At 51.5% G+C, this 70,932-nt stretch overlaps 1 protein-coding gene across 2 annotated transcripts; it reads right to left on the bottom strand.

The window, feature by feature from the left end:
* Nucleotides 1-32,200: 32,200 nt before the first annotated feature.
* On the bottom strand, nucleotides 32,201-68,708 carry AKAP1 (A-kinase anchoring protein 1). Of its 2 annotated transcripts, XM_027519684.1 has the most exons (12): nucleotides 68,496-68,544; nucleotides 66,849-66,977; nucleotides 46,525-48,082; nucleotides 44,191-44,324; nucleotides 42,338-42,464; nucleotides 41,689-41,816; nucleotides 40,004-40,181; nucleotides 38,622-38,772; nucleotides 38,166-38,233; nucleotides 37,325-37,398; nucleotides 37,063-37,125; nucleotides 35,727-36,697 (listed from the first exon to the last, which is right to left on the bottom strand). In XM_027519684.1, the coding sequence occupies exons 3-12, from the start codon at nucleotides 48,056-48,058 to the stop codon at nucleotides 36,623-36,625; spliced, it is 2,532 nt and encodes an 843-aa protein (XP_027375485.1). In that variant the 5' UTR covers nucleotides 48,059-48,082; nucleotides 66,849-66,977; nucleotides 68,496-68,544; the 3' UTR covers nucleotides 35,727-36,622. The 2 variants fall into 2 exon arrangements, with proteins under 2 accessions (XP_027375484.1, XP_027375485.1); XM_027519683.1 differs by lacking the exon at nucleotides 66,849-66,977 and having other exon boundaries at nucleotides 32,201-36,697; nucleotides 68,496-68,708.
* Between the last annotated feature and the right edge of the window lie 2,224 nt (nucleotides 68,709-70,932).

Raw genomic sequence — 70,932 nt, 5'->3', positions numbered from 1 at the left:
AAAGCACCGTCCTCTTTCCCAGCACTGAACTGGGAGCGGTAAACGCCAATTTCCAAAGCACATTTCGAAGGTAATCCAACTGAATATGGACTTCTTAAAAGTACCTCAAATTCCTGAGCAAATCCTACCTATATATAACCACTTAAGCAATTTCAAATACATTTCCATTGCATAATTATGCAAGGGCTTTGGTCATAAAACATGCTGCTGCAAACTTGAATGAAATCACCGGAGATTGTTACTCATAAGAAAAATGCCCAGTTGCAAGGATACCTGTCATCAATTCCTCAATGGATTTCCATCTTGTCATTTCCCACCAATCGAGTGGCCCCAATCAGTCCACACTCAGGTCATTGGAAAGGCTGTACAGAACGAGCGAGTACCCTGCCCGGAGAGGAAACTCAATTAGCATCTAGCTGGGCCTAAGCAGATTGGCTCTTAATGCTGGGGATTTTGAGCTTGAAAGCACAAGTCATTATGTTTCTGTATATTAGTGAAAAGGGACCATTCTTTCCTCCAGAAACCTGCTATTCCTCTTGCATTGCCTATCGATGGGGTTTAGAGCAGCAGTTCTCATCCTTAGCGTACATTAAAAACACTTGGGGCTTTTTTGAAAAAGCTGAAGTTCTGACACCGCTGATGACCAGCTCAGCCAGACTTTCAGAGAGGGAGCCAGCTGACATCAGGATGAGATGCTGATCCGCATCCCAGAGCACAGCCTCGTTATTGGGCTGCTGTTATTGTGGTCCCTGGACCAACTGCCTCAGCGTCACTTGGGAACTTGATAGAAACGCAGAACGCTGAACCAGAAACTCTAGTTCTGGGCACAGTCATCTCCAGCAGAACAGGCATTCCAGGTAATTCTAATATATGCTACGGTTTGCAGACCACTGGTGTCATGGATTCAGTCAGGTTTGGGCCGAGCCCACCACTTACTAACTCCATGACCTGAGGCGAGTGCTTTCCCTAGCTGAGGCTCAGTTTTCACATCTATAAAATGAGTATAATGAGGAATTAAATGGGACAGTGCACAGAGAGCATTTGATATGCTTTCTAATATAGAATCAGCACCCAATTAAATGTCAGCTAGTATCACCCAGGTCTCCAACTTGGAAGTTTATTTCCCATTTCCCTTCCCCATCACGCCCCCTCCCAAAACCAATCCTTAACTAAGTCTAAACATCTTTCACTCATTTTTTTATATTTATTTCTTTGGCTGCATTGGGTCTAAGTTGTAACACAGAGGATCTTTGTTGCAGCGCATGGGAGCTTTTTGTTGCAGTGTGTGGGCTTCTCTCTAGCTGTGGAAATTGGGCTCAGTAGTGCAGCACTCAGGCTTAGTCACCCTGAGGCATGTGTGATCTTAGTTCCGTGGCCAGGGATCGACCCCATGTCCCCTACACTGGAAGGCAGATTCTTAATCCCTGGACCACCAGGGAAGTCCTCCGTCATTCACTCTAATACTCCTTCACTTCTCCACTCCTTCCACACTGCCTTTAAGTCCAAGATCTCATCACCCTGCACTGATGAGAGATGCAGATTCTGCACAAGGGCTGAAGCTAGCAAAGAGACGACATAGGAAAAGAGACAAAGGAGCCTTGTGGACGCCAGAGTCAGAGTCACTCCTGAGGAAGAGACTGAGCCAACGCTGGTCTCTTCTGCCGGTCCTTTCCTTCTGGAATTTCACACTGGGTCACAGGTTCGGCCCTGAAATTTTAAGAAAACCCTTAAGCCTGCAGACCTGCTGCCCAAGCCGCAGAGTCAGAGCCAGAACTCCCTGAGTTACTTGTTGGGGCCCCAGGCAGTCTTGAGACCACCTGGAAACGTCTCCTGGCCTCTTCTCAGCAGCTCCCCCGCTCCCCCAGCCAGGAAGTGAGAAAGCCACATTGAAGACCTTGGCCAAGGAGGATTGATTCGTCCACGAATCCTACCTCCAGGTGGGCCCTCGTGCCTCCCCCTTGAAGAGCAAGATTGCCTGTCGGGAGAAACGGCCCCTCACCTGTTCTTCTGGGTGACTGCAGAAACTGTCTCCCCAGGCAGCAGTCACATGGATGGAATAAACGAGATAAAGGGGCTGGGGGCCAAGGCTTGGTAACAGGGGAATGAGGCTTCACCGTCCCGACGTGTGTCGGGACCCCAGGGCCTCCGTCCTGCGCCTCAGGCTCACCAGGCACCTTCCACCCTCGGGCCTCAGGCTGGTCCTTGCCTCTTCCTGGCTCCTGCCCCACCTCCACAAGTCCACAGAGCACCTCCCACCTCCTCCACCCTTGGGTTCAAGCATCGCCTCTCACTGAGCTGGCCTTGGCCAGCCTGTTCACAGCAGAGCAGCCCCCACAAACCACGCACGCCCTCTCCATCTGCATATCCTCCCTTCACTGTGCTCTTCTTTTCCCTGTTAGCTACCATCTTTGAGCTCAGAGCCCCTCAAGCTTGAGTTACATCAGCGTCATCCAGAGGGCTTGTTAGAACACAGGCCTTTCCCCCAGAGGGTCTAACAAGCCCTCGAACAACACTGCAGTTGCCCATCCAGGGACCTGGCTGATGTACCACAGACCCTGCTGGATGCCACCCCACGGCGGGCTGGAGAGGGTGGTCTTGAGAGTCGGACATCCCTGAGTCCAAGTCCTAAGTCCACCGCTTCCTGGCTGTGACCTTGAGCAGATGAGGGACGGTCCTTGGTTTCCTTGTCTGTAAACAGGATAGTCAGGACTGGTACCAAACTTGCAGGGCCCAGTGTAAGAAACACACATGGAAACACAACACCCTGCTAAAAAACAATGACAGATTTCCAGGTGCTGACAGCAGAGTATTAAACTGAGTGCAGGGCTCCTTCTGAGCCCAGAGCCCATGCCGACACTGTTTGCATGCCCGAGCCACTGGGCCTGGGTGTGATAATAAACAGTATCCGGTTTATTAGGCTGCTGTGAAGACCAGTCAGCATAGGTTATGGGGAAGCACCTTATACAGTTCCTGGAATAGAGTTGAAAACACGACTGTCCCTCCTTACGTAACTTTTAAATTTTATTTATTACTTACTTAGGCTGTGTGGAGAGTGGAGACTGTTCTCTAGTTGCCGTGCCAGGCTGCTCTCTGCAGGAGGTCCCTTTGCTTCAGAGCACGCGCGCAGGCTCAGTAGTGGTGGCCCACGGGCTTGGTTGCCCCAGGGCTCGTGTATCTTCCTGGACCAGGGATCGAACCTGCATTCCTTGCATTGGCAGGTAGCTTCTTAACCACTGGCCCACCCAGGAAGCCCTCCCTCCTAAAATCTTACCTTCTTTTTCCACCATCTGTTACCTCTCGGAGGGACCTTTCTGGGTACACGGCCCCAGTCCTCGCCCTCGAGCTTGGTCCTCCTGGGAGCTGGCAGCAAAGTCCTCCCAGCCCAGCACTCAGGCTGCGGCTGTGGGCTGCTGGCTCTGCTGCTCCCAGGGGTGAGGGAGCGGACCCCCTTCCAGGGACACTCTGTTGTCTGGGCAGTCCCAGTGGGGACGTTCTGGGAGGTGCAGGCTGGACCATAGGAGAGAGCAAAGGCCAGCCCGTGGCTGGGCCGCTGGCCCCAGAGCTGCTCCCCAGGAATGAGGGCGAGCTGACAGGTGGGCAGGGTGACCGCTTAGCCCCCCACCCGCCGTGTTGACTGAAACCCACGCTGGGCTGGTGGCTTGCTCCTCTCACCCATCCGAGGGAACAGACCGAAGAACACACTTCTAGACCTGGAAGCACCCCTTTCTCTAGCTTTACTATGTTAGCTCACCCTGCAGACTCTCAAACTATCAGACCGGGCAGAAAAGACCAGCTCCTCCGTGGGTGCCAAGTTGGGGGGCTTGTTGAGCAGTAGGGAGAAAGCAAGAACCTGGCCCCCGGGCACCACCTTGACCCCAGTCCTGAGCTCCGATGGTGCCTCCGACCCCCCCAGCCTAGGCCAAGAGCCAGCTGAGGGCCTTGCCTCACGGCAAACAACGACAGGACACCCAGCCTCCTGCAGCGGACACGTGATGGCAGCAAACAGGGTGGGTGGGAGGGGTAGGGGGAGGTGGGGCTGTGCAGCTCCCACTTTAAATAAAATCTCAACCAGAAAAACCTACGCCGAAGACAGGGTCACATTTTCCAACAGCCTCATCCTATTATCGCCCACTAAATTTCTTTTTGAAGTCAACTCCCCAGGTAAATAATGTAATTCAATTCGCAAAACATCCCTTGTGCTTCGTCTTTCAGAAACAGCCACGTCTGTCACGGGAAGTAGTGTGCGCACACACACATCTGTGTATCTTGTGCACACGCGTAGCTCACAGTAACGGGGGCCCTCTGTGGGAACCTCGTGGCCTCCCCGCGGCAGGGGAGGGAGCGGCGCTCCGGGGCAGGTCTGTGATGGCACTCCCTCACTCTGTGACCCCGCACGAGGTCCTTGTCTCTCTGCTGTGCCTTTTTCTCTTTTGTGCCTGGAGGAGTCGTGAAGACGGGCGATAATGGAAATTAACGAGGTGCCTGACACAGGTAATAGCTAAGCAGAGCAAACGGGCAAGGGAGCTAGAATGGCCACACCAAGTAGCAAACACATCTGGCATGTGGGAGCTGCCCCCCAGATGTCCGCTGAGAGGAGTGGAGGACCCTGAGCTGGATCCCATGGGGCTTTGCCTGATCCCACGTGGAGAAATGGCAAAGCGGGATTGCTTCCTCTCCCTCCTTCCTCCAGCGGGCTCTTTCTGGGGTTTGTAGCCCTTTCCCGACCTCACTAACTGGAAGAACACCTCCCTTGGGTGTTCTTGGGTGTTCTTGGGTGGCTGGAGGATGAGGGAAGTCTGAAGTACAGCAGTGTGATGGTTAATTTTATGACTCATTTGGTCCAGGCTGAGGGAGCCCCAGGTAACTGTCTGGGGACTTCCCTGGTGGTCCGGTGGTTAAGAATCCTCCTTGCAATGCAGGGGATACAAGTTCAATCCTTGATCCAAGAGGATCCCACATGCCACAGAGCAACTAAGCCCATGCATCACTAAGCCCATCCCCACACTCTGGAACCCGTGCGCCACAACTAAAGGGTCTGCGCACTGCAATGAAAGATCCTCAAAACACAAGGAGGATTCCACGTGCCACGACTAAACCCCTACACAGCCAAAGAAGTAAAGTTGTTGTTGTCATTGTTCAGCCGCTCAGTCGCGTCCGACTCTTTGCGACCCGATGGACTGCAGCACGCCAGGCTTCCCTGTCCTTCACTATCTCCCAGAGTCTGCTCAAACTCATGTTCATTGGGGTGATGAAGCCATCCAACCATCTCATCCTCTGTCATCCCCTTCTCCTCCTGCCTTCAATCTTTCCCAGCATCAGGGTCTTTTCCCAATGAGTCGGCTCTTCCCATCGGGTGGCCAAAGTATCAGAGGTTCAGCTTCAGCATCAGTCCTTCCAAAGACTATTCAGGATTGATTTCCTTTAGGATTGACTGGTTTGTCCAAGGGACTCTCAAGAGTCTTCTCCAGCACGACAATTCCAAAGCATCAATTCTTTGGTGCTCTGCCTTCTTTATGGACCAACACTCACATCCGTACGTGACTACTGGAAAAACCATACCTTTGATTATATGGACGTTTTTTGGCAAAGTGATGTCTCTGCTTTCTAATATGCTGTCTAGATTTGTTATAGCTTTTCTTCCAAGAACAAGTGTCTTCTAACTTTATGGCTACAGTCACCATCCAGAGTGATTTTGGAGCCCAAGAAAATAAAGTCTGTTACTGTTTCCACTTTTTCCTTATCTATTTGCCATGGAGTAATGGGCCTGGATGCCATGATATTAGTTTTTTTTAGTGCTGAGTTTTAAGCCAGCTTTTTCACTCTCCTCATTCACCCTCATCAAGAGGCTCTTTAGTTCCTCTTTGCTTTCTGTCATTAAAGTGGTATCATCTGCATATCTGAGGCTGTTGATATTTCTCCTGGTAATCTTGATTCCAGCTTGTGCTTCATCCAGCCTGGCATTTTACATGATGTACTCTGCATATAAGTTAAATAAGCACAGTGACAATATACAGCCTTGATGTACTCCTTTCCCAATTTTGAACCAGTCAGTTGTTCAATGTAAGTTTCCAGTTGTTGCTTCTTGACCTGCATACTGGAGAAGGCAATGGCACCCCACTCCAGTACTCCTGCCTGGAAAATCCCATGGACAGAGGAGCCTGGTAGGCTGCAGTCCATGGGGTCTCTGAGGGTCGGACACGACTGAGCGACTTCACTTTCACTTTTTATTTTCATGCATTGGAGAAGGAAATGGCAACCCACTCCAGTGTTCTTGCCTGGAGAATCCCAGGGACGGGGGAGCCTGGTGGGCTGCCGTCTATGGGGTCACACAGAGTCGGACACGACTGAAGTGACTTAGCAGACCTGCATACAGGAATCTTAAGAGACAGGGAAGGTGGTCTAGTATTCCCATCCCAGCTCTTTAAGAATTTTCCACAGTTGTTATGATCCACACAAAGACTTCAGCATAGTCAGTAAAGCAGAAATAGGTATTTTTGTAATTCCCTTGCATTTTCTATGGTCCAACGGATGTTGGCAATTTGTTCTTTGGTTCCTCTGCTTTTTCTAAACTCAGCTTCAGTCAGTTCAGTTCAGTCACTCAATCGTGTCTGACTCTTTGTGACCCCATGGACTGCAGCACACCAGGCTTCCCTGTTCATCACCAACTCCCAGAGCTTACTCAAACTCATGTCTATCGAGTTGGTAATGCCATGCAACCATCTCATCCTCTGTTGCCCCCTTTCCTTCCTGCCTTCAATCTTTTCCAGCACCAGGGTCTTTCCAATGAGTCGGTTCTTTGCATCAGATAGCCAAACTCAGCTTATACCTCTGGAAGTCCTTGGTTCATGGACTGTTGAAATCTAGCTTGAAGGATTTTGAGCATGACCGTGCTAGCATGTGAAAAGAGCACACTTATGTGGTTTAAACATTCCTTGGCATTGCCTTTCTTTGGGATTGGAATGAACTGACCTTTTCCAGACCCGTGGCCACTGCTGAGTTTTCCAAATTTGCTGGCATGTTGAGTGCATCACTTTAACAGCATCATCTTTTAGGACTTGAAATAGCTCAGCTGGAATTCCATCACTTCCACTAGCCTTGTTTGTAGTAATGCTTCCTAAGGCCCACTTAACTTCACACTCCAAGATGTCTGGCTTTAGGTAAATAACCACATCATCAGGGTTATCCGGGTTATTAAGACCCTTTTTGTACAGTTCTTCTGTGTATTTTTGCCACCGCTTCTTAATCTCTTCTGTGTCTGTTCTGTTCAGTTCAGTTCAGTTCAGTCGCTCAGTCGTGTCCGACTCTTTGCGACCCCAAGAATCGCAGCACACCAGGCCTCCCTGTCCATCACCAACTCCCTGAGTTCACTCAGACTCACGTCCATCGAGTCAGTTATGCCATCCAGGTCCTTGTTATTTCTGTCCTTTATTGTGCCCATCTTTACATGAAAAGTTCCCTTGGTATCTCCAATTTTCTTAAAGACATCTCTAGTCTTTTCCATTCTACTGTTTTCCTCTATTTCTTTGCATTGTTCACTTAAAGTCTTTCTTATCTCTCCTTGCTGTTCTCTAGAATTCTGTGTTCAGTTGGGTGTATCTTTCCCTTTCTCTTGTGCCTTTCACTTTTCATCTTTTCTCAGCTATCTGTAAGGCCTCCACAGACAACTACTTTGCCTTCTTGCATTTCTTTTTCTTGGGGATGGTTTTGGTCACCTCCCCCTGTACAATGCTGCAAACCTCTGTCCACAGTTCCTCAGGCATTCTGTCTACCAGATCTAATCCCCTGAATCTATTCGTTACCTCCACTGTACAATCATAAGTAAGTAAGTAAATAAATATTTTTAAAAACCACATTATGTCTTGGTGTGTCTTGGAAAAGATTAGCATTTGAATCAGTAGACAAGAGTGAAGAAGATCACTCTCCGCAATGGAGGTGGGCACCCTCCAACCCGCTGAGGGCCCTAGTGGGGCAGAAAGGCAGAGAAAGAGTGGACGTGCTCTCTTTGCCTGAGTCAGGACATCCGTCTTCTCCCGCCCTGAGACATCCGTGTTCCTGGGTCTCAGGCCTTCGGGCTCAGACTGAATTACACCGCCTGCTTCCCTCCGCCTCCTGTAGGCAGAGAGCAGACAGGGAGCTTCATGGGAGCTGAGTCCTATAACAAATATAGAGCAACATCCGTTCAACTCTGTTTCTCAGGAGAATCATTAAACAGGCAATTCCTATAACAAAAGCAGTGCCTCAGTGGAGTTTTCTTAACAGAAAGGGACCCAGGGGGGCACCCTGAGGCCCAGGCCGCAAGGAAGTCCTGTGTAAACTTGGACATCTCTCCAAAATACTCAGTTCAAACCCTGATGCTGACACGACCCAGGACGTGACATCCGCCCTCCATCTCTAAATGTTCCTTCCACACTTGTGCGCTGCTGTCAGAATGATGGTGCCGTACACATAACACTGAACATGCACACACCCTGTCCACGGGAAACGAGCGCAGAGGCCACCAAAAAGGCGGGCAGGAACATCACCTTAGTCTGACCAGACCTCTGTAACACATGCCACAGACTAGGCGGCACATGAACAACAGAATCTTTTTTTTAATTGGAAGATAATTGCTTTACAATGATGTGTTGGTTTCTGCCGTACAACAAAGTGAATCAGTCATAATTAAATCCACATATATTCCCTCCCTCTTGAGCCTCCTTCTTCCCTCCCCGGCCCAGCCCTCTAGGTCATCGCAGAGCGCCAGGCCGGGCTCCGGTGTCACAGAGCAGCCCCCTTCTAGCTCTCTGCTTTACACGTTTTAGTGCTTATGCGTCCGTGCCACGCTCGCAGTCCTTCCCACCGTCTCCTTCCCCTGCTGTGCCGTTCTCTACTTCTCTACTTCTGCATCTCCATTCCTTCATTGCTCATTATTAGAGAAATGCAAATCAAAACTACAATGAGATATCAGCTCACACCAATCAGAATGGCCATTATAAAAAAAAAACAAACACAAAAACTTGAAATAATAAATGATGGAGAGGGTACGGAGAAAAGAAAACCCTACTGCACTGTTGGCGGGAATATAAATGGATAGAACTTCTAAGGAGAACAGTATAGAGATTCCTTAAAACACTAGGAATAAAAAATAAGAAGAACAGTATAGAGATTCCTTAAAACACTAGGAATAAAAAAATCTACCATATGACCCAGCGATCCCACTTTTGAGCGTACACCCTGAGGAAACAGCAGAAATTTATTCCTCACAGTTCTGCAGACACTGTGTCTGATGAGGACCTGTCTCCTGATTTGTGATCAGCCATCTTCTTGCTCTGCCCTCACACGGCGGAAGGGGCAAGCGGACTCTGGGGTCTCTTTTATTTTTATTTTTATTTTTTTTACCCCGGGTGGGACATGTGGGGTCTCTTTTATAAGGTCACCAATCCCACAACATAATCACCTTCCAAAGGCCCCACTTACAAACATCACGATGTTGGGGATTCAGTTTCAGCATAGAATCTTTGGGGGAAACAAACATTCAATGTATAGTAAGTGCTTGTAATAGTTTATTTGTAATAGTTCCAAAATGGAAATAACCCAGATGCCATCAACAAGAGAATGGGTAGATAAATTGTGCACTTTCATACAATTGAAATGCTAACAATAAGAAGAATAAACCACTGCTACACACAAAGACATGGATGATCGCATATATTATGTTCAGGGAAAGAAGCCAGACTCTGGAGAATGTACATTGCATTACTCAATTTATGTGAAATTCAAGAGTAGGCAAAACCAGTCAGTGGTGATAGAAGTCATAATGGTGGTTATCTCTTGGGGGGCAGTGCCTGCAAAGGGGCACAGAGGACCCTCTAGGTGCTGTAAATATCCTGATCCGGTAGGGTGACAGGGATGTGTCGTGCTCACGCCATCATTTCAGTCGTGTCTGACTCTTTTGTGAGCCCCATGGACTGCGCCCCACCAAGCTCCTGTGTCCATGGGATTTTCCAGGCAAGAAGACTGGAGCGGGTAGCCATGCCCTTCCTGACCCAGGGATTGAACTGGCGTCTCCTGTGTCTTCTGCTTTCCAGGCTGATTCTTGACTGCTGAGCCACTGGGGAGACATATATACGTGTGTGTGTGTGTGTATACACGCCATCAAGTATATCCCTCAGATTAGTGTACTTCACAGATACTTTGCTATATGTGTTATATTCCAATAAAAACAAAAGAATACTTATATTCCCTTATCAGATTCTACTGTCTGTGTGAGCTGTGAACAAATAAATTCAGTAACTGTCTTGGAAAAGCACTTTTAAATTGCTTTATATTATTTTTCGTGCTAATGGGCTTAACTTTAAACATGTTTGCATTTGAAATACACTACAATGTTTACGAGCCATTTTGACATGTCTTCATTGGGTAATAAACCACAGCTTAAAGAAAGGGCCCCTGGGAACCTCCGGGAGGTCTGTCCTGCATGCAGACCCAGGTCTGAGAGAGGTCTGTGGACTTCCAGCACGCAGCTGGAGATGGGCAGCGGGGAGTGGGGCGGGCTCTGCCCACGTGCCCGCGGGGGGGCCCTGCGGTGCAGGAGCGTGGTCTGGGGTGCCAGTCTGGGCTCCAGTCCCAGCTCAGCCCCCTGCTGGCTGAGGCATCTCAGCTGAGCTATGCACCTCTGTGCCTCAGCTCCTCGGCTGCGACGTGAGGGTAACAGTAAAAACAACCCGGAGAAGGCGTCAGGAGAGGTAAACCCGCCACCAGCGCCCGGCCTGGCATGTTACAAGTGCTCAGTAAAGTTTCCCGATTAGCCTTAAGATGGTTGAGGGCGGATTATTGTGGGTGCAGTCTTGCCTGGACCTGCCTTAGAAATGCCTTTTCTAAAGGCAGGAGCCAAAGAAAGAAGCTTTAGGATTAACTCTTTCAAAATAGCAAATGTTCTCTCTTGGGCATTAGGTCTAACTCTGGCTGCCTTATTACACCCCAGGAGAAATGTGTCCTCATCAAGTCACAAAAGCCTGGCTTCAGCCCGCAGAGGGAATGGGAAAAAAAAAAAGCCTGAAATCCTGAAAAAGCCAATAGCTCCAGGTACACGTTATCCAGCCCATCTCTGATTTGGAGGTTCGCTGAAGCATGGCAGACACGTGGTTATCTTGGGTCCTGTATGTCGCTTCTGTAAATAGGCTTTTGTTTTTAAAAAAATGACTGACTTGGAAAAATTGAAAGAAAGACAAGGAGTGGGGAGAAATACTTTTTCTCTCTAACCTCTCCCACGAAACTAATGGGTCTGAGAACTCCAAGGAGCCCGGCTGTTCACACACGAATTAACCCCTTGTAGCCTCTGCTTCTCGCTTTGTACGAGGGACATACCCAGAGGAGACTAGGAATGCAGACGCTGGAGTCAGACTCCAGGGGGTGTCTTCACACCATCACTTCCCAGTTGCTGGACCTTGGACCAGTCCCTGGAGCTCCCTGTACTTCTGCTTCCTCATCTCTAAATGGAGGAAATTATGACACCTGTCTCCCACGTTCTTGTGAGGATGGTAATATATGTACGGTGTACGGGACAGTGCCTGGCATAGTAAGTACTCGATAAATGTTTGCTGCTGAGCACAAGCATAGAGCACCCAGACGCAGTCTTGCAGATATAATGAGGCCGTAGTAGCTGTCGGGCTTCCCAGGCGGCTCAGCGGTGAAGAATCCACCTGCCAATGCAAGAGATGTGGGTTCAATCCCTGGGTCAGCAAGAGCCCCTGGAGAAGGAAATGCCAACCCTCTTGAGTATTCTTGCCCGGGAAATCCATGGACAGAGGAGCTTAGTGGGCTACAGTCCGAAGGGTTGCAAAAGAGTCGGACACGACTTAGCGACTAAACGACAAACAGCAATGTCAGCTGTTGTTATTGCCATTTAGATGGCCCCAGGAGAAGGCAATGGCACCCCACTCCAGCACTGTTGCCTGGAAAATCCCATGGACGGAAGAGCCTGGAAGGCTGCAGTCCATGGGGTCGCTGAGGGTCAGACCTACTGAGTGACTTCACTTTCACTTTTCACTTTCATGCATTGGAGAGGGAAATGGCAACCCACTCCAGTGTTCTTGCCCGGAGAATCCCAGGGACGGGGGAGCCTGGTGGGCTGCCGTCTATGGGTCGCACAGAGTCAGACACGACTGAAGTGACTTAGCAGCAGGGCGCCTAGTCTTGTGGCTGCAAGTCTCTCCTGAGAAATACAGCTTCAGGGGACTCACCAGTGATGGTTCAAGGCCTGGGAGAACACCTCCACCTCCCTGAGGTTGGCCCAACCTCCGAGGGCAGCAACCCTGCAGCTCAGAGGCATTTTAATGTCAGAGCGGGAAAAACAGGACTTAGAGCAGGGCTTGCCAACCTCTGGGATCTAAAGCCTGATGGTCTGCCCTTTAGAAATAAAGGGCACAGTAAGTGTGATGTGCTGGAGTCATCCCCACACCACTCCCGCCCACTCAGCGATCTGTGGAAACTCTGTCTTCCAGGGAACTGGCCCCACAGAGGCTGGGAACCGCTGGAAGGGCAGTGAGTCCACGGGAGGAGCCAAGGCTCAGAGAAGGCAAGCGACCTGCCCAAGGTCACAGAGCAAACTCAGGGCTGAGCTGGGAAGACAGCTCAGGGCCCGTGGCTCTCTGCAGTCCCGCGCGGCCCAGCCCCTCCCGCAGTCTGTCCTGCCAGAGCTTCTGTGTCCTCATCCGGCCCTCCCCTCCTCCCCATCGCCTGGGCGGGCTCTCCATCAGGTTATGGGCTCATCTAATTCTTGGCCACATCCTGCTGAAGACCCATTTTTCTTACTGAATCAGGCCGCCATTAGGTCCTGAAAGCCCCATAAGTCTTCTATGGATGAGCAGATCCCTTAATCTATTATTCCACAGTCCTATTTATATATATTTATCCATATGGCTATATAAATAGGGCTTTGAGACATATACGTGGCAGGTTATTGCTGTAGCATGGCTGTTCTCCCCAAGAAGAAAACAAAAATGATGTATGGCTGCGGCTCTTTTCCATGCAGAAAGCGCCCGTCTGATTTATTAAGAGTTAGGTGGCAGCCACATGCTCCGGAGGTAGAGAATCTATTGCAAAGTTATCTAAGAACAGGACAGTCTCAGCTCCAGATGCCAAAAGGCAAGGCTGGGGTGTGGCAGGCGCTCACAGAGGCTTGGAGCACCTTCTCACGGGGCCCTGGCCGCTCCCGGTCTGCTAACTAACTAGGAGCGCTTTGGGTGCAAATTGAAGCCAAAAGGGAGATTTTGGTCTAAAAGTACTGGGGTCTCCGCGAATCCAGAGAGGAATATGGCCGGGTCTCAGGAATGGCTGAGTCTGGAGAGATGACACCGGCGTGTCTGTCTGTCTGTCTCTCCTGCACCTCTCCATGCCTTGCTTCCGGGTCCCTCCAGAGTGACATTCTCGACACGGAAGAAAACGTCCCCAGCTTCTCTCATTGCTTCCAGGGGCTGACTCTGTGTTTCTCTGATCCCAGGTCCAAAACCCCACGGAGCTGAACTCCTGTCCTCTGCGTGGTCCAGGGGCCATAAGCAGGACCGTGAGAGACCAGAGCAGCTACCGCAGGCATCATGTGGACGGACTGGGTGCGAGGAGAAGCAGTTCCCGGGTGAAAGTGAAGGGATTTTACCTTCTTTCTTACTCAGAAAAAGCATTTAACCTTCCTGTGCTCCAGCATCCTTAAGTGTAAAATAATGTAGCATCCTTAAGTGTAAAAAAAGTGTAGAATAATGGTATGCTTCATCAAGGCAGAGATTTGCGACTGTTTTTGTTCCCTGATGTATCTCCAGTGCCTAATTGAAGCCTGGAACACAGTCACGTTCCATAAATATCTAAACAAATAAATGAGATATAAATCTCCAAATAAATGAATGAATGATAACTCCCTCGTAGGGTTGATGGGAGGATTAATTGCAATAATAAGAACTAGCATTTAGAGGGCACGGGGTCAGGGACTGCGTTCCGCGTGTAATTTAGTACATGACATGTGCTCAGAATAGTGCCGTGTGCACGCATGCACACGTGAGTGTAAGCTAGGGCCCCAGGAAGCTAGGCGACGTGGCAGACGGCAAAAGCAGGATTCAGGTCCTTTCTGAAGAGACGAGGCCAGCTTCCCATCACAGACGTCTCTAGTCCAGCAGTTTCCGGCCACGGATGGAGAGGTGACGATGGCGCAGGGGTGTGGGTGCGTATAAAACATGGTGATGAAGAAACAAGTTGATCACAGCTACCTTTATGACCATTTCAAAATGTAATGCACGTTGCCGTGTTTAATGAAATACAAATTCACTGTAAATCATTCATGAGCTCAGAGTAGCCTAGGATGGTGGCGTATTTTCTCAATCATGGAAATCCGTATGTCTGTTTTTATGGGGAAGGTGGTGAAGTTTTGAGTGAAAACACTCAGATTAGGAGCCAGCTTGGCCTTCGTCCCCACATCCCAGATGAGAGTCAGACTTGGTTTGGCGGGCTGGGAAGTGACTCACCCAAGGCCACCCAGCGAGTGGGGACTGGCTTAGGGCAAGAACCCAGTCCTGGGACCATCAAGGTTTCCAGAGGGAAGGGTATCACACTAGAGGAATGGGGGTCTCCGCTCCCTTCTTTCCTGACAACTCCAGTACAGGTGGGGTGGGGACTCACAGAGGGTGTGCTCTGCTCTGGAGGCATGTAACTCTTCTCTTCTTAAATTTTTGAGTTACAATTTGCATACCAGAGCACGCAAGTTCACTTCTTTTTTTGCACAATTCTGTGATTTGGGGTATATTTACAGAATTGGGCAACTATCACAACAGGCATTGAGTTTTGTTTTATTTTCTTTTTGCTTTGTTTTGTTTTTGGCTCTGCGGCTTATGGGATCCTAGTTCTCCGATCAGGGATTGAACCCAGACCCTCTACACTGGAAGCACAGAGTCTCAACCACTGGACGGCCAGGGAAGTCCCGAGCAGTGATTCTTACAAGCACTTAGAGAATGATCTGGTGTTTTCTGGTGAAGTTGAGGGTATGTATATCCTGCAATTTAGAAATCACGTCCTACAGAAAGAAGCTCTATCCCTGATGGCTCAGATAGTGAAGACTCTGCCTGCAATGCAGGAGACTCGGGTTCGATCCCTGGGTTGGGAAGATCCCCTGGAGGAGGAAATAGCAACCCACCCTGGTATTCCTGCCTGGAGAATTCCTTGGACAGAGGAGCCTGGCAGGCTGTAGTCCATGGGATTGCAGAGAGTCGGACACAACTGAGCAACTAACACACAAAAAGAAGCTCTAGACATGTGAATAAGGAAACATGCTTAAGATGTTTCACTGGAGCTTTGAAAAAATGGAAATAGAGTCCATGACATCAAGAGAAAAACGTAAGTTGAAGCATTCAAAGACTTTCTATCCAGCAGTTAGAAAGAATAATCCGGTTACATCCATCCACAGGAATAAACCTCATGGCTGGAGAAAGGAAAACCTGGATGGCCCTGGACTTGTTAAGACCTTAGTCCTTTCTCTCCAGCCCTCAGTTTCTTCTGTAAAATGGGAACTTGTGATTAGACCTGTGGTTTTCAAAGTGTGCTTGGCAAAGCCCTGGAGAGGCTTCACGGGGGGCTCTGCAACTTTAGATGCAAATGTCACCGTTCAAAGAGGTTTTAAACTGTTTTGAAACCGAAGGAAACAACAGGCACACTCCAATGGGCTTTGTACAAAATATTAACCCCTCGCAGGCCGCTGGCTTCACAGACCTCAGAGTGAGCTCCCCACCTTCCCCTTTCAGCCCAGCATATCCCGAGACCGCAGGGCGGCAGCTGTTAAATCTGTTGCCGTTTTTTCAACTGCTCCACTGAGGAAGTCGAGGTTTTTTTCCAATGCTGTGTAACCAAAGCAACACATAGCAATAAATTCTCTATTGAAGAAGATAATGGTCGCCCATAATTTCAGATTTGTATTTTTCATGAATTTAATTTACTAATGCTTCCCTGGTGGCTCAGATGGTAAAGAATCTGCCTGCAATGCCAGGAGACTCAGTTCTAATCCCTGGGTCAGGAAGATCCCCTGGAGAAAGGCATGGCAACCCACTCCAGTATTCTTGCCTGGATAATCCCGTGGACAGAGGAGTTTGGCGGACTACAGTCCATGGGGCTGCAAAGAGTTGAACACGACTGAGCCACTGACACTCACTCACATTTACTAATGCAATAAAAATTTTTAAAATAACCTTTTTCTTTTGCTAATTTTATATTCACAGAGGACTTATAGTCCCAAGAGTTCCTGAATATGTGCATCCAATTAATTTCATTTTCTCCTAATATTTGCCATCATGCATTACAGTGCATATTTGTCAGAAATAAGAAACCAACATGGGTGTGTTACTATTAAGTGAAAGCTAGATTTTATTCAGATTTCACTGTTTTTGTAAACAGTTTGCAGACACCTGGAGGAGCTGACCCATGGAGAAGACTTGACCCTGGCAGCCCCGGGGGCACAGTTCCGGCATTGCTGGCTCTACCCGGACTTGCTAAAAAGAGCCAAGTCCCCAGCTCTCAGTGTGGAAGCTTCACACCCTTTTTAGGTTGAAATTGCCTCTTCAGGCTATTTGTCCTGAAGGGACTAGGACGCTCTTCTCCAATGGAATGGATGTGAGCCAGGCATCCACCTATTTGTTCTTTTGACAAATATTTAAGCACCTGTAATGTGCCCGGCCGACTGAGCGACTTCACTTTCACTTTTCACTTTCATGCATTGGAGAAGGAAATGGCAACCCACTCCAGTGTTCTTGCCTGGAGAATCCCAGGGACAGGGGAGCCTGGTGGGCTGCCGTCTATTGGGTCGCACAGAGTTGGACACGACTGAAGCGACTTAGCAGCAGCAGCAGCAATGTGCCCAGCAGTCTAGGAGCTAGGGCTACCGACGGATCAGGTAGACAAATTATTGCCCTCATAGAGCTTAGAATCTAGTGGAGGAGACAATGATAAACAAGAGAGAGAGAAGTCAACTATACAATGTGTTAGATGGTGATGCCTAGAGGGGAAAAAAGTGGGAAAGGAGATATGAAAAGCTGTGGGGGTGAAAGTTTAGGTAAAAGAGGAGCAGATGTCAGGGGGAGAACGTTCTAGCAGAGGGAACAGCAAGCGCAAAGGCCCTGAGGCGGGAACACGACGCGTGCTTGAGAAACAGCAAGAGAGCTGGTGAGGCTGCAGGGAGGGTGGGGGCGGGGAACCACTTAAGAGACTGGGTGGAATGTGAAGGGCTGCCCGGAGCCTTCCAGAAACAACAGCTAGAGACTCGAGGGCCCCACTGAGGCTCTAGGTCAGCAGCAGGGGCTGAGCACCCATAGTGTGAGCTTTCACAGGAGTGTAACCACATTGACTCCCGGGTACAGCCCAGAATCCACCCTGACACACAGATATGTCCAGGCATGAAGAGAACAGGTTGCATAGGAGTGACCTGGGTAGCATGCCAGGCCAGCCGCTGGCACCTCTTCTGACCCAGCTCCCTGAGACCAAGGAGCCTCAGACACAAGGAGTGGTGTTAGGAGGCCTCCCACGGCCAGCCTGCCCCCGGGAGGAGCTGATGAGGGTGAAGTGACGTGGGCCACCTCCCAGGCAGGCACCCTTGTGCTGGCGGCAGGCCCTGAACTTACCTTGGAGAAATGAACTCTGCACCTCTTCAGGCTCTTAAGAAATAAAGAGAAACTTGGGAAGCAAGAGGAACTTCCTACAATTCATTGTGTGGTGGGGTGGGAGGTAGAGATATTCTCACGTGAATATTAAACCCAAGTGTCCTTCTGCACACGACTGAATAAACAAAGCGTGGTCCATCTGTTCAGAGGATCTCAGCAATAAAAAGGAAGGAGCCCCTGACGCTGGCACCAACATGGTCTCCATGAAGGAGGCTGAGTGAAAGGAGCTGGGCAGAAATGAGCACGCACTGTACGATTCTGTTTATACAAAGTCCCAGGAAACACAAGCTGATCTGCGGTGACATAAAGCAGATTGCTGATCGCCTGGGGATGGGAGGGAGGTGGGGAGCAAGCAGAGGGATTACACAGGGACTGGAGTAAATTTGGGGAGGGATGGATATGTTCATTATCTTGGCTGGCAATGCTTCGCAGGCTTGTCCATGTGCTTTAAATATGTGCAACTGATTGTATACCAAGTATGCATCAATTATACACAAAGTTGGAAAATGTAAATGCAGTAACCACTCCAAATAAAAGTTAGAGATAGAAGGGGAAAAACAAAGAGTGGCTTTATTTTATGGTCCAAGGTTTTACTACATTTTGTGTATATATCCACATTTATACATATTTAAAACATGATTACACGTTCTGTATTTTGTGTATAATTACATACATGATTATATACTACAATATATATACTTTGATGTATTTGTATTATACAAATATATTTGATTTTTATGTATTTTATATTTTACCATATATGAGTTTATACATTTATATTTAACATGCTGTGTATAATTTATACATGGTGGTGGGGGTTGTGTCCAAATCTTTGCAACCTCATGGACTGTAGCCTGCCAGTATCTTCTGTTGATGGGATTTCCTAGGCAAGGATACTGGAGGGGGTTGCCATTCCCTTCTCCAGGGGAGTTTTCCAGACCCAGGGATCGAACCCAGGTCTCCTGAATTGCAGACGGATTCTTGACTGACTAAGCCACCAGGGAGGTCTGAATTTATACATACTGTATGTTATATAGGGCCTCCCAGGTGGGGCTAGTGTGCCTAGAACCCACCTGCCAAAGCAGGAGACATAAGAGATGTGGGTTCGATCCCGGGGTTGGGAAGATCCCCTGGAGGAGGGCATGGCAACTCACTCCAGTATTCTTGCCTGGAGAATCCCTATGGACAGAGGAGCCTGGAGGGCTACAGTCCATGGGGTAGCAGAGTCGGACACAACTGAAGTGACTTAGTGTGCATACATGTTATATAAAATTCTGTATTTATTCATTTTCTATATTATGAACATATTCTGATGTGTACACATGTGTTTATATAGAGCATCCCAGGCTCCCTAAGGGGTGACATTGATTCAACCCCTTCATCGCACAGGCTGAAGCTCTCACCAAGATTTCTCAAAATTCCCAGCTGTTGGAAGTTAGAGACTTCTAGCCCTGGCTGTGGCTGAATCGGCACCCCCGCACTAGTTCATAAATGAACTCTTCTCTGCACACACAGCTATCCTCCAAGCAACCTCAAATACAAAGCTGCTACTCCCCAAACTGAGTCTTCTGTGAAGGCTGCAGCGTCTCAGCAGCACCTCCCAGCAGGCAGCTTAAAAAGGCCTCCTCTTCCTTGGGCCTCCCTGCTCACGGCTTCTCCCAGGCCACCCCGCCCAGCCCTCCCCCGCCTCGGCTTCCCATCTGCCTCTGTGCCCCTCCCCGTGGGACCACCTCGTCTCTGCTCCAGAGCAGGGCAAGGCTGCCTGCCCAGAACTCCCTTTGCAAACTCCAAATGCTGGGTGGAAAAAAAGACCAACTGAGAGGCACTTATGGCCACGGACAGCTATGCTTTGCAGCCTCCTACATAAACACAGGTTTGTAAATGCACGTGTGTGTGCATCCACATGCATATGCACACACGCTCACAGCCTCATCAACCACTGGGATGCTAACCCAAAAAACAGCGCCTGGGCCGATCTCCCCGCCCCTCACCCACGTCCAGGGCCCCCCCAGCGCCTGCCTCACCCCCCTCTCTCTGAAGTGTCTCCTTCCTGTCCTAAAGTGCTGTGCAGCGTCCCCACTCTCTCCCTCTAGGGGCTTCGCTTCCTGAGTAAGTAGCGGGCCCGCCAGTACAAAGGCTGAATAAACAGTCGGTAGAAATTAACTTGAACGTTCAGGGAGAAGAACAAAGACTTTCGACGTGAGCTGGGGAGGGAATCATAATTGCCGGAGAGGGGGGAGCGGTGGGCCCCAGGCTGCAGGCGGCACACAGGCAGGGATGTTGACAGTGGCGGAGACAGGCAGGTGCGATGCTGATTTGATAAGTGGAAGGGCGAGAATTCGAATGTAATGGAGATGCTGATGGAAAGGGGAATTGGGACTGAGAAAGGGGAGGCTTCCGCAGGCAGCCAGCTGAGGACGTGTGCCCGAATGGGGGGCGGTTCCCAGCTGAGAAGGAAAGGGCATCTGGAAGCGGGGGCCAGGGCAGCAGGCGTTTTGACGGCGGGGTCCCCCTGGAGCCATAATTACGGCCCAGGAGCATCCCACGGTGGTTCAAGGGGAGAGTGGCGAGGGGACCAGGAACTGGGTCTTGAGTGTGGAGGGAATGATGGGTCCCCTGGATCCAGGGAAAGGGGTGGACCCCACCCTGTAAGAACCCACAGAAGCAGATGACGATGGAGTTGTCTTCCGAGAGGCTTCTCCAGAGAACCACTCAGCTGGTGCTGCCTGTACACCATTTAGCAGCTGAAGGGTATTAAATAATAAACAAAATATCAAGTGCATCCTAGATGCCAGAAACTTTACGTTAAACTCCCACGATTTGAGAAGGCGCTGTTATTATTGACCCTAATTCACAGATGAGCAAACTGCGGCCCAGGGAGTTAAGTAACTTCCCCAAGATCACACAGCTTTTAGCCAGGCTCAGCCAAAAAAGCAAGGAATCAGTCATGGAATTCCCTTTTGAGGGTTCCATCCTCTGTTAACTGAGTTTCTATAGTATCCACTTGGGGTCTGATGCACTTCATCATTTATTCATTCAACCAAACATTTTGGAGTGTCGATGACGTTCTGGGGCCTGTTTCATAGACCAGTTGCAGAAATAGAAGACGTGCCCTGCTCCCTAGGGACTCGCAAATAGTAGGAGGCAATGTCTCAGCAGAAGGGTGTTCCAAGTGCCTCAATGGCCCAGCGGGGGTTGGAAGGCCACCATTCCACATCTAGGTAAGAGGCTGGGAGTCCAGGGGTGGAAAGAACACAGAAGTACTTTCCTAGAAGCAAGAACCTCACGTGTTAGAAGAGGCAAGCAGCAGCGGAGACAGTCTTGGCAGAGGCACGGAGGAGAGAAAGCGCTCGAACTTTCCAAAGTTTGGAATGACCGATGAAGGTTAAGGGTGGTGGTGAGCTCGGATGCTCTGGAGGCCACGGGGTTCTGGAAGCCTTCTGGGGACACACCAAGGGTCTCTCCTGAGGCTGGTGAGAATGGCTGGTGCCTCCATCCAGCCTGGAAATGAGGATAAAGAAATCTTCCGGGGAGGTTTCCCTTCCTGCGAGAAATGGAGGTGGCTCCCCAGGACGTGTGGCCTGCCCGCTCAGGTTAGTGGGCGAGGGTAGAACATCAATCCCTGACCTTCCAGAGGGGGGCCTCGCCAGGCCGCCTCCCTACACCCAGGAAACCCCAGGAGGGACGCATGATGTCCTGGTGCTAAGTCGCTCCGTGTTCTCAGGGCTGGGAACAGACCATAAATATTCATGTCTGGAAACAAGTGAGTCCCGCTTGCTCCGGAAGAAACCACCAAGGGCTCCTGGCTTTCCTCCTCCCGCCTTTAAATACCAGGTCAGAGCCCAGGAAGAACTACACCTTCTAAAACCCAGCTTCCTTCATTTGTTTAACAAAAGACATCTCCATGCTCTGTGGCCTCTTAATTTCCGCAGATGTTAAAGTGCAGAGAATTAAAGAATCAATGGGCAATTAAGGAGGCACTGGCAGGTTCTGGCCCAGAGCATATTATTTATTTATTCAGCCAGCCACACTCGTTTTTAAAGCGCCAACTTTCCATTTTGTTTCTGACATCAAAAATAAATCAAACTAACCTGTATACGTCACAGCTGAAAAAAAAATTATTTGCATGATGCGTTGCTCCTTTGAAAGAACAGGAACCACCCGCGAGAGGAATTTTTGTCTGCGTGCAAAAGGAAAAAGAAGATATGAATTAATTCTGGCACTGGCCTCCCCTTAGGATACAGATAGGCTTGACAGAGACACGATTTTAATACACTAGAGATAGTTCCCCCTAGTCTCAAGGTTCTTTTTGATTTCTGAGCATCCATCTTCGTGGATCATCTCGGGAGGGTTGCAAGATTTTAGTTCATTAACAGTGGCTGCTTTGGTGAAATTTCAGAATGGGCAGAAACAGATAGCCTTCCATAATGGAGACCTAGGCTGAGCAGCCTGCGTTTCTTTTCCCGGTTCAGGACCTTTCATCTAAGGTGGGGGTTCCCTAGTGACTCTCCCTTTCTACCCCCATCCAGCTGATACCGTTTGACATGCCTAACCTAAAAAGAAAGGTACAAAATCGCCACCCATTCCCTTTTCCTTAACTGCTGTCCTGTTTGGACCAGCCCTGTCCAAATACGGACAGTGTGGACCTGTCCCTGCACCAGCGACCTTCACTGTCTCCCTTCCCAGCCTCCCCACTCCCCCAGCTCACCTCACCCTTCTCCAGCAAGGCCTCTAGCCACTTCCACTCACCTTCATTCACCCAAGCTACCCCAAGGTTCATGTACTGTTGAAGCCTGGCTTGGAGAATTTTGACCATAACTTTGCTAGTGTGTAGAGTCTTCTCTTGTGTTGTTGGAAGAGGGTGTTTGCTATGACCAGTGCGTTCTCTTGGCAAAACACTGTTAGCCTTTAACCTGCTTCGTTTTGTACACCAAGGCCAAATTTGCCTGTTACTCTAGGTGTCTCTTGACTTCCTACTTTTGCATTCCAGTCCCCTATGATGAAAAGGACATCTTGTTTGGGTGTTAGTTCTAGAAGGTCTTGTAGGTCTTCATAGAACCGTTCAACTTCAGCTTCTTCAGCATGACTGGGAGCTGACTGGGGCTCAGATCATGAACTCCTTATTGCCAAATTCAGACTTAAATTGAAGAAAGTTGGGAAAACCACTAGACCATTCAGGTATGACCTAAGTCAAATCCCTTGCAAATATACAGTACAAGCGACAAATAGATTCAAGGGATTAGATCTGATAGACAGAGTACCTGAAGAACTATGGACGGAGGTTTGTGACATAGTACAGGAGGCAGTGATCAAGACCATCCCCAAGAAAAAGAAATGCAAAAAAGAAAAATGGGTGTCTGAGGAGGCCTTACAAATAGCTGAGAAAAGAAAAGATGCAAAAGGCAAAGGAGAAAAGGAAAGATATACTCATTTGAATGCAGTGTTCCAAAGAATTGCAAGGAGAGATAAGAAAGTCTTCCTCAGCAATCAATGCAAAGAAATAGAGGAAAACAGTAGAATGGGAAAGACTAGAGAGCTCTTCAAGAGAATTAGAGATACCAAGGGAACATTTCATGCAAAGATGGGCACAATAGTGGACAGAAAATGTATGGACCTAACAGAAGCAGAAGATATTAAGAAGAGGTGGCAAGAATACACAGAAGAACTGTACAAAAAAGATCTTCATGTCCCAGATAATGACGATGGTGTGATCACCCACCAAGAGACAGACATTCCGGAATGTGAAGTCAACTGGGCCTTAGAAAGCATCACTACGAACAAAGCTAGTGGAGGTGATGGAATTCCAGTTGAGCTGTTTCAAATCCTAGAAGATGATGCTGTGAAAGTGCTGCACTCAATATGCCAGCAAATTTGGAAAACTCATCAGTGACCACAGGACTGGAAAAGGTCCATTTTTCATTCCAATCCCAAAGAAAGGCAATGCCAAAGAATGCTCAAACTACCACACAGTTGCACTCATCTCACATGCTAGCAAAGTAATGGTCAAAATTCTCCAAGCCAGGCTTCAACAGTACATGAACCATGAACTTCCAGATGTTCAAGCCGGATTTAATAAAGGCAGAGGAACCAGAGATCAAATTACCAACATCCATTGGATCATTGAACAAGCAAGAAAATTCCAGAAAAACTTCTGCTTTATTGACTACGCCCAAGCCTTTGTGTGGATCACAACAAACTGTGGAACATTCTTAAAGAGATGGGAATACCAGACCATCTGACCTATCTCCTGAGAAACCTGTATGCAGGTCAAGAAGCAACGGTTAGAACTGGACATAGAACAATAGACTGGTTCCAAATAGGAAAAGGAGTACGTCAAGGCTGTATATTATCACCCTGCTTATTTAACTTCTATGCAGAGTACATCATGAGAAATGCTGGGCTGGAAGAAGCACAAGCTGGAATCAAGATTGCTGGGAGAAATATCAGTAACCTCAGATATGCAGATGACACCACCCTTATGGCAGAAAGTGAACAGGAACTAAAAAGCCTCTTGATGAAGGTGAAAGAGGAGAGTGAAAAGGTGGCTTAAAGCTCAACATTCAGAAAACTAACAGCATGGCATCTGGTCCCATCACTCCATGGCAAATAGATGGGGAAACAGCGGAAACAGTGAGAGACTTTATTTTGGGGGCTCAGAAATCACTGTAGATGGTGACTGCAGCCATGAAATTAAAAGACACTTGCTCCTTGGAAGAAAAGTTATGACCAACCTAGACAGCATATTAAAAAGCAGAGACATTACCTTGCTGACAGAGGTCCGTCTAGTCAAAGCTATGGTTTTTTCAGTAGTCATGTATGGATATGAGAGTTGGAGCATAAAGAAAGCTGAGCACCGAAGAACTGATGCTTTTGAACCGTGGTGTTGGAGAAGACTCTTGAGAGTCCCTTGGACTGCAAGGAGATCCAACCGGTCCATCCTAAAGGAAATCAGTCCTGAATATTCATTCAAAGAACTGATGCTGAAGCTGAAACTGCAGTACTTTGGCCACCTTATTCGAAGAACTGACTCATTGGAAAAGACCCTGATGCTGGGAAAGATTGAAGGTAGGAGGAGAAGGGGACAACAGAGGATAAGATGGTTGGATGGCATCACTGACTCAATGGACATGAGTTTGAGTAAACTCCGGGAGTTGGTGATGGACAGGGAGGCCTGGTGTGCTACAGTCCATGGGGTTGCAAAAGCTGGACACGACTGAGCGACTGAACTGAACTGAATTGAACTGAATCCCAAGGTGGATTCTAGGACAGTGATTCTCAAACTTTAGCGTGCAGCAGAGCTACCTGGATGGTACGTTAAAGCAGATTCTGACTCAGTGGATCTTGGGTAGAACCTGAGAATTTGCATCTCTAATAAATTCTGAGATTGAGACTTTACTTGAAGAACCACTGTTCAATCAGTTGGGAGAGAAGTTGGAGGGAGGTAACACTTCCAGAAACTTGTGCTATGGTGCCATCTAGTGGTCTGAGACCATAGTGGCAGCAATCTGTGCAGAAAGAATTGCAGACCCTTGTAAATGACTCAAGAAATTGTTGACTTGTGTGGAGTGCATTTCCCTTGGTTAACTCCTGTTTCTTTCTTCCTTTTTTTTTCTTTAGGTAAACTTCTTATTGAAGTTAAATGATTGTTTTCATCCTCCGAACAACCACAGGCAGAAATGCAACGGGAAGACAAGTCTTTTGAAGCCAGAAACTCAACAATACAAACTTTGGTGTGTGTCCCCCAGATGCCTCCAACCTAAGGCATGACAATTCCAACATACTGGCAGACAGCAAAATAGCCACCCGGGTTACACAGGAATTAATTGCTGATTTAATTTAACCCAAAGCAGTCCTCAGCACTTCCTGGAGGCCAAGTCAAAGTAGGAAATAAGAGCTCCATCTTTTCACAATCTGAAGTACGGGAGCATACCTGTTAAAGAGGAATATTGAATACCCCAAGTTCTAGAAGAAGTAGATCTCATATTTAAGAGGGCAGGAGTTAGCTGAGGAGGTTGTTGAAAATGCAGATTCCCAGTCTCACTCTTAATAAGAGTTTCTGGTTAGGGCACTGCACATTGCATTTTTAGGAGTCACTCCATATAAACGCTGAAGCAAAAAACATGAGCCCCTAATTTGAGAAACACTCTATGAAAAAGTGACCTCCTGTAATGACATGCTTCTCCCCAGCGCAGTCCAACAGCAACCTGTGCTCCACCTGAGCCATCTTCACATGCCCATCAGCCATTTAAAAACACAAAGAAAGAAAGAAGAGAAAGACAAAAAGAAAAAAAATTAATTAAAAATTGAAAAACACCAGGACTTCCACAGTGGTCCAGTGGTTAAGAAGCCGCCTTGAGATGCAAGGAATGTGGATTCGATCCCTGGTCTGGGAAGATTGTACATGCCGTGGAGCAACGAAACCCATTCGCCACGGCTACCGAGCCTGCGCACCCTGGAGCCCGGGCTCCACAATAAGAGAAGCCGCCGCAGTGAGAAACCAAAGAGCAGCCCCTGCTCGCCGCAACGAGAGAGCCTGCACGCAGCAGCAGAGACCCCGTGCAGCCAAAAATAAAGAAAATAAACATGTTTAGAGAGAATAAATCAAGCAATTATCCAGCTTAAAAGTAAAAACCAAAAAAAAAATTTTTTAAGAAAAAAAAGTACAGGGTGTTTATTTTCTTTAACCCCCTACATTCAGAATATTATTTCAACATGTAATCATTTTTCTCACAAAGTATATATTTTACAACACGCCTCAGTTTGGACAAGTCACTTTTCAAGAGCTCTCTGCCTGTGGTCAGAGGCTGCCCCATCAGATTTTGCCTGTGGTCAGAGGCTGCCCCATCAGATAGTGCGGCTCTCGATACCATGAGTGAGTGAGTGAGTGAGTGAAGTCGCTCTGTTGTCCCGACTCTTTGCAGCCCCATGGACTGTAGCCTACAAAGCTCCTCTGTCCATGAAATTTTCCAGGCAAGAGTACTGGAGTGGGTTGCCATTTCCTTCTCCAGGGGATCTTCCCGACCCAGGGATCAAACCCGGGTCTCCGGCATTGCAGGCAGATGCTTTAACCTCTGAGCCACCAGGGAAGTCTCGACACCGTACTGTCCATCAAAACTTGGAGTGAGTTGGGAAACGTTCTGTTATCTGCATTTGGGCGTCATTTATTGAGTACTGTCCACCAGTGCCTGTGCCGAGTGCTTTATAGGCTTTACGCCTGCTCACCCTCTTGTCAACCCAGTGTTAGGGCTCTCAAGACAGGGAGGGTGCTGGGAATCGACAGACACCACATCCCTGTGGTAGATTGCTACTGTGTCCATGCCTGGAGGGCCCAGGAGGAAGAACTGGGTCCAGAGTCTGAGCTAGGCTGCTGGCAGGGGAGATACCGAGTGAGGCTGGACAGAATCCCGTCGATAGGGATGATGGGGAGAGATTTAAACACTGAAGGGGATTCAGGGGTTGGGTGGGAACTGCCCGGCGTCTGGTAGACAGGGCTTACGGGTGGCAAGAAACAGAGGTGGGTGAGGAATTTACTGGAAGGTGACTGGGGAAACTGACAGAACAGCAGCTGGAAGAAATAACAGCAGGACATCAGAGTCATCTGCTGAGCATTTTAAAGTCCCAGTACACAAGTAACTACTGAAGGTAAACCTAGTCCTCCCGCATGGCCCAGCAAGCACCCGCCCAGGTGCGGGCTCAAGAGAAATGGATACACGTGGCCACGAAATCCCACTCCAGTACTCTTGCCTGGAGAATCCCAGGGACGGGGGAGCCTGGTGGGCTGCCGTCTATGGGGTCGCACAGAGTCAGACACGACTGAAGTGACTTAGCAGCAGCAGCAGCAGCAGCCACTAAAAACACAAGAAGAAATCACAGCACTTTAATTCATTACAGCCTGAACGTGGAAACTGAAATGACAGTCGTCCAAAGGCTGGATCAGAGAGCTGCGGCGTGTTCACGAGGAGGAGCTGGCACAGCGAGGCACCACCGAGGCACGTGACCTCACGCACCTCCTGGGTGATCCCTCCACGACAGGTGAAGCTAACCCTAGGGTGACACAAGAATTAGGATTCCTTGGAAGGGGGTCCCAACCAGAAAACGTCGTGAGAGAAACCCGGGAAGCGTTCCTCTTTCTTCACTGGATAATGGCTACCCTAGGTGTAATTATGCAAAAAAATGTGTACATTCTCTACTCAAGATCTGTGCACTCTATACACAAATAGAGAGTATACGTTATACTCCAAAGGTAATCATTTATATATGTGTGTTTGTATATTATATATATTAATATGAAAAGTGAAAGTTGTGAAAGTGTTAGTCGCTCAGTCATGTCCGGCTCTTTGCAACCCCATGGACTGTGGCCTGCCAGGCTCCTTTGTCCAAGGGATCTTCCAGGCAAGAATACTGGAGTGGATTGCCATTCCCATCTCCAGGGAATCTTGCTGACGCAAGGATCGAACATGTGTCTCCTGCATTGCAGGCAGATTCTTTATCAGCTGAGCCACCAGGGAAGAATATATATATATATATTTAATATTAAATATATATAAAATAAATGCCCAGGCTGTTGAGATCAATTAAATCTGCATCTCTGGGGACTGCCCTGGTGGTCCAGTGGTTGAGAATCCACCTTGCAATGCAGGGGATGAGGATTTGATCCCCGGTCAAGGAACAAAGTTCTAATATGTTGCAGAGCAACTAAACCCACAAGCCACAACCGCAGAGTCTCCATGCGCCGGGTGAAAAATTCCGCGTGACGCAGCTAAGACCCAGCGCAACCACATATATAATTTTTTAAAATCTGCATCTCTGAGAATGGGTCCCAGGCACACGTGGTTTTTGAGGCGATTCCAAATACACAGCCAAGGTCGGACATGACTGACAACCCCTGGATCAGTGTTTCTCAGACCCTGCTGTACACACAAATCACCAGGAGTCTTATTAAGAGGAAGACGTGGGTCAGTGGGGGGCCTGAGCGTCAGTACAGGTGCTGCCAGCGCACTGGGTGGTGGCCCACTCTTTGCTGCCTCCTCCACCCCAGGCTCTGGCCCGCTCACCTGCTCAGAAACAAGACCTCCAGCAGGGGGTCGCCGACCAGACCCCATCCCAAGGAACCTGAGGCTCTGGAATTCTCAACAAAGGAACTTCTGGTTGAAAGAGGCAGGACATACTGACTTTTAAATGTTTACAGCCGGGGGCGGTCAGCCAACTTTTTCTATAAAGGACTGGGTATTGGGGGCTTTGCGGGGTGGCCTCTATCCAAGTTGCTCAACTGCGTGGCTGCAGCAGAAACGCAGCCCTAGACAGTATACACACAGCTGCTGCTCTGTGCAGCTAACACCATTTACAGACTCGGGCCTGCCCTGTGACCGTGGTTTGCATCGCCCTATCGCTCACATGTGCTGAGCAGGAACAGGGGAACCTCATAACAGTCTCCCAAAGAGGAGACGTGTGTCTGGGGGACAGAAAAGGAGGTGGCGGTGCCCTCTTCTCTTCGTTTTTCTTTGGAATCATGTATTGTGTTATGTGCACCACCTATTAAAGAACAAAAAACAGACAAGACTTGCACACAGGAAGTCCTTGCAGACTGCCTACTGTGAGGCCTCCTCTGCTCTCACTTTTACCAGCTCTGTTCCTAGTCCCGCAGGCCAACTCCATCTCAGTAGCACGCCCGGCTTCTCCCCTCCGCCGCCCACTGCCCACCTCCCTCGGCCTCCCCTTCCTTCAGCGGAGCCCAGTGGAGGCCGCCTCCTGCTGGGCACAGGCAACTTGGCTTCATAAAGGGAAGCTGAGGCACCACATGCAGAGAAAAGCTCAGCCTGGAGTCCGGAAGGCCTGGGTTCCAGTCCAGCTCTGCTGATTCTCAGCCCCCGGTGCCCACCTCACCAGCAGTTGCCAGGATCCCATAGGAAGTGTGGGAGGGTGGCTCCACGTCGAAGCACCAGCTGTGCAGACTCACCAAGCCCGCCTCCCCAGGTAGAGATGCCTCCAAAGGGCCAGAATGTGTCCCATCTTTGCAGCCTCCTGGCAGGATACTTGGGCTTATGTGGCAGCTCAGCTGGTAAAGAATCCGCCTGCAACTCAAGAGACCCTGGTTTGATTCCTAGGTCAGGAAGATCCCCTGGAGAAGGGATAGGCTACCCACTCCTGTATTCTTGCCTGGGGAATCCCCAAGGGCAGAGTAGCCTGGAAGGCTCGAAAAGAGTCAGACACAACTGAGCGACTAAGCACAGCACAGCAGGATGCTTGGCATACAGCAGGCGCTCAATGGAGAGAAGAGACCAGTGGGAGCAGGCAGAGCTTTTGTCCATCACCAAGCCAGGGGCCAGGAAAGACAAGATAGCCACCTCAGGTCAAGATGGGGGCACTGTCCCCACCCTCTGTTAGCTGGGCCTATTGCTAGCAGCAAACAGCCAAGATCTCTCCTAGATAATGTGCTTTGTAAAAATGCAAAATAAGTTAGCCCCCTAAGAGGAATCGCCAGGAAGGCCCTTAGAGATCAGTGTAAAGTCAAACTGGGCAGACACCTCTGTACGCACCTAATTCACTCTTTCACAGACGGGGTTTGGGGAGTAAGGAACTTGCCTCCAAGGCCACGGCCAGAGCTCAGTGTCCTCAGAGGGAAGTCTGGGGCCAGAACACCATTGATCATGATAAGCCACACGTAGCCCCCAGACCTCATAACTCACGACAGACCCACTTGGGATACCCCATACCCCCTCTGCGGGTGACTGCAGCTCTGTTCCTCACCATCTCCCTGTGGGCACCCGGGCACGCAGGCTAGTCTCCACCCGGAACTCAGCGGATGCTGGGCCAGTGGGGCACATGCTGCCTCCTGAAGCCTCAGCCTTGGGACCGAGGGCATCTTGACCCACCCTTCGCCAACGGCACCTGGTGTCAGAATGTGTGATCCTACTGTGCAGAGGGGGAGGGAGGGCAGTTTTTTTTGGCAGGCGTCTGCTCCAGTAGAGACACTAAGGCTGACCTCAGGACAGAAAGGTTCCGATGACCAACGATTCATACGTGTTCTGAAAACACAGAAAAGTCAGAAGAAACACAACAAACAGAAGTGAATCAAAAGCACTTCCCTGGTGGCCCAGTGAATAAGAATCTATCTGCCAATGCAGGGCACACAGGTTCCATGCCTGGTCTGGGAGGATCCCACAGGCCTGGGCATCAGCACAGCTGCAACTGCTGAGGCCTGGCGCACCCTGGAGCCCGGGCATTGCAAAAAAGGCGAGCCCCCACTCTGCAACTAGAGAGCCCACTCACCACAGCAAAGAGCCAGCACAACCCAAAATAACTTTAGAAGTGAATCAAAATAACTCAGGAACACGTATATAAGAAATAGTGTTCTGCCTGTTTTCCTCTGAGTTTGATTATTTCTGATCCTATATTTAGGTCTTTAATCCATTTTCTCTTTGTGTGTGGTGTTAGGAAGTGTTCTAATTTCAGTCTTTTACAGGTAGCTGTCCAGTCTTCCCAGCACCACTTAATGAAGAGACTATCTTTGCCCCACCGAATACTCTTGCCTCCTTTGTCAATGCTAAGGTGCCCACGTGTGTGTACCAGTGGGGTGGATGAACCTACAGCCTATTATACAGAGTGAAGTCAGAAAGTGAAAAACAAATGTTGCGTATTAACCCATACATATGCAATCTAGAAAGACTACTGATGAACCTACTTGCAGGCTGCAATGGGGGGAGGGTAAAACAGAGAGGGTGGGACGAGTGGAGCCTGGAAACACACACCCTATCGTGTAAGCCAGCCAGCCAGTGGGAACTTGCTGTGTGACTCGGAACCCAAACAGGGGCTGCGACAACCTAGAGGGGTGAGAGGGAGGCTCAAGAGTGAGGGGACGTGTGCACACTCGTGGCTGACTCGTGTTGGCGTGGGTCAGAACACAATACTGTAATCATCCTTCATCCTTCAATTTTTCCTTTTTGGTAATAAAATTAAAAAAAAAAGAAATAGATGAGCAATAAAGTTCCTAACAGTGAGTTGGGCAAAAATCGTTGACAACATGACTGAAGTTCAATGTCACCATTAAAACATTCTTGAGATAGAGGTATATGTGAAAAGTTTATAATTCTGAACTGTATTCTAGATATTTCAACACAATTCAGGGGACACAGAACGTGTGTGTGTGTGCACATACTTGTAGGAAGGGCAGAAATCTGACATTCTGCTGAGTTTCTTCTTGTTTAGGGAGAAAAGTGGGTAACTTAAAACTCACTGATAACACAGAATCAAGATGTTGAATACTTGTTAAATGTTGTTAATACTTAATAACATTAATAACTTAATGTTGTTAATTAATACTTGTTGAATGTTGTTAAATTTACTACAGGGAAAATTTTTGACCAAGCAAATAATGATGAAAGCAAAAAAAAAAAAGAGAGAGAGAGCCAGTCAGAAAGCAACAGGAAAATGAACTAAACACCAAATAATATGACAACAGTGATCACAATGAACAGGTGAAATTCACCTACTGACTTTCCAGATTTCACCAAAGTTGTCAAGGAGACAGGAAAACATGATGCCAATACATACAAAATCCTTTAATGTACTCCTCTTAGAAATGGATAGTACAGGTAAGAGAAAAAAATTGGGGGAGGGGGTGGAGGGAGACAGCAAAAAAGGAAAACAGATTTAATTTACAAGCTGAATTTAATAGATCACATAAAATTTTATACCAAACCAACAATAATGCATTATTTTCAGGTGTGGCAGAACATTTTCCACAATTCCCTTCCCCCCGCAAAAAAATCATTCTAGAGTTTACCTGGAGAATTAAATGCACCAAAGAACCCAGAATTTCTGAGTAAGAATATACCCATGAGGCTGTCAGTACTGGAGTGATAGTGATGAAGGCAACAGGCCAGTCCTGAGCTGCCCAGACCAGCAGCCTCCAGGCCCCCGTGACTGTGGAGCACCTGAGCTGCTGTGAGTGCAAATACACAGACGGGATTCCAAAGACTTAATATAAAAACACCCAAATATCTCAGTATTTCTAACACCCATTACATGTTGAGATAGGTTAAATGAACCATTATTGATTTCATCTGCTCTTTCCTTCTTATTGAGACTCCTAGAAAATTTCAAATTATACACGTCTCACACTCCATGTCGCTGGACAGAGCTGGTCTAGAAACGGGTCTGGGTTTTCAATTTTCTGTCCACATTCTTTGACGTCCACGGAGACTGTTTTCCTTTTAGATCAGATTTAAAATGTTTCCTGTCTGGCCTAGGTGCCATGAGTTTCTCCTGGGTTTGTTTACATAAATGTTAATTTTTCTAAAAGGTGAAATGATGGATCTCTCCTGTCTGTGTTTTTCCAATTCTCAGTTCTGAAACTCTCCTAGAGGCTGGTCAGTGAGCCACCGTGGTGTCTGGGGACACAGGAGGGGGAACGATCATTCTCACACTGACACAGAGGAGCTGTGGTCCAGAACCTGGCTTTCAGCCTCACATCTGCTCCACCTGCAAACCGCAGTCCCCACCATCTATCTCTGGGGTCAGCTGTGGCTCACCCCAGAGGTGGTCATGAGGACCAAGTGATGTTTAGCCGCAAAGTCATGTCCAGCATTTTTGCGACCCCATGGACTGTAGCCCACCAGGCTCCTCTGTCCGTGGGATTTTCTAGGTAAGAACACTGGAGTGGGTTGCCATTTTCTCCTCCAGGGAACCTTTCCATGACAGAGATGGAATCTGTGTCTCCTGCACTGGCAGGCAGATTCTTTACCACTGAGCCTTTTGAGGACCAAGGATTACTGTAAAACAGCACAGCACCTGGCAGTAAGTTCTCCGCAACCCCAGCTCAACCTTGATCTTAAGCCTACGGTGGTGCAGCAGTAACCCCAGAACAGACACCGACACCCTTCTAGGTCCAGTCTTTTCTCCCGCAGCAGTGCCCCAAGGACCAGAGAGGGGCTACAGCCCACACAAGCACCTGCAGTGACAACAGGCTGGCTCTCCGGCTCCTGTGCTCAGCCATCCACCTCTCCCTCACACCTGGCGGAGATCATCCCTGCCCTTAGCTTCTCCCATTTAAGAGTTCACGCTTACACTTAAGCTGCTGCTGCTGCTAAGTCGCTTCAGTCGTGTCCAACTCTGTGCGACCCCATAGATGGCAGCCCACCAGGCTCCCCCGGGTAATTCCGAGAACACACCAACAAGCAGAGGGACACCATCTGGCCTGGCAGAATGAGGACCTCCACGAACCTGGAAATCCACTCCTCAGTAAAAGCAACGCAAGTACCAGCAAAATGGTCAAAATGACCTTTTTCAGAACTCTGGAAATTAATCCAAGGCCCACGGCAACCTAAACACTATCTATCCAAAGTGTACAGGCTCCTCAGTAACTTCTTACGTTTTCTCCAATATCCCAGCCCTGAGAGCTAAGCCCTGAGACACCAAGCACAACGTGCCCCCCATGAGCCTGGGCCCTTAGTCCTGATCCCATCACCTGTCAGCCCAAGAGCCTTCCCAGAGGAAGCCATCTCATCCAGACCACTCTGGTTTGGCCTCCACTCCGTCACCTCCCCTGCACTCCACCCTGCACAGAATCACGGGTTCCGGCCGTCAAAACCCCTCCACTGCTTCCCAAGAGAGAAGCCACGTCTGCACCCCCGGCGGTGACACCCCTCTTCAGACTAGCCTAAAGACTGCCACACGCCACGTCCCGTTTCAGTGATGCAAGCTGTAAAGAAAAGGCTTAGCCCCGCGTATAACCAACTTGACCAAAGTCACAACCCACTTACGGCTGGGAGTGAGGGCTGTTGGTGGTTAAGACCACACGAGAGCTCGCTGAGGGCCAAGCTCCATTCCAGCAGGAATATTTCAATTTCATTGCCTTATGAGGCTGATACCAAACAGTGGCAGATTTTTTCTTGTGATCCAAAATCACTGTGGATGGTGACTGCAGCCATGAAACTAAAAGACACTTGCTCCTTGGAAGAAAAGCTATAACAAACCTAGACAGCGAATTAAACAGCACAGACATCACTTTGCCAACAAATGTGCATATCGTCAAAGCTATGATTTTCCCAGTAGTAGTGAACAGACACGAGTTGGACCATAGAGGGCTGAGTGCCAAAGAATTGCTGCTTTGGAACTGTGGTGCTGGAGAAGACTCTTAAGAGTCCTTTGGACTGCAAGGAGATCAACCCTGAATATTCATTGGAAGGACTGATGCTGAAGCTCCAATACCCCGGCCACCTGATGCAAAAAGCCGACTCATGGGAAAGACCCTGATGCTGGGAAAGATTGAGGGCAGGAGGAGAAAGGGCCAACAGAGGATGAGATGGTTGGATGGCATCACCGACTCAATGGACATGAGCTAGAACAAACTCCAGGAGAGAGTGAAACAGGAAAGCCTGGTGTGCTGCAGTCCATGGGGTCAGAAAGAGTCGGACATGACTGAGCCACTGAACATCCACCACCACCATTATCTGAACATGGAAACTGAAGCCTGTGTTTCACCCACTCGGTACCCAAACCCAGGGAGAGAGGCTGCAGCTCTGGGGAGAATGCCTTCTGTGCCCTGGGGCTCTATTAGCACTCCAGGGACCCTGGAGGGGTGGGCAGGCCCAGAGGCCACGGCTCAAGGCCCGGAGCCTATGTTCGAGAGGAGAGGCCTTTCGATCAAGACTTGGTTCTGCTCTTAAATCACTTCACAGATTTATTAAGAGTGCACAAAGAATTTGGGCAACCAGTGCTTTCTCCTCAAGCCTGGCTGTCTGAGAACATCACAGGAAGAAGCCAGAGGAAGGCTGGCTGCCACCTTGTGGAGCAAAGGGGAGGAAAAAACCAGATGGAAATTTCTGGCTAAACTGTCTTCAGAGAGCCATGAGTCTCCTAGTTTAAGTGGCACCCTAGAGCCCGCCACACTCACAACCACCCCACGACTCCCCAGCTGTGTGCACCATGGGAAAAAACAGAAGCTACAGTGTATACAATTTGAGATTTGTATGTTTGTATGTTTAAGTTACTTAAATCGCACAATGCTGCATGAAATCAGTCTAAAAAAGAATCAACACACACCACTGCAAGGTAATCCACTGAGGGTTTTTTTTTTTTTTTTTTTTTTTAAACAAATTTGTACAGGAAAAAAAAAAAAAAAATCCCCGGGTCACACCCTATACCATACGCTCACCCTGTCCGGTTATGCAGGAAGCAATGGGAGCTGGGACAGGCAGCGGCCATAGATGACACGGGATGTGGAAAAACCGCGAGTTCCCTTTGTTCTCCAGTGTATCTTGTACAAAATAATTACATTTTTTTAAACATATTTACAGAGTTTGCACAAATAGAAAATGGTTACAAATTACAACCAGGCTTGGCAAGATAAGTTCCCCCCCCCTCTATCACTGACTGAGGCCGGAGGTACGATTGCTCTGTATTTACAGATGCATTAAAAAGTCTGTCTTCTTAGAGACCTAGATGGAGTTCATAAAAAATGGTTAAACAATCATAAATTCATTTGTAAGCTATACAAGCGATTGACGCCCATCAGTCAGTTCATGTCTTGCTCCCTGAAGAAAGCCTTGAAGGTAAAAGAATCCCTTCCCCAAAAGCAAGAACACATCCCTTGGCCTGTCTGCTTACAGGGGTTTGGGTTTGGGAGGAAATATAGAGGCAGGAAGAAGGGAGGAAGGGAATGGGGGGAGGGCAGGACAACCGAGCTGAGGCAGTTTTCCTTTCATCGTTTTTGTTTGTTTTATAAACAGCTTGGAGCCAGGTTAAGCTGACTGGCTTGTTACACGCCATCTGATGGCTTTGAAAAGAACCCACAATTCCCTCGTCTCAGAGACGGAAACAGCTCAACATGACTACAGTACGGAACGAAAGGACTCTCTGGAGACAACAAGTGTTTGTAATTCTGCTGTAAAGTCTTTGCCTTGAGTGCCAAGCCCAATTTCAACAGTGCAAAACAGACTCCAGAGGTGGTGTGGAGCGGGTCAGAGGCTCGAGTAGCAGCTGTCCACCCACTGAGCGAGTCCTCGCTCCACCAGCGACCGGTTTATCAACACCACCTAGGAGAGAAAGGTGCTGGAGAGCGCGGCCACGGCACTGGGCCTACCTTCCGGGTCCCCCTCAGCCCAGGCCCCATCACCGGCGCCTGAGTGACTGGGCCGGGCCCGCCAGGGGCTCACGGACAGGCTCTCCCAGCGGGCGAGCAGGCTCTCCACACTCTAGTACCAGGGGACGGAGGGGAAACCCCAAGGGACAAGGTCCAAGAGAGCCCAGGGACGTCCTGCTACGGGGCCGCCAGAGCTCCGCGGGGATCGTCAGCTGCACCTCCAGCCGCCACCCGCTAGATGACAGCGGCATCCCCACCCCAATGGCGGCCACCAAGAGCGTCTCTGGGCGTGACGGGGGAGAGGAGGCCAGAACTTACTTCATCTCCAACCACGCTCCACAGTTGAATCAGAGGAAGGCCGGTTGGGCTGTAACTCGTAACCTGAGAGAAAAACCCCCCATGGTGTTAATAAGCTACCCCAGGCCCCTCTCATTCAAGACTGCTGGTCGACCTAGGGTGTGGGCCAGGGGAAGGCAGGTGCTATAGGTCTGCTCACAAGAAGCCAGGAGAGCTCAGAGAGGCTGGAGGCGCCAGGCGGGGGCTCCTGAGACAGACCCACCAGCCCGCCCGCACCACACACCTGAGCCAGCAGCGCTGTGTTCCCCGTCATCTCGCTCATAGCCGCGTCCGCCTCGGGGGAGAAGTGGTCATCGTCTGAGGAGAGGGAAAAGCAGCGTTCGACTCTCAGAGGCCGAGCACTCGTCACACAGCTCGCAGGTGTTCTCCAAGCAGACGTCACACGCTGCCACGGAGCAGGACCTCCCGGGACAGAGCCCCAGGCCTCCCTGGGTACACTCGGGGTGCCTGCTGCATGCCACCCCCCGGGGGACAGAGGCTGCCTCTAGTGGAAGTATTGCTGCCACCGACACTGATTCGGGGGCTGAATGGACTGTCATCTCACGGACTCAGGAACACACGTTACAGGTGAGAACATGTGAGACAAGGGTCAGTGGCTGACGGTCAGCCGCGCCCACAGTGATGCAGGTGCGATTCAGACCAGGCAGCTGGCCATACAGTCCACTCTGCGCAGCGGTCCCAGGTGGGTGGGGCGCACGACAGCATCTCTTGTCAGATCATACCCTCCTAACAAGGACACACCCAGGGTGAGAGGCAGGGAGGGCGGGAGCACAGGGCTAAGGTCTGGGAGCATCTAGGGACGTAGCAGTCTCTGCAGGAAGCCTCTCAAAGCCAGAGGCCCGGGTGGAGGCCAGGGTAGTGGGCCTGAAAGCGGGGGTCCAGGGACCAGCACCGCGGAGAACTTGTTAGAAACGCAACTTCTCGGGCCTCCACCCAGACCAGTCCATGGAAGCAGAGTGGCCGCAACCTGTGCTGCTTAAGCCTGGAAGCTGAGAACAAGGGTCTCACAGAGAAGACCTCCTCTCAACACCTGCTGCGCCCCGGCCCGCGGCCCCACCTGTTACCTGACAGGGGCATCACGCTGTCCAGAAGCACCTCCGCTCCCTGGAACGGCAGGGTCACAAAGTCAGACCTGAAAGACAAGCATGGTCCGAGCTGAGCCCGGACGCCACACTGCCTCACCCCAGGCGGACACTCCCCTCCCGCTCAGTGCCGTGACCCCAAAACCCAGTGAAGCCACACAGAGGCGCACACGACAGGCACAGGCCACTGCTCCCGCTCGCCCGCGCAGGCCCGGCCCCAGAGGCGCTGCTTCCATCAAGCGCGCAAGAGACGCCGCCTCCCTGTGCCCAGCGACACCTGGACTTCTTCCACTGGACGGGCCTCTCTGCTCTGTTTGGCTGAGGCAAGGACGGGATTCGTTTGCATCATCCTCTCCCAAACAGAGTGGGCAGCGGCAGGAAGAACCCACCCACGTCCCAGGCGCCCGCTTGGCAGACATCACGGCCGACTCGACTCACCGGATCTGCCGCAGCACGTCTACCTTCACCCTCTTGTAGCCACCATAGTCGACGTAGCGAATCTCGACCTCATTGGTGTCCTCGTAGGCGGCCACCACCTGGGCTCGCCACCAGGCCCCGTCCACGCCAGGAGCAGCGCAGATGACTGTTACTGCGGGCAGACGAGAGCGTGTGCCCAGAGCCGGCGCAGGGCGGGGCGGCCACAGGCCATCCCGGGCCCAGCACGGACCAAGGGCAAGGCCTGCCAGCCGTGCATCTCTGCTGCCGCAACGCCCCCGAGACCAGAAAGTGCCCACCCACGCCTCTTTCTCTGAGACGTTCTCTGAGGCCAAAGGTAGACACAGATTACCTGATATAAGCCAGGTAAATTCCAGAATTCATGGAATGGACCAGCACCTGCCTTATACTCTGAAAGGAATGTCTCAGAAAGAATCCAGAGCCTCAAGTGCAGCAGATCTCTGGTTGGCTGCCAGGACCTGCTCTGGCCCACCGCAGACCAGACCGAGGGCTCCCAAGCCCGAAGCCCACTTCTGGCCTTTGCTTCAGGACGGTGCTGAGAGCAGGAATGCTCGGGGCAGTCAACCAGGCAACAGCGCAAGTGCCCCTGAGCGCCACCAACCCCAGCCCGGAGCAGCAAGGGCGGGGGCCGTGACACGGCTGGCCTCACTGTGCCCTGACCCTGAAGAGCAGGCCCCAGTCCAGTCCAGTCACCTCCTGGCCTCCAGTTCTGTCTTCACTTCTGGGTTGAAGCAACGTCAGAGAACCTGACAATATTCCTCCAAAAGGAAAAGCTTAATATAAAATGTCCCCCAAATTTCAAGTTTTCCTTATGTCTTAACGCCCACTGGGGGCTTCAGGTTAGGAGTCAAGTTAGGTAAGAGACATTAGATCTCTGCTAATGAGGGTGATGAAGGTAACAGAGCTCCGGGGCAGGGTCCACCTGGGCAAGTCACTGACTTCAGAGTCTTCATTTTCTCACCCGCTGACTGGAGATGCCCCAACCCACCGTCACCAGACTCTGGGACCATCTATGGGAGTGGCGTCTGCAGCAGGTACTGTGCGTGTCTGACACACACAGTAGCCACCCCAGCCCTCAACAGGCGAGCAGCAGAGCTGAGACCTGAACCCTCGTGCCAACTCTGTATTCTGACCCCTTCTTTCCGTCAGCCTATGGAAACACCAGTGTGAGCTAGCCAGGGAATGGAGCCCAGTGCACCCCAAGCCGACACCAAGAACTCAGGGATGCTATTCCCATGAAGAGCCCCAGAACAGCCTCCTGCTGGTTAAAACCATGGGCAGAACAAGAGGAGACCCCCCAAAACTTCTCCCCGAGCCTGGCCAGAGCACAGGCGCCCCCCTCTGGCCCCGAGGGCAGCGCTTACTCTCCACTGGGGTGGGCAAGGTGGGGATGCCAGGCTGAGAGTAGCAGAGGTACATCTGCTGGTCCAGGCTGCGCAGCGCGTGGAAGGTGGGGTGTGTGTGCTGCTGCACAAACAGGTGCCCGGCGTTGACCTGGTTGACCACGATTACCTCCACAGTGACGCCGTCCGGGAGCATGAGCTGCAGAGAGCAGAGGGGCATGTGCGTTCAGCAACCCTTCTCACACCTGGGATAAATTCTGAGGCCCCAGGGCAAGACTCCAAATCGACACATCTTCGAAAAAGGCACAGCAAACCAAAGCAACATGGCTCCTAGACAGCAGAGGTGCAAGGAAAATTCTCTTAAGCTGTTCAAAGTGTTTGGCTCCCCTGTGGCCCTGACCCTGCAATGCCCCAAGTAACCACAAGAGGTGGCCTCAGTTCAGCTGGGCAAGGAGGCCCCCAGGTGTCCATGGTGGATGGAGCGTCTGGCCGCCCACGGGCCTGGGCACAGCTTCTGCCCAGTCCACCTCTTCTCCAGACTCTGTAAGACCCAGGGAAGGCAAACAGGGATGGGGTGGCCACTGAGAACAAGAGTAAGAGATGGTCAAGCCTGAGGGCCACTCTGCCAGCTCCTTGGAACGGCAGCTGACTCCAGGAGCTCCAGCGTGACTGTTGGCATCCCTCCAAGCTAAGGCAACACCGAGGCACTGTGGACACAGAAGGGCATCCACGCCACCTCCAGCCAGGCGGCCACAGAAAGAGCTTCAGGTGAGAGCTCCGCGCCGACCCCCCGGCCCTGCAGGCTGACAGCCATGGCTCCAGCCACTCAGAGCCCAAGGACAGGAGGCCTCACCAACCGCTCAACTACTTGAAAGAGAGTGGGTTTGGGGCCAAGCCTCACGGGAAACCCCGATGATTCAGAAGTGAAGCGTGGAGTGGGGGTCAGCCCACTCCCAGATATCCACAAGAAAGGAAGGGACACCCACCCTTCCCCCGAAGCACAAGGGTACCGGGAGGGAGGAGACACAGGATGAAAAGGCCAGCGTCCTGAACGTTCTCTTGGAGTGCACACCCAGCCTACGTGTGACACACAGTGCTCTCAGCCTCCAGAAACCTACAGTTCTGCTCCCAGTGAGACGAGGCGCACAGGGCTGGAGGCACACAGCAGCAAGGGGTGACAGGCCCCAGAGACCCCACAGCCCCAGCACACAGGCCCCAAAACGCCAGCTCCTCTGCTAGGGCTCCCAGGGCTGGAGGTGGAGTGGGGGTCTTTCCCTTTATGACACAGGTGCCCCTCGTGAGGATGGAAGGGGAAGGGCCTCCTTCACCAGGGCCACCGCTGGACCCAACTCCACCGGGGGGTCCCCGAATCAGGTCTCAGGGTGATCAGGACAAGGCACAGCTCGAAGGCATCCCGAGCCAGCCTGCACACGGCCAGTCAGGAGGGAGTAGTTCCTTCCAGGCAACTGCCTGGAGAACAGACTGCCCAGGTGGCAGAGGTGGGGAGAGCGGTCCTTCCAAGCAGGGACCGAGAGGCCTCCGGTTTCCTACAGCACCCTGGCCCCCAGCCCAACCCAGAGAACTAAAAGCAGAGCTGGCCACTGGCCGGAGGTGAGGGGGCAGGCCTCAGTGTGCCCCGGGCCTTCCTTGCCCACGGCCTCGGGAGCTTCCATCTGGGGCCAGCCAGGAGGAAGGGGCATGCTCACCCAGGAAGTCATTGGAAGAGAAGGCAGTGCCAGCGAAGGCAGCGGGGGAGCGTAAATGTTGGTGAGGTTCAGTTCTTTGAACTTCTTGCCAATCAAGTTCAGCGCCTTGTCCACATGATGCTGAGAGCCTGAATGTGGGGCCAGACCACAGTCACAGGGCTCAGACAGAGAGCAAAACTGAACTCGGGCCCGCCCCGCCCCGCACCGCCTTTCCCCAGAGTTCAGGTGCACCTGTAAGGTGCCAAAATGCCAAGCCTCGCCTTAGGGTGAAATGCATCTAAAGCTGGAAGCCTGTCGCCCTTTCACACTTGGCCTCTATTGGTTACGACTGCACTAACGCAACAGGAGCTTAGCTGACGGAGAGGCCTGGCCTTTGTCCACCATCAGCCCAGGACCCCTGGCCAGTCCCTGAGTGCCCACCCTTTTCCCGCCAGAAGATCTGGGGGATCCAGAGTCTCCTTTAAGTACCGCAAGTGAAGATGAGGCTAAAGGGAAGACTTGCCCACTCCCTTCACCTGGGGTGAGCAGCAGGGCTTTCTATTCAGAGACTTAGACTCCAAAAGGGAGCAAGTGGGACTCAAATGCTTCAAGTCACTTACGTTCCAGGTAAGAAAACTGTCATAAAACCCAGGCAGCGGCTGCCACTGACCTTCGATGTGGCAGACCTGGATGTTCTGGGTGTAAGGCAGGGTGGAGATGTAGATCTTGGCACCAGATGTCTGCTTGAGAAAACTCACGTAGCGTCCCTGCTTGCCAATCAACCGACCAACCAGGTGCTTCAGGAGAGAGAGAGAAGTGAGAGGGTTAACAAGAAGCCAAACTCGAGCATCCCCAAGACCCGTCTCTGCTTCACACCAGGTCAGGCTCACACGTATTCTCGGCACTCACCAGGCACGGTTCTGAGTGCAAAACAAACAGCATCTGTTTATCACCATTTTACAGTTGATGGAACAAACCCAGAGAGGTTAAACTAATTTGGCCAGGCTCACACAGCTACTGGCTTCCCTGATAGCTCAGCTGGTAAAGAATCTACCTGCAAAGTGGGAGCCCTGGGTTCGATCCCTGGGTTAGGAAGATCCCCAGAAGGGAAAGGCTACCCATTCCAGTATTCTGGCCTGGAGAATCCCATGGACTGTATAATCCATGGAGATACAGTCCATGGGGTCGCACAGAGTCGGACTCAACTGAGCGCCTTTCCCTTGCACACAGCTACGCAGCAGCTGCACCAGGCAGCAGCCCCAGGACACAGCAGTCTCCATTTCCTCCCCCACAACGGGGCTCACATTCAGAGGCTGCAAAGGCAGCATTTTCTCCTCCTAGACACTGGGATGTTTCTAAGCACAAGGTTGGATTTTTGAGTCCTCTACCTCTCCAAGTCTGCTCAGGTCCAAAGAATGGCCTCAGTTTGAAAACAAAGGTCTAAGAAAGAACCCTTGGGCTCCGGCTGCCAACTCCAGAGCACACATCCCCTGTGAGCAACAGGAGCCAAACTCAGCCCAATATAAGACAAACCCTGAAGCAATCCCCAATGACCCCACCCGGCAGAGCTGCTAGGGACACAGTCACCCTGCACCCAAAGCTGCCTGGGTGTGCCCTTTGCAACCACTGAAGGAGAGAAAAGAGGGCAGCTCTGCCTTCAGGATCAATGGGATAAAGACATAACCAAGGGAGCCAGCCGTGTGTGTCAGAGCGGCCCGCCTGACCTCGAGGTCACACCAGGCCAAGTTTCCACCTTGGCAGGAGGCTAAGAGCCCAGAAGAATGCAGTTGGCCAATTATTTCTGAACCCCTGAGACAAACGTCAAGATCAAGCTAATAAGATGTAAGTTAGAAAAGCAAGAAGCTAGAAATCACTTAAGCACCCTGGAATTGGGGGACTGGTGAAGTAAACTGACATTCACACAATGAATCATGCAGTTAAAATTCCATTTTCAAAGAATAACACAGGAAAATTAAGTTGTTAAATATTTAAAAGCATTAATTAAAGCAACATAATCTTAGTTTTGTTTAAAAACCACAGGGTGCAAGATGAGAAGGAAATAAAAGTCTTCCTAGTAACTCTCGGGGGTAGGATTAAGCTGATTTTTATTTTCTTCCTACACTGCTATATTCCTCAAGCTCTCTAAAATACGGATTTATGCTGTGCTCAATTATAAAATACAGTCTGCGTTGGAGAGCGTGAGGAGAGCGTGCTGAGGGGACTCCTGGCCAGCCCCTGTCCTCAGCCTCGCTTTGCTAGCATCTCCAAACTGATCTGAGCCCTGCACGCCCAGAAGAGCCCTGAGGAGGGGAGGAGCCGGGGAGTGTGAGAACGCCGCCCCCAAGGGCAGCTGGAGGGACTCCGTGCTGCCGGAGCTCTCCAGACTCCAGGCAAAGCGGAGCATTCCCACCCCTTCAGCCTCCGGCTCCCTGGGGGCTTCTCCTGGTTTAGGTCCCCCCTTGGCCCCCTCTCCCAAGCCCGCTGAGCTGGGACCCGGGGTCTCTTAGCGCTCACAGCCCTTACCTTTGGCACCTCGATCTCCCAGATGATCAGGTCGACCTTCTTGGGATTGGAGCCTGCCTGGGCATTCTGGAAGTCGTCAGGCTTCCTGAAGCCACAGCAGCTGTCCACCGAGTCCATGCTGTTCCCGTCTGAACCTGCAGGGGAGGAAGCAGCACGCACAGACACGGGCCCAGAGCAGTTAATAACGTACAACTTCCAAACTGGCACTCCCAGGAGGCCCCCGCCCCACGCCCCCTCTTCAGGCTTGGCAGGTGACTGTCAACTCGCAGTCTAGAAGGCTCAGAACAGCCCCAATGAAAGGCGGACTGGGGGTGTAGATACACCTAATTTTAGCCTGTCACTTACAGCCCCACTTGCTGAACTGGCAGCCGCGCCCAGCACAGCTGCTGGAGCAGAGACAAGTGGTGAACTGGGAAGAAACTGATGTTGGCTCAGCAAGGGGAGTCCATGGGGTGGGGGAGGGGACAGGCCAGCCGGTCCCCAAGGTCTCGGCGGCCTGCGCCTGGTGTAGGTCTCGGTGGAGCCCAATTGGTCACAGCTGGTCTACACACAACCAAGCAGCTCCTCCGATGAAGGGTCCCTGGGCCCCAAGGCCCCAGGCCGGGGCACTCATGCAGGGGCCTTCAGCCGATCAGAACTACAGAGTCCCCACTTGCCCTTATCCCGGTCAGGGCCGGGAAGAGTGGGCGACGGGAGGAGGCCCCCTCCCTCTGCTGAGGCCTGACTCGCGCACCGCTGAAGGCTCTCAGGGCTCCCGATGGGTCTTCGGTCCCAAGAGGACACCCACATTCAGGGTCTGCCAGGGGGCCCACAACCCAGACAAGGGGTCAGACGGCTTCAGAAAGTGGCTCTGGCTGAAATATGGAAGACTCGACTGCCAGAAATAGATCACTCCTGAGAGGCTACTAACTAGGTTATTTTCCACATGGTTTCTCTAAGCCCTGGACATAATCCCCTACCAAGAGATCCCGGCCCTGCCTAGACAGAGGCAGGCACTCCTCCCAGCTACGACGAGGCGCCTCCCTCGACACTAGGGGCTTCACGCTGGGAAAACCACCCTTCTGGAGAGAGGTCTGCTTAGCCTACCTGGCCGATGCGGGCTCGGCTCGTACCCAGCCCCCAGCTGCTGCCCGACCAAGCAGGATGGGCCTCCACCCTGATGACACTTAGAGGGGGCTCAGACCACACCGCAACTCCCGGCAGCCCCCACCTGCTGTGCCCAGGGCCCACCACCCCTCCTCTGAGGCCTAGACTCATCCCAGCAGCCGCCACTGCCAAACTGGGGTCCACTTCCGTCCATTTTCAGATGTTTTAGAATGACTTTAAGAAAGTAACTTGGCACCCCTGAAGCCGGGTGCCCCTTCTGGCCCCTGACTTCTCCACACGGGTGGCCGGCAGCACTGTTTCCCATCGCAGGCACACAAAACAGCAGTGTCTTCGTCACTAACAGCGCCTTACAGGCGACAACACGCGGTGCCACAAGACGCTGCTGAGAGCAGTAAAGCTCCCCAGAGGAGCCCCGGCCTTCCTGGGGCTCAGATGATGGGAGCACCTCCAGGACAAGCAGGCTGCAGACCCGCAGAGGAACCCGCGGCCTCTTCCGTGAGATAAGTGCAAATACCCCAGGGAAGCTGCAAAACCAGGGTCAGGAGCTGCTGACCTGTAAGTGAGCGGTCTGAACTGTCTACGCTGGGGTCAGCACTCGAAAAACCCATTGGACACTTCATTACCAAAGTGCCCCTTTCCCGGGGGTGGAACTGCAGCTGCACAGAAAGGAAATGGCTGAGGTTCTCTGCGAAGGAATAGGTGACAGCAACAGGCAGGAGGCGCGAGCCTCCCGCAAGGATTCGAGGCTGTGGCCATTCTCTGGGCACTTACCCCGAAAGAGCTTCTGGAGAAGGAAAGCAGGTGAAGATATGGGAACAAGCACGTTATTAAAAGGAAATAAATCATTGAAAAAGCTCACCCGTTCTTGGTACTCAAGCGGATTAAAGCTAAAGGGGCCTCTCCGTCTTTACAAAAGCTATTAGGAAGTTAGTGTGTACAGTTAAGTTACTGGGTGAACCCAACTTGAGCTGGTTCCTTCAGAAGGGCTGGGGAGGGTCCCCGGCTGCAGAACCAAGTTACAGCTCCCATGGCTTTGGGGTTCAGGGCAGCGTTCACTTCTCAGTTGCCCCCCCAGCTCTCTCCTGTACCCCGATTTCTGCAAGCCGCTGGGACACAGTGTAGAAGAGCATCGTGACTACAGAAGCAGCAGAGGCAGGCCAGCCACCTTTCCCAACTGAATGAGGGGAGACACCCCGCTCCTCTCGGGGACACCCCAGGCCCGCCTACCTCCCGAATGGTCTGCTTCCGCGTCCACGGTCCATCCGTCCTCAGTCCCCAAGTCTGACAGCTCCCCCTTCAGCACCCCATTGCTGACGGGCACAGTACTTTCAGGCAGCGGTGGGGTGGCGGCCTCGCCCCTGGGGCTGGGGGAGGTCTCCAGACAACAGTCTTCAAGCCCCGAGGTGCTGGCGGAATCTGAGCACTGCCCAGAGGCCGCGCCACAGGGGACAGCCTGGCAGCCGTCAGACACGCAGGGGACATGGGTGGTCTCTTCCCCGGTGCCGCCTGCCTCGTCCAGCAACTCGCGGAGGGGGGCAGCCGGCAGAGGGCAGGGGGCCAGGGAGATGTGGTGTGCAGAGTTCTTTGGCTTCCTGTCCTTGGTGGGGCTGGACAGAGGGCTGCTCAGGCAGCTCACGTAGGTCTTTGGCGCTGGCAGGTCCCCTGCCGGAGGCTCTGTGGAGGGGAGGGCCGTGTCCCTCAGACCCGGGGCCGCCTCTACCGCAGCCAGGGTAGGCTCCGAGGCCTCCAGGCCCAGGGGGGTTTTCTGGCTGGCGGGGGCACAGCTCTCCTCCTTCAGCCCTTGGGGCTGGGTGGCTGAGGCCTGATACACCCGGCCTGCAATCCTGCCCATGGTGGTGGCCAGCACCTCCTCGGTGGCCTCCAGGATCACTTTGGAGATGATCTGGAAGGCAGCCTGCTCGATCTTCTCGCTTCTGTCCCAAGTCTCCTCCCCACCCTGCTCCTGGGGAAAGGCTCCATCCCAGGCTCGGCCCGCTAGGCCCCGCGGCGCCAGCGTCTCCTCCTCGGGTGCCGCCTCCACCACGGCCTCGTCCAGCAGGCGGCCCGGGTCCTTCTCTCCCGCTCCGGCCGCCCGGCTGCTCTGTAACTCTAACTCGGGGGCTGGCTCCCAGGCCGCCGGCTCTTCCTCCAGCACGTTCTCTCCCAGCACCGCGTCCCCCGTGCCTTCGGCGCCCCCTGTCTCCCGGGCCTTCTCTTCAGGGGCCGGCTTTTCCGCGGGGGCTGCAGGCTGACCCTGGCGGCCCCGTCCCCCCGGCCGGCTCAGCACGGCCTCTCGCTTACACACCTCGACTGCCTCGTGGGGGAACGGAAGGCCCTTGGGGGCTGGCAGGGGACACTCTAGAGGGACAGCCTTGGCTTCGTCGCCCGCGAGGGTGAGCTCCACCTCCTTGCGCGCTCCCGGGCGGAGTCTCGTGTCCGCGGGGTTCGGAAGGCTGCCCGAGGACTCGGACCTCCGGCAGGCCGGGTGTGCCCGCAACAGGGCCGGCGGCTCCGGCGAGGGCCTGCCACCACCGCACAGCTCCCTCTCAGGCGGTGGGCTGGCTGCTCCAGGCCGCGAGTCTTCCACTGGGAGCACCTCCTGGGCCTCAGGGCCGGCCCGCAGCGCCACCGCACCGGCCTCCGCTGCTCTGTCGTGGCTGTCGAGGGGCTCTTTTTTACGGGAGAAAAACCACCACCAGCCGAGGAGCGCCAGCACTCCAGGCAGGGCCAGGGGGAAGAGTGAACGGAACTGGATCGTCATCCTGGAGGCGTGGAGTAATTACACCTGCGGGAAGAGGAGAGCAAGGGGGAGCCGTGAGAGCCGGCGAGGGCTCCTGATGGGATTCACTGCCCAGGAAGGCCAGCCGCGCCCCTGGCCCCTGGAAGGCGCAGCCCTCCCTCTGGGCACACCCCGGCCAGTGACCCACGCGGTGGGGTGGGGGGGCGCGCACTGCCCCCGGCCTGCTGCCCGCTCATCCAGGCACACTCCCCTGAAACACACTGAGCCGGCTCCCGAAACCAAGTCCTTTCCTGCGTCACTTCTTGATGCCCAATTCTCCCTAGGTTCCCCCACAAGGGACTAGCTGTGTTTAGTGTTTTCATTCTCTAAACTCCCAGAACACTTCTATTCAGGTGATATTGCAGCACTTTTAAATACCCATGGAAATCCGTGTGGACACGTCCCCTCGAAATCATCCCCCAAACCATCAGCCAAGGAAACAGTAGTTATGCCACAATTAAGTCAGAACAAAGGACAAGTGAGATTTTTCAAGGGATGGGGGGTGCCCCAAGGCGAGGGACCAGCAACACACAGGGCTGTGGAAATCGAGTGGTTTGAGAGTCAAGCTGTTCAGCGGGTTCAGTGAGGCTCTTGCATCCACTGCAGAGGCTGCGCTTTTTTCTGCAGTAAATAGAGAACCAGCTTTGGTTTGCAAGGAACACACACTCCCAAACTGTGCTTCTAGCTTATTACAGGAGCATGTCAAATGAAAGGAAGCTGAGTACCTGGTCCGTCAGATCCAGGCAAAGAGGACTAAGAGCCCAGAAGAGGCAGTAGACAAGAGACGGAAATGGCTTTCTCCACCTGTGAGGCGGGGACACACTGTAAGGAATGGCTGGCTAAGGTCAGCTGAGACATACATGAAGTGCTGGTAAAGCAGGGTTAGCTCTCATGAGAGGCATGTGACGGACGTGTTCTAGAACACACACTTGCATGCACTGCCTCCCTACCAGCAAAATTTGTCTGCAAAAATGACAAGAATCCTTAAAACGAAAAATCCTCCACTGTTACGGTGAATTATCCCTAATGTGGTCTGTGCGTGGTAGTGGACGTAAGTGATGCTTTAACGATTCTTTAACTGTTAAACTTGCACTAGTTTAACTTGGCTTCCCCTGTGACTCAGCAGTTAAGAATCCACCTGAAACGCAGGAGATGTGGGTTCACAATCCTTGGGACAGGAAGATGGCCTAGAGAAGGAAATGGCAGCCCACTCCAGTATTCTTGCGTGGGAAGTCCCAAGGACAAAGGAGCGGGCGGGCTACAGTCCACGGGGTACAGAGACAGACACAACTTAGTGACTAAATAGCAACTAGCTGAATTTATTTACATGAGTGCACTCTGGAAATACCAGAGCGTACTCTTGTTTCCTAGGTGGTTTTAATGTTTAGCCAAGGCAAAAGAAAGTTCAACCACTGCAAAAACAGGCCTGGAAACTTTGCTTCTCGAAGCGTAGTCTATGGACCAGAAGCACTGAGCGTCACCTGAGAACCTGCTGCCCACCCCGGGCCCACTGAATCGCGCGCTGCCATTTAACAGGACCACCAAGGTCCCCCAGCACATGGCGGCTGCGGAAGGGGCCAGGGAGGAGTGTTCTGCTCCAAAGTGAAGGGGTTGGGGGGCAGTCATTTCCAGAAACTCCCTTGTTTGTAAAGAGAAACCTTCTTGCTAATATTCAAAGATGAAGCAATGGGACTGGAAAATACAAAAGCAAAGCTAAGCAATGGCCGGGGCTCAGAAGACTGTACTAATCCCTTCAGGCAGAAAGCTTCAAAGATGCTACCCTGGAGCTTCAGATTCAAACACAACCTCACTAGATGCTTTCCCGTGCATTGTTTAATCCTCAACTACCTGGTTTGGAATACCTATTACCATCCTAAAGGTTAAAATACCTCAAGGGGCTGAACTTGGGTCTCACTTCAGTTCGGTTCAGTCGCTCAGTCATGTCTGACTCTTTGCGACCCCATGAATCGCAGCACGCCAGGCCTCCCTGTCCATCACGAACTCCCGGAGTTCACCCAAACTCATGTCCATGGAGTCGGTGCTGCCATCCAACCATCTCATCCTCTGTCGTCCCCTCTTCCTCCTGCCCCCAATCCCTCCCAGCATCAGAGTCTTTTCCAACGAGTCAACTCTTCACATGAGGTGGCCAAAGTACTGGAGTTTCAGCTTTAGCATCATTTCTTCCAAAAAACACCCAGGGCTGATCTCCTTTAGAATGGACTGGTTGGATCTCCTTGCAGTCCAAGAGACTCTCAAGAGTCTTCTCCAACACCACAGTTCAAAAGCATTAATTCTTCGGCGCTCAGCTTTCTTCACAGTCCAACTCTCACATCCATACATGACCACTGGAAAAACCATAGCCTTGACTAGATGGACCTTTGTTGGCAAACTAATGTCTCTGCTTTTCAATATGCTATCTAGGTTGGTCATAAGTTTCCTTCCAAGGAGTAAGCGTCTTTTAATTTCATGACTGCAATCACCATGTGCAGTGTTTGGAGCCCAGAAAAATAAAGTCTGACACTGTTTCCACTGTTTCCCCATCTATTTCCCATGAAGTGGTGGGACTGGATGCCATGATCTTCGTTTTCTGAATGTTGAGCTTTAAGCCAACTTTTTCACTCTCCACTTTCACTTTCATCAAGAGGCTTTTGAGTTCCTCTCACTTTCTGCCATAAGGGTGGTGTCATCTGCATATCTGAGGTTACTGATATTTCTCCTGGCAATCTTGATTCCAGCTTGTGCTTCTTCCAGCCCAGCATTTCTCATGATGTACTCTGCATATGAGTTAAATAAGCAGGGTGACAATATACAGCCTTGACGTACTCCTTTTGCTATCTGGAACCAGTCTGTTGTTCCATGTCCAGTTCTAACTGTTGCTTCCTGACCTGCATATAGGTTTCTCAAGAGGCAGGTCAGGTGGTCTGGTATTCCCATCTCTTAAAGAATTTTCCACAGTTTATTGTGATCCACACAGTCAAAGGCTTTGGCATAGTCAATAAAGCAGAAATAGATATTTTTCTGGAACTCTCTTGCGTTTTCCATGATCCAGCGGATGTTGGCAATTTGATCTCTGGTTCCTCTGCCTTTTCTAAAACCAGCTTGAACATCTGACAGAATATGGTCCACTGGAGAAGGCAATGGCAAACCACTTCAGTATTCTTGCCTTGAGAACCCCATGAACAGTATGAAAAGGCAAAATGATAGGATACTGAAAGAGGAACTCCCCAGGTCAGTAGATGCCCAATATGCTACTGGAGATCAATGGAGAAATAACTCCAGAAAGAATGAAAGGATGGAGCCAAAGAAAAACAATACCCAGTTGTGGATGTGACTGGTGATAGAAGCAAGGTCCGATGCTGTAAAGAGCAATATTGCACAGGAACCTGGAATGTTAGGTCCATGAATCAAGGCAATTTGGAAGTGGTCAAACAGGAGATGGCAAGAGTGAACGTCGACATTCTAGGAATCAGTGAACTAAAATGAATTTAACTCAGATGACCATATAATGGCAGGCAGGAATTCCTTAGAAGAAATGGAGTAGCCATCATGGTCAACAAAAGAGTCTGAAATGCAGTACTTGGATGCAATCTCAAAAATGACAGAATGATCTCTGTTTGTTTCCAAGGCAAACCATTCAATATCATAGTAATCCAAGTCTATGCCCCAACCAGTAACGCTGAAGAAGCTGAAGTTGAACGGTTCTATGAAGACCTGCAAGATCTTTTGGAACTAACACCCAAAAAAGATGTCCTTTTCATTATAGGAGACTGGAATGCAAAAGTAGGAAGTCAAGAAATACCTGGAGTAACAAGCAAATTTGGCCTTGGAATACGGAATGAAGCAGGGCAAAGGCTAATAGAGTTTTGCCAAGAGATCGCACTGGTCATAGCAAACACCCTCTTCCAACAACACAAGAGAAGATTCTACACGTGGACATCACCAGATGGTCAACATTGAAATCAGATTGATTATATTCTTTGCAGCGAAAGATGGAGAAGCTCTATACAATCAGCAAAAACAAGACTGGGAGCTGACTGTGGCTCAGATCATGAGCTCCTTATTGCCAAATTCAGACTTAAATTGAAGAAAGTAGGGAAAACCACTAGACCATTCAGGTATGACCTAAATCAAATCCCTTATGATTATACAGTGGAAGTGAGAAATAGATTTAAGGGACTAGATCTGATAGATAGAGTGCCTGATGAATTATGGACTCAGGTTCGTGACATTGTACAGGAGTCAGGGATCAAAACCATCCCCATGGAAAAGAACCTGGGTCTACTCCACATTAAATCCAGAACCCAAGGGTGTGTGCAAACAAGGCATTGTACAGAGCAAGGAAAGAAGTTTGTACTTCTCTTAAAACTTAATGATCCTATCCTATGATGCCCAAATCCCACACCCAGAATCTTTCCTTTAAAAAAAGAAAAACACAGGCAGACATCTCTATGTATTAAGAATGTTCACTGGGAACTCAGGGTTGTTGGGGGGGAAGGGTGGGAGGAAGGGATAGTTAGGGAGTTTGGGATCGACATATACACACTGCTCCATTTTAAACGGATAACCAACAAGGCCCTACTGTATAGCACATAGAATTCTGCTCAATGTTATATGGCAGCCTGGATGGGAGGGGCGTTTGGGAGAGAATGGATACATGTATATGAATGGTGGAGACTCCTCACAGTTGTTCAACTGAAACTATTACACTGCTTGTAAATCATCTATACTCCAATATAAAATAAAAAGTTATAAAAAAAGAACATTCATTGGGGTATCATTTGAAGCAAAACTCCGAGGAATGACTGCTAAATGTACTGCAGAACCTATGCATATACCAGTTTTGCAGAAGGAAGCTGATCTCATGTACTGACATGGGAAAACTGCCGTGATACAGAAAACAGAAGCTGTAGACCAGTGTGCATTTGTGATTATGTTCACATAATCTCAGGGAAAAACTGGGAAAGATCCGCGTCAGGCCTCTTGGTTATGGAAGGGGGGAGGTTTGTACATTGATCTCGCAAATCTTCCCAGACCTGTCTATTTATTTATCCTTATCTGTAAATAGAGATAGTCTTCTTTCTTTCAGGAAGAGAATTTAAAATTTTTTTAACAGAGATTCTCCACCTTGGCTGCCTGTTGGTATCATTTGGGAACCTTTAAAACCCCAAGGTGGCACCCAGATCAATTAAATCAGAATCTCAGGCTGAGACTTGGGCGTCAGGTTTTGATTCCACCTGAAATCAACCCAGGTGATTTCAAAGTGCAGTCAAGTTGGGGAATCACTGTTCCATAACAACCTGCGCACACCCCAGAAAAGGTGAGATTAAGGAGAATTGCTTTGTGTTTAATGTCTTTCACATAAAAAATTTAAAAAATGAAATTTGAGAAAGAAAACAGGTTGGGGGGAAGGGGGCACTCAGGATAAGGCAGTCCGTCCCTGGCCTGATATCAGATCAAGTCCCACCCAAGAGATCACACGCAACAGGAAGTGGGGCTGGGGTATGAACCGAGGTTTTCTTCTCATCAGCAAATTCCTATTCTACTTCTTCACTAATTCGGCAATCCCAGAGTTTATAGCTGTGATTCCCATCGTATTCTAGCCATTCTCTACTCTCAGGTAAGAGATTAAATGGAATGGGATGGAGAGGAAGAAAAAGAATCCTACGTCTTAACAACCCAGAGTGGGCAGTCTCCTCACGTTACATACCAGGGGCCCAACTTTTACAGTCTTAAAAATCAGGGTGTAAGTGGGGAGCTGCTATCCAAGATACAAACTGCTTCTCAAAACAGCTGGGAGAACCCGCTCCCCACTCGCTTGGAACTAAAGTTGATGGCAGGGGTCTGCTCTCCCGCAGGCCCCGCCCCACTCCCGGATCAGATCTGTGCTACCCTGAGGCAGAGGTCAGACACAGACCCCTGTCGAGCTTCGGTCCTGCACCCAGGACACGCACACCTTAACCTGCCCCGTGCCAGGCCTCCCCTGCCGCCTCCCCGTTCTGCTCCCTTCCTAGTGCAGACTGGGGCCACGACACCTGCCACCTGCCCACCTCACCCTCCAGCCCAGCTCGGTCCGCACACACTGAGGCCCAAGCTCCCAGCAAGAGTCACCACCTATAGCCTCACCCAGCCCAATAGGCCACTCAGTTAACGACAGCTCAGGAAACACTTTCTACATTGCCAAGCCGGACCAATACCCAAAAGGGCCTCAGAGAAGGCGGGAAACGCTGCTCCTGTGAAGCAACGTCACCCTCCCCACAGGACCCGGGATGTCCCAGCGGAGCCCCAGCGCCCACCACTCACCCGGGCCCTCAAGCCGAGGAGCCACAGCTTCCGTGTAAGCAGCAGCACCTGGCCCTGCACTGCCCCGTCTCCCGCAGGAACTGCTCCCGGCTCCTGAGTTCAGAGCGAGCAGATCCCCAGACGGGAGTGGGGCGCAGAGCAGCAAGGGCACTGGGACCAGGGCCAGAAGCCCCCAGACCAGCAGCCACTCCACCCAAAGGCAACGCGTTCAGGAGGCGAGTGGATTTCACCAAGGGCACGGCGGCCTGGGAGCACCTCATAGGGAGCCCCACTTGCCACCAGTCAAGAACTGCCCCTCACTTCCTTGGCTCTTCAGTCTGGAAGGGTCCTACCTGAGCTAATGTCACTTGGATAGACTTGTGAATCAGTGAGGTGCCGATTTTCCCTGCTTCACAAGGTCTGACAGACCTGGACAGGTGGTGTAGGAAGCGCCCACCTCTCCTGAACACTGACCACAGACACACACACACACACACACACAGATACATACACACTCTGCAGCCTCCGTCAGCCCACTGCTACCTTCCTTCTCTGGGCACAGAATCACGAGTTGCTCTCTTGGCCCTGGTTCTGTGCATGTGTGACTTGTTTTAACCTGAACCTTTGAAGATACAAGTGGCATTTAGCACCATAGGTCTAGCAGCCTTCACACTCACTCACTGGGAAGGCAGGTTCCTTCCCTAGGGCCTACTACCCGGGAGGCCAAGGACACTGCCTCCCGTTCTCGCAGAAGAATGCAGAAGGGACCTTAACACTGGTGGGGAGGACGGCCTGGCTATTTTGAATCTGGTGGAACTGAATAGCTGCCTGTTTATTTTTAGCAGGTCCATTTGCTGGGGAATAGATGCAGGCTGGCTGGCTTCCCAGTGGTCACACAGCCCAAGGCTGGCACGTGCCACAGCCCCACAAGACTGCAGCATTCACCTGGACTCCCCAGGATCTACGGAGAAGGCAATGGCACCCCACTCCAGTACTCCTGCCTGGACAATCCTGTGGATGGAGGAGCCTAGTAGGCTGCGGTTCATGAGGTCGGACACAACTGAGCGCCTTCACTTTCACTTTTCACTTTCATGCATTGGAGAAGGAAATGGCAACCCACTCCCGTGTTCTTGCCTGGAGAATCCCAGGGAAGGCGGAGCCTGGTGGGCTGCCGTCTATGGGGTCGCGCAGAGTCAGACACAACTGAAGAGACTTAGCAGCAGCAGCCCCAGGATTTAAAGAGAGTTCTTCCTTCTCCCAGAGGCACCTGCAGCTTCTCAGAAGAGCTTGCTGCTGCTGCTGCTAAGTCACTTCAGTGGTGTCCGACCCCATGCGACCCCATAGCTGGCAGCCCACCAGGCTCCTCTGTCGCTGGGATTCTCCAGGCAAGAATACCGGAGTGGGTTGTCATTTCCTTCTCCAATGCATGCATGCATGCTAAGTCTCTTCAGTCGTGTCTGACTCTGTGCGACCTTATGGACAGCAGCCCACCAGACTCCTCCGCCCACAGGATTCTCTAGGCAAGAATACTGGAGTGGGTTGCCATTTCCTTCTCCACAGAAGAGCTTACCCCTGGAGAAATACTGGTCTCACCCCAAGCCTGATGACCAGTTCAGTCACTGCAGTCTAGAGCCTTCTGCTAAGTAAGAAGGCAAATTTCCAGGAGATTTATTAAACAAGAAAACAAGTGTTGGTCCCGGTAACTAAGTCAATTTGGCTGCGGTTATTGTTAGAAAAAGAATGGCATGTGATTCATGACCGGGTGGGCGGGGGAACTGGTCGTAACACAAGAGCCGAGGGAACACCAGGAGACTCACAAGTCCAGTGTGGGCTTGGGCCTGGATCCACTCCTGTGTTCTGAATGGACTGTCATACACTCTCCAAGTGGAAATTGGAACGTTTCTTCCATTATTCCAGCATGATGTGTTACAGTCCTGGGGTGTTCACCAACAGGGGGCGCAAGACACCCCATCGCTGCGTGTCCAGCACATCAAACTCTTGCTAAGGAGCTTCTCCTCTTAAGGGGTCCCTTCCAAGGACAGGAAATAGCTACATGACCCAGCACTTGCTGCCACCGCCTTCAGAGAACAGCAGGCTGCTGGCTGGGCCAACATCACCCCCACCGACCCGCCCCCCTCACCACCCTCCACCCTGGGAGGAAGGTCACACACAGAGGTCTTTGTATAGGACTACCAGGGTGTCTCTGGATCTGTACAGGACGCATTTACCCAATTCCTCACCAGGCTGAGGTTATGTGCGTACATTTAAACCATGCAAATAAAAACTTCCTGTCACCAGAAGCTCACAACGCCAATGGAAGACTCTGGGTGTCTCTCACACACAGAACTGCACCAAGCTGAGCCCACCTTCAGACGTGGCAAAGAGTACTCACCCCAGGAGGCTGTCTCAAAGAAGGCCAGGATCTCCTTAGGTTGTAATGGGGCTAACAACAGAAACTGAGCTTCTGAACCAAGACACACTGGGGAGTGAAGGGGGCAGCAGAGAGGGGAAGAAAGAGTCGGGAGCCAGAGCCAAAAAGCTGGTGGGGGGGGAACAAAGGAGTCTGACCTCTGCCGTGAGGACGAGGATGGCAGGGAGAAGTTGTGGCAGCTGAGATTCAGCCAAAGCAGAGCAGGTTGCAAGACGCAAAGGCCTGGGCCATCCCTGAGGGGCAACTGAAGACTAGGACTGGAGGCCACTTCGTCACAAGGGGCTCCTGAGCACTGGAAACGGGACCGGGGCGACAGAGGAACTGAACCTTAAATCTAATGTCAACTTAAACCCAAACAGCCACGTGCAGCAAGTGGCAGCCTCGCGTCCCGAGCACAGACGCGGTGCTAGAGGGCGTCCTCAAGGGCCCGAAGGAGACACAAGAGCCGGGTCAACGGCGCGATGGCCAGTGCCTACCTTGCCGGGCAGAGTGTGGTCCTGCCCCTGAGGGTGGGGGACGATGGTGCGCTGGGCCGCGGACCCTCAGCAGCATGACTGAGGCCCCGGAATCAGACTGCCGCGGCCATCCTCAGGTGGTTGGTCTCGCCCAGCCCGTGCTCACAGGGTTGTTACCTTCATCCTTAGGGGGCCTGGCTGGGCTGTGACTCGTGTGAGCACCCTAGAGATTCCACACTAGCTCACAGAGAGGGCTGCCTCCACACCCTCCATTGTGACGGCCCAGCGCAGCAGCAGGGCAGCCAGCGCAGCCAGCCCCGCCACACTGCCCACCCTGGTGGGACCCGTGGTCCCATAAGTCACAGGGCGCTTCCTGGCTGCCCTCCAGGAGACTGGAGCCTTCTCCCAGTAATGTCTAGGTGAGAGGATCTGCTCAGGGAAGGCTTCTCCTGCTGAAGCAGAAACTTGGGGTCCAGTACCAGAGCTCCAGGTAAGAAGTCAGAAGCAAAACATCCCATCTGGACATGGTTCAAATCAAGATCTCCTCCTCCAGCTCAATTCAAAATTAAACTTCCAGTTTGCAAAACTTCAGAAACCAGAAACCCATGCAAGAAACACCCCAAATCCCCTGACTCCTCCAACTAAACCCACAACCATCTAGCCTCACTCAGCTTCAGGTGATAAAATCAGCATCTCCTACAAAAACCTTCCCACTGCATCCCTGAACGACGATGTCACATCCATCCTGCCCCTCATCCCTGGCTTCTGGCAACCTTCTTGCTTTACCAGTGAATTCTGACAGGTCTCTGAGGACGGTGACAGATCAGGTGCCAGGGTAGTGCTCCCAGGCACATGGAGTTCCCACCCACAACCAGAGAACACAAGACTGCCCCAAAGATATGAAGGTGTGCTTGGACAGCAAGCTCACCCGAAAGCTGTTAAGGACGGCACATGCCTTCAAAAGGAATCAGAAAAGATGCTGAGGAGAGGCAAAAGACGCAAAGAGGGAATACGACACCGACTTCCCAAATGGCAGCCAGTGCAACAGGACTAACTCAGAAATGACCTGAACACATAAGCTAATTTCTACTCAACAAAAAATTCATTGGTGCCAACAAGGTACAAAGTTCAGCGGGGCACAGACATGAACCAGACAGAAACACGGCCTTCTTCCAAGCCTTTCAGTTTCTTTTTTTTTTTTTTTTTAAGCCTTTCAGTTTCTTTGGGGGAAAATTCCCCAGTGACCTCTTCCTAAGTTGGCCTGGTACTGCCACTGACCAAGTGACAGGTTTAGCCCGAGAGTGAATCAAGGGTTCTGGTTGCGGGGGGAGGATCTGGCCACCAGATGTCCCAAATTGGACTGTCCCGGGGTAAGAGAAGACAGGAGCATGAACAGCAGCACTGAGCCAGTCAAGCGGGGCGGGGTGCCCGTTCAGCACGCAGACTTTCGTTCCCGCCACTACCTGGTACCCAAATCTGGATCCGCTCTCATTTCAACTACTCCGAGAGTAAAGCCCGTCTTTTGCGGGCGTGGTATTGATAGAAAGGATCTGAGGGCCTGGCTTTCTCTGCCGTCTTTCCACCAACCCTTCACCTTCAGCCACACAGCCCCAACTCCTGCCTTCAAAGGGGCTTGTCCTTGTGTTCAGAGCAGCTTGCTTCTGGTTGGCTGCCCACCTTCGCACACGTCCTCACCAAGACAAGGGAGTAAAACCAGAAAGGAGAGGAAGGAAGCAACACCAGAGAAGGGGAAGAGGAGGTTCCAGGACGCAGGGGCCCGGGGATGCTGAGCACGCGGTGAGCATGAGAGGAGCTTCCCACCAGTGGACTGCAGTGGCCAAGGCCCAAGGTAGAGCCAGAGGCTGGAGAGAGATTCAAAGAATACCAAGCTAAAGAAACACAGGAAATCAACTAGGGGAAGAGGAGGAAGGGAGAAGACCAGAGAGGAAACTCGGAGAAGCTAGAACTCTGCAGCCATGGCAATATAAATACCACAACCCTGTAACATGACCAAACGCTGAGCTGCCCCTCTACTGAGACAATGAGGGGGAAAATGGAGAGGAGTGGGCCAAGTCCGTATCTTCCAGAGTAGAAAAACAGAACAGACAGCACTTTTTAAAAGGAAGGAAGGAAAAAATAAAGCAGTACACTGCTTAGAAACAGATCCAGCCTTCCTTACCCATGGACGCAGAGCCCAAGGACAGAGCCTACAGGGCCGCGAATGTGCGCGGGTTTGGATCTGCGGAGGTCTGGACCCGACCCCCCAGGAGACCCAGAGGCTGCCCTGCAGAAGTACTCAGGAGGGAGGCCAGCCCCCTCCAGAAGGGGTCAGGACAGGTGGGCGAACACTCTGGGCAAAGGGCTGTTCTTTCAAACCTTAGCAGAGTCAAGTCAAATCCTTCTACAAGCAACCCTATGATAAATTAATACGCTCCTAAATATTAACTACATGTTCTATTACCATACAACTTTTACCTATATGATTAATATGTATCAGTGCTAATCCACCTATGTACAAACTTATACTGTTTATTTTCAAATACTAACTGATAGCAACCTTGCTTCAAGAAACCCCCAACTGCCTCCTGACACACAGCAACAATCAGAAAGAGAACATGCTTACTGAGGGCAAGCTAGCCTCAGGCAGCAGAACCCCTCAGAGCCAGCAGTTTAATAAAGACTAAAGACCCACAGGGAGCCAGGATCCACTGCAGGTGGGGGAGCCCTCAGGAAGCAAAGATGGAGGGAGGGGTAGGGAGTCACGTTTCAGGTAATAAGATAACACTGTAGAGATGTGGGAACCTGTGTAAGAAACCCGCAGCCTCTCAACAGAGCACTGAGCCCTGGGCATCCCGTCGTGCAATGGATTAACCACACTCCTGTGCATCCTTATTGTCACCCTGCTTATGTAACTTACATGCAGAGCACATCATGAGAAACGCTGGGCTGGAAGAAGCATAAGCTGGAATCAGGATTGCCGGGAGAAATATCAGATACGTAGATGACACCACCCTTATGGCAGAAAGGGAAGAGGAACTAAAAAGCCTCTTGATGAAAGTGAAAGAGGAGAGTGGAAAAGTTGGCTTAAAGCTCAACATTCAGAAAACTAAGATCATGGCATCTGGTCCCATCACTTCATGGGGAATGGATGGGTAAACAGTGGAAACAGTGTCAAGACTTTATTTTGGGGGCTCCAAAATCACTGCAGATGGTGACTGCAGCCATGAAATAAAAGACGCTTACTCCTTGGAAGGAAAGTTATGACCAACCTAGACAGCATATTAAAAAGCAGAGACATTACTTTGCCAACAAAGGTCCATCTAGTCAAGGTTATGGTTTTTCCAGTGGTCATGTATGGATGTGAGAGTTGGACTGTGAAGAAAGCTGAGCACCAAAGAATTGATGCTTTTGAACTGTGGTGTTGGAGAAGACTCTTGAGAGTCCCTTGGACTGCAAGGAGATCCAACCAGTCTATCCTAAAGAAAATCAGTCTGAACATTCACTGGAAGAACTATGCTGAAACTGCAATCCTTTGGCCACCTGATGTGAAGAGCTGACTCACTGGAAAAGACCCTGATGCTGGGACAGATTGAGGGCAGGAGGAGAAGGGGACGACAGAGGATGAGATGGTTGCATGGCATCACCGACTCAATGGATATGGGTTTGGGTGGATTCAGGGAGTTGGTGATGGACAGGGAGGCCTGGCGTGCTGCAGTCCATGGGGTCCCAAAGAGTCAGACATGACTGGGTGACTGAACTGAACGGCATTCTGAACGGTACCAGCTGGGAGAGCTGAGAAAGTGTTGTGTAGTTTAAACGAGGAGCCCGGGCCGAGGAAAGCCAGGTGAAGCCCGCCCGGGAGAGGAGGAGCTTTAGCTCTAGACAGCATGGTCAGTGAAGATCTCTGCAGAGGTGGCAGCAGCGTGAACGGCAAGGAGCAGCTCTGCCAAGACCTAAGAGGACGGGAAAGGAGGGGGAGAAGTTCCAGCAGGGAGAAGTCAGGCCAGAGTCCTGCGGCAGTCACAAGCCTGGCTGACTCAAGAGCCGGCCAGAAGCAGAGGGCAGGGCAGGACTGCGGGCTGCTGCCCGAGGAGCCGTTCCCAGCACCGCTGGGCAGACGCTGAGCTAAAGCTCACCCAACTCCCTCCGGAGAGGGCGCCCCAAGAGCCACGGGACTGCAGGTTCTTAATAAACAGAAGCTGACTGCAGAATCCATTCCAGGACAGAGCGCCCCTGCGGCTGGTAGCACAGCAGGGATGCTGTGACAAGAGGTTCCCTCAGCAAACTCATCTGCCAGGAAGACCCGGGGGCACACCCCTCATTACCCTTGGGGAACTGGAGCTAAGCTCTTACCCTCAGCCCTTCACACCTTCAAACGTATCTGTCAGAATAAGGGGGCCCAGGCCCCCCCCACAGAGGGGGGCTGGGGAGAGAGGGCAGTGACGGACAGAGAGACACAGGCACAGACAGACACACACATATACGCAGCCCCACAGAAGCCCTTGCCACTTCTTTCAATCAGACTTTGCGAAAACAATCTTGCTCTCCAGCCAACATAAACCATAGGCAACAGAGGACCTTATATGGCTCGAAGCTTCCTTAATCAGAAACAGGGAGAGGGGCTGGCAGCTCCGAGTCAGAGGAAAGAAGGAGCGAGGGAGGAGCAGGGTGAGGAAGGAGGGCAATGAGGGACAAAACGTATCCGTCAGCCCCCTTTTTCGTCTCCTTTGGGCCTCAGTGACTCCCCAGGAAGAATTCCCCGTGAACGGCATGAGTTTCCCTTCCCTCGTGGTTTTCTTCTGGCTTAAGCCAGAGGACGCCGGTTTCCAGGCTGCAGTTCTTTAGTGGCCGGTCCTCAGGCTGGGTGACTTCCCATGGAAACAGCACCCAGCCGCTGGGTTGTCCTTCCCCAGGATGGCAGTCCTGACCTACAAGCGTCCGCTCAGAGGGCTGCCTCGGTCACATGCCTGCCTGCTCAGGAGAAAGGGCTGGGTCCCTGCCACAGGTCCCAATAGAAGCGGCAGCCCCGGGGACCTCATGAGTGGCCACTCCCACACCCATGGTGGTCTCTAGGGGGCTTTCTCCCCCTTCCTCCCTGATTAAGAGAGGCGGCGGCTTTGGAGCTCGGACCTGCCCCACACACTGAAGCCGCACGCACTTGGCCCTCCTAAAGGAACCACCTGCTAAAAATAGCATGACAGCACATGCTTGGCCGGGCAGGCCGCACCAAAGTCAAAGGACAAAGCGAGGAGGTTATTCTCAGGCCCAGCCCATGCAGCTCCGGGCAAGCCACTCCTTTCTCTTTGGAGAGACAGGAAGGGGGAGGTGAGTGGGGTGGAAATCCACAGGGCGGGGGGTGGGGGTGGAAACCTGTCCTCCAAGCCAAGGCTGGAGGGAAGTGATGGGGGCGGTGGGGCGGCCTCCTCCAACAGGGACCAGGCTGCTCTGGGCTGCAGCCTGCTTGAGGGCCAGGGGACTGTCCCGTGACCCTGTGCAAGGTCTGACAGGCCACACTATTATTAGCCAAGGACTGAGTGGCTTCACGACAGCCTTTTCAGCCAGGTGACTGAACTAAGCCATAGAGTCTTCAGAGCAGTTTTCCAGGCCCTAAGGCAGGGCTACCTCACTTAGGAGGCTGTCTGCTCTTAGTCACTGCCATTACTGTGCAGCTTGAAGGCACTGGACGGTTGCATAATTCTGACGATAAAAACACTGGAACTATAAGGGCGTTAAAGATCCTTAACTCCCGTTTCCCGTAAAATAACATTGAAAGAAATGAGATACAAATACCTCCCTCCTAAGGCTGAATGAGGCTGGAATGATCTAACAGTCTGACTCAGTTTGTGGGATAAATAAATTTACGTTTTAAAAGCCTGGTTTCACTTTCTGGATGAGGATGGAGGGGTATCAGGGCAGTTAATAAGAAAGAGCCCCAAAGGGCCTGACCCAGCCCAGCCCTGTGTCCTGGAATCAGCTTCCTTTCCGCAGAGCCTTGGCTTCCATATACACAAAACTAGAAATTCTTAACCTCATAGGGATGAGAGAGAATAAAAAGGGAATAATGTGCAAAAACCCTCCTAAGTTATCAGGTATACAGCAGATGCTCAATAAATGCCTTATAAATCTTCTGTCAGGCTCCAAGAAAAGAGTTCACAGTATATGCCAAAGGCCAGTCTAGCAGGGTTAAAACCAAGCACACCCAGGACTAGATGAGGGGCATATGGAAATAAAGCCTGCTCCCCAGAGCCAGACCCACACCAAGACTTGGGGATCCCCACTGGGAACCAACTCTCCCCAAAGCCTTCGGTAAAGACAGGCTTCCTACCGCTGAAACGGCCTGCCAGGACAGAATGAAAATGACACTCGTCTGTAAGGTGCGCGCAACCTGGCTTAGAAAGGCCCACGCTGGGATCCTGCAAAAGTCACCAGGCCACTGAAGGACCAAATAGCAAGTCTGCTGACATGATGACCAAGGCCAATGAGCACAGGCCTTGGAGAACTAGCGAGGACCTTTACGATGATGAACAGTCTCTCGAGCCAAGATGGCTTTCCAAAGGCTTAGCGTCCGGCCTTTCACTTCTCTCTCCCATCCCCAGACCCCTTGCTACACGCCTCTCTCAAACTGTTTCATGATTGATCACTGCCCTCCAAACTGGCAGACCAGAACTTGCTTCTGAACATGCCATGGAGAGAGTTGATAAATCACTTGTCACCAAAGATGTTTGGTTTGTGGAATATAGAAGACCAAGGCCAAACACGTGATGCTTTACAAGGCGAGACAATGAAGCTCTTAGAGTTGGGCAAAGAACTAAGACCAGAGCTGTCCAACAGAGCTTTCTGTGACGATGAAAACGTTCCTGATCTGCACTGTCCAGTACTGCAGCCTTGGGCCACATGAAGCTATGTGAGCATGTGAAATGTGACTAATGTCACCAAGGAGCTAATAATTAAATTCTCCTTAATGCTTTAAAAAGCTTAAATTTAACTAGCCACCCATAACTAGTAGCTATCTATAGGACAGGCAGCTCTACACCCCCAGCCCTAAGGATGGATTCAGGAAAATAAAGATATAGTAAGAAATAAAAACACTTAATACAGTAGCACCTGAGAGCTAAGTGAACTTCAAATGCACTTAAAACAGTGGATTGACTTTTTTTTTTTTTAGGTCTTTGGCTAGTACTATCCTCGGAGAAGGCAATGGCACCCCACTCCAGTACTCTTGCCTGGAAAATCCCATGGATGGAGGAGCCTGGTAGGCTGCAGTCCATGGGGTCGCTAAGAGTTGGACAGGACTAAGTGACTTCACTTTCACTTTTCACTTTCATGCATTGGAGAAGGAAATGGCAACCCACTCCAGTGTTCTTGTCTGGAGAATCCCAGGGACGGGGGAGCCTGGTGGGTTGCCGTCTATGGGGTCGCACAGAGTTGGCCACGACCGATGTGACTTAGCAGCAGCAGCAGCAGTACTATCCTGGCATCCCTGGCCCAAACATACCCCACCCTGCAGGCAACTCCACCTACCAGCAGTTGTAAGGGGCAGACTAACTCCAGGGCTCCCAGAAGCACAATCTGAATGCATTTCATACTGACTAACTTTATTTCCCCAGCTGCAGAAACTGAGACCTGCCCGGAACTCCAGCCAGGTTTCAGTCTTGAAAGCTGTAGAGACCTCAACCTCCACCTCACCCTGCCACCCCTAATCAAGACTCCTGTTAGCTAACCCCTCAGGGATGAAACAAGACCTCAGCACTGCTCAGCTTTACTTCCAGAACTTTCCTGGGGCCCTGCTCTGTTCCCAAGTGCATGGGCCTCAGTGAGGACCAGCACTGCCAGATGGCGACAGCAAGTTTAGTATCAACTTCTACAAACTTACCAAACTGAGCTGTGGAAACATTCAGATGGCAAGAACTGAACAGAACAAAGACCACTTAGCAGAACCATACAGGACAGGAAGAGGACACCTAGAAAGGTCCATAAGACTGAAAGCCAGTCCTCAGAATGCTGAACGGCAACACACATTCCTTTTACTGCAACAATCTGCTTAGGAAGCAGCAGACAGAAAAGGTGAAAACCCCATAGACTTGACGACTCCTTGTTCTTCTCACAAAAGCCCTCCAGAGGACCGAGTGTAAGTCCAAACACAAATTTAGTCAGTTTCTCTATCCTTCAATTTGTATTTTTATTTGCCACTGAAACAATCCCGAATGACCTCCAGCTTCACCCTCCTCAACTGTACTCAGAAGTGTGAGGATTAAAGGAACAGGGAGGTGCCTGCTTGTAACTCACCTCGCAGAGTAACTATCAAGGAAAAGCCGTCCCCTAAATTTTAGCTTCTGTCTCCACAAGTGACTTCTCCAGCCACTCTGTCCTACCCAAAGCACTGTCCTTGTTCTGCATTGCCCAAGTTTAAAATTAGGTATGAGGGACAGCAGGTTTGCTCAGTGAGAATGCCACACACAATCGGTAGTTGATGTTAATAATCAAAGGTGAAATCTGTGTGAGGCATTACATCAGAAAGGGATGTAGATGAAAACACATGCCCTAGGAATGAAGGTCTGGGATTAAAATATATCCCACACAGATTAGCAACTCAAATAGTATGAGACGATTTCAACGGACTAAGAGGCCCATAAGGACCAACCTCCTCCCCAGAGGAGATAAACTCCCTAGATAGCAGGGTGAAGGCATTTACTCACATCCAAACTTCCCCACCAGAGGACAACAGTCCACACTGCAGAGAAGACGTCTCATTCAAGACTCACAAGATTAGGAAGGAAGCACTGAGGGAGAATGGGCTGGAAAGCACCAGCTCACCAGGCACGTGGCTTGAGCCAGGAGGCTGGCTGGCAATGTGTAGGAAGCCAATTTTTCCTCCTTCCAACCAAGTTTCCAGGTGAGAGGTTGGGGAATAGAGTCCTTTTATTAATATTCAAGTCACTTAACAGATTCAAGAGAAACAAAGTCAGTCTCAGAGACTCTTGAGAAGGAGGGAAAAAAAAAATAATGTGTGAGTACCCAACATGTGCCAGGCACAGCGCTGCGCCCCACAAATATTATCTCAATTTGTCTTGAGGACGAAAGAAGACTGAAAAGCTTAAAACCAGCCTACACCCACAAACGGTGATTTTGACCTGGCCTGGGTTCAACGCCCAAGAATAATCTGCATTACTAGGTAGAATAAACTACTTTAAAATATTGACGCTGAGCAACCTTATTCTGGAGACACATCTCCTTGGCACCTGAGCAGCCACTTCAACTGACATCCTCACCGACACCCTGCAGTGGCCAAGTACTTCCTAGAGACTGCTGGGCGGAAGAGCAGATAATCTAAGAGCTAGACAGCAGACCAGTGTCACCACAGGCTGGGAGGGGATCAGTTTTCTGCGACTTCAGGGGCCATCACCTGACAATATGTGTGACAATAGAGCCTACTGAATTCAGATAGGCACCAAGGCTTCAATGATTTGCATACCTGTAGGATCCAGAGATCCTACTACAGCCCAAGGCCATTCTTCATCTAAATGCACACCCAGGAATTACTACCCAGAACCCATAATACAAGCTCAGAAGTTAGAGGAAAGGTTCAACACAAGTCAAAAAAAGCTACCTCACTTGTCTCCAGTGCTAAGAATGTCTTAAATCATCAGCAGGTGAATCCCTTGAACTTCAAGAACAGAGGAATTTGACAGACGGGCACGTCATGCTCCCCTCTCTTCGCTTCAAAGATGCTCTGTACCTTTAAGAGCAAAGGGGATGGGCAGTGCTAAGAGCTCAAACTTCTAATTAGAATTTAAAAGAAAATTATTTGGAAGGACTTAGTTCCAAGAATGTGGCAGCAAGGTAAGGTTACTAATTCCCAGAATTGACAGCTTTTTGTGAATGGGGTTTCTTGATCCAGAATTTCGACAAAGGAGGTGGGGGTATTGGAAAACAAACCAACCAACAAGATATGACTGTACCTAGTGTCCAGCAACCCAGATTAACCTACAGGAGATACATTTAAACACCAGACAGCCTGTACTTCCCCAGGGGAAAGACAGCTAGTTCAACCTCAGGGCTCGCCCATATACCCGACACGGCTTGAGAGGCCTCCTCTGACACCTGGAGTTATGTACATAAACCCGGCTGCTGTTAGCGGAGGACGAGAGGGCAAGAAGGCGCCCGCCAACCTCGTCATCTCCGCGGGAAAGGGGGACCGCGAAACGCGCGGTTTTCCCAGCCAGTCGACTGGGCACCACCTGCCACCAACAGCTCCGGTCCTTCTCTGGGCCTCCTCCGGGGGTGGGAAATAGGAGCGACCGTACCCAAGGTGGCACAAAGCAGGAGAGCTGGTGAAAGCTCGCCCCCGAGGCATCCAGACCAAAGCCTGCCCACGCACACTGGGACCTGTGACCCCGAAACCAGCGTGCTCCCCCCGGGCCGCCCCGGGGCGCGAGGTCAGCGGGCGCCCGGGGCGGCACGCCTCCGTCTCCCCGGACACCCTGTAAAGGGGCTGGGAGAGCTTGTCCTCGAGAGACACCAAGCCTTCGATACCAGGACCCTAAACCTCCCTCCTCCCGCAACAGGGTTCCAAGCACAGCCGATCTCCGAGCTCAGCCTCGCGGTCCCGCAGACCGAGACCCCGTGCCCTGAGTTCGCCGCGTGCCGCTCCCAGGGGCTGGGCTGCCCGCTCGGGTGTGCCACCGCCGGGCCTCGGTGCGGCGAAACCCGGGGCACGACGGGAGAGCCCAGAAGTTGGGGGAGCTCTCTGAAGTGACCAGCTCAGCTCCAACCCCGGAGGAGGCGGGGGAAGGGCGCCCGCGGGCCTTCGGACACTCCCGCGCCCTTGTGAGCACCTGGCCCTGCCCGCCGCCGCCGCCTCTCCCGGCGCAGGCCGGGCGCACGCGACCTTTGAAAGCGAAACGCGCGCGAGGCCGGGCGACCTTGGGTGGGACGCACTGGCGTCCGTGCCCCGGAGGGTGTGAGCCGCAGCTCGCGGAAAGTTAAGCCGCGGAGAGGCGTACGGAGCGCCGAGCCCGCGATTCCCGCCCCCCGGGGACGAGGACGCGCGCGGGGGGCCCGCGAGGCTGCCGAGGGCGGCCGTGGCCGGTCACCAGAGGCGCGTCAGGCGGGGCCCGGCGGGGCGCGCGGGCGGTGGGAGGGAGAGGGCCTGCCTGACAGGCGGCGACGGCCCGGCCGCCTCAGCGCCGCCCCGACGGCGCCGCCCCCGGGGCCCCCGCAGGTGCTCCCCGTTTCACCGGCGGCCCCCACTCACCGCTGCTCGGCCACCGTCAGGGTGCAGAGTCCTCGCGCCGCCGCCGCCGCCCCCCGGCCCCCCGGCCCCCGCCTCTACCGCGCGGCCCCTCAGCGCAGCGCTCTGACCGCTCCCCCACGTGCTCGGCCGGGCCAGGGGAACACAGACACATTAAATACCGAGGACGCGCGGCGACGTGCCCGCGGCGCGACGCAGGCCCCGCCCCCCGCCCTCGTGCCCCCACGCCGGCCAGCCACCCCTGCGCGTGCGCGCCGCTCCCGGCCGCGCCAGAGGGGGCGCGGTCTAGAGCGCTTGGCCGCCGCCCGCCGCTCGCCACCGCCCGCCGTCGCCGCCGCCGGGCGCTGCCCGTGCTCTCGCGAGATGAGCTGTCGTCTCGGTGGGGCTCGGGAGACAGGCCGCGCTGGATGCTCTGGGACGCTTCTTGCGCGTTTCCATCGGTGAAGCTCCGAGCTCTGCGCGGCTTCGCCCGCCTCGGCCGCGGACGGTCTCCGGGGCTAGTGAGACCGTCTGCCTGCCTCGGGAGGCCCCTGAAGCAGGCAGAGGGGCCGCTGGTGGGCAGCGCCTCCCTCGCCTTCACTTAAATAGATATATTCAGTGTGATTCATCATTGCATTGTACGTGATTTGGTGATATTTAATAATTGCACGATAATAACTGCATAATGGGAGAAGGCAATGGCACCCCACTCCAGTACTCTTGCCTGGAAAATCCCACGGACGGAGGAGCCTGGTGGGCTGCAGTCCATGGGGTCGCTAAGAGTCGACACGACTGAGCGACTTCACTTTCACTTTTCCCTTTCATGCATTGGAGAAGGAAATGCCAACCCACTCCAGTGTTCTTGTCTGGAGAATCCCAGGGACGGGGGAGCCTGGTGGGCTGCCGTCTATGGGGTCGCACAGAGTCGGACACGACTGAAGTGACTTAGCAGCAACTGCATAATGGGAGTGCCCGTCACAACTCACATGTCACTCTTGCCCCTTTTCGGAGTGACACACTTTGCTCTAAAGACGGTTGGGATTTGGAATAATTATTGCCAAGAGGAAACTTAGGAAAATAAATTGCGCCCCCCCCCCCCAACCCCCGGTACAGGTGGACAGGGTCGGGTTCCAGCTGGCCAGGGAAGTGAGGACAGGAAGTGAAAAAAGTTCATATTACTTATGAACATGCTTAATTTTCCCTAGTTTTCAAATACAAATTTAAATGACGATGAGATAACATTTGCCTATTGAGTTGTAAGTATAAATTCATATATATATATATGTAAATATGAATCCCAATTGTATGATGTTATTAGGGACAGGAGGGAAACAATTAGGAAAGAAGTAATAAGAAGAGACCTATTTTAATTTCTGTGGTTCAAAAAGGCCTGAGGTGAAATTTAAACTGAAACCTGCCTGATGAGAAGGAGCCCATCTAGCAAATTGTACTTAAGAGTTGGATGGGAAGTATTCCTGCAGAGGCAGCTACATTGCCTGTGTTTCAGGAAACAGCGTCTGATGAACTAGATTGGTGTGAATGGACTGCAGTGAGGTGGGGAGAGTGCTGGAGAAGGTTGGAGGACTGTCAAGGGAAGGGTTTTTTTGGGGGGTGAGGGAACTGGGTCAGTTTATAAACCATAGTGAAGCTTTGATTTTGTTGTACTCTGTTCAGCTCCCGGGCATGCTTCTGTTCCACCCCAGGGCCTTTGCACCAGTTATTCCCTCCCACTGGAATATTCTGCAGAATTCAACTCTCACCTCTTTCACCTCCTACTTAGTCTCAGTGAAACCTTCCTCAGAGACCCTGTTTAATAACTGTAAACACACACACACAATTCCCTGCCCCTTCACACCTTCTTAATTTTTCTTCACAGCATTTACCGCAATCTATATACTATTTCTTTTCCTGAATGGAGGCACTGTTGAGGGTAGAGCACAGAGAGGGCACTCAGTAAAAATGTTTAGTGAATGAATGGGAAGCCATAAAGAGGATGAAGTAGAGAGTGACACTGTAATTTCTGCTTTGAAATGGGAGCTGTAGCTGTTGCGGAAAGGACAGGCTAGAGCAGGGTGTCCCCAACCTCCAGGCTACAGAGGTACCTCCTTTCGGATCAGCGGTGGCATTAGATTAGAAATAAAGTGCACAATAAATGTAACGCATTTGAATCATCCTGGACCCATAGCCCCCCACCCCCACCGATTTGTGGAAAAGCACTCTTCCACGAAAACAGCCCTGGGTGCCAAAAAAGTTGGGGACCGATGGACTAGAGGAAGACTGGCACAGAAAAAGTGAGACCAGTTGGGAGGCCGGTACAGAGGTTCAGAGGGAAAATGACGTGGCCTGAGGCAAGAGCCATGGCAGTGAACCGGAAGAGAGATGCTTTGGACTTAAGGCAGATTTCAGAAGTAGTAGCGACAAGACTGGCTTTACCGTCATGGACGGTAAAGAAGAGGGAACC

This window comes from Bos indicus x Bos taurus, chromosome 19 (assembly GCF_003369695.1).
Source record: "Bos indicus x Bos taurus breed Angus x Brahman F1 hybrid chromosome 19, Bos_hybrid_MaternalHap_v2.0, whole genome shotgun sequence".
NCBI classification, from domain to species: domain Eukaryota; kingdom Metazoa; phylum Chordata; class Mammalia; order Artiodactyla; family Bovidae; genus Bos; species Bos indicus x Bos taurus.
This window is presented reverse-complemented; position numbering and strand designations above follow the sequence as displayed.

Coding starts and splice junctions, on each gene's coding strand:
- AKAP1 (XM_027519683.1), bottom strand. CDS start 48,058: ATGACGATCCAGTTCCGTTCACTCTTCCCCCTGGCCCTGCCTGGAGTG. Junction 38,773..40,003: donor CTTGCCCACCCCAGTGGAGA/GTAAGCGCTGCC, acceptor GTCTGCCCGCAG/TAACAGTCATCTGCGCTGCT. Junction 36,698..37,062: donor GGAGCGTGGTTGGAGATGAA/GTAAGTTCTGGC, acceptor TTTCTCTCCTAG/GTGGTGTTGATAAACCGGTC.